General features: G+C 33.1%; 6 protein-coding genes and 1 long non-coding RNA gene across 10 annotated transcripts in view; 4 read left to right on the plus strand and 3 right to left on the minus strand.

Annotated features, from left to right (window-relative positions):
• Positions 1–18,623: 18,623 nt before the first annotated feature.
• LOC130811061 (uncharacterized) lies at positions 18,624–22,099 on the plus strand. The gene is made up of 3 exons (XM_057677217.1): positions 18,624–19,866; positions 21,172–21,283; positions 21,635–22,099. Exons 1-2 carry the CDS (start codon positions 18,794–18,796, stop codon positions 21,236–21,238), a joined length of 1,140 nt encoding a protein of 379 aa, XP_057533200.1. The 5' UTR covers positions 18,624–18,793; the 3' UTR covers positions 21,239–21,283; positions 21,635–22,099.
• Positions 22,100–30,827: 8,728 nt separating this feature from the next.
• LOC130811505 (TOM1-like protein 4) lies at positions 30,828–40,664 on the plus strand. Its single transcript, XM_057677829.1, has 10 exons — positions 30,828–31,155; positions 31,622–31,771; positions 33,242–33,320; positions 34,318–34,416; positions 34,498–34,611; positions 37,182–37,327; positions 38,227–38,308; positions 38,649–38,734; positions 38,820–39,017; positions 39,644–40,664. The coding sequence occupies exons 2-10, from the start codon at positions 31,662–31,664 to the stop codon at positions 40,335–40,337; spliced, it is 1,608 nt and encodes a 535-aa protein (XP_057533812.1). The 5' UTR covers positions 30,828–31,155; positions 31,622–31,661; the 3' UTR covers positions 40,338–40,664.
• Positions 40,665–41,354: 690 nt separating this feature from the next.
• On the minus strand, positions 41,355–45,680 carry LOC130811507 (magnesium dechelatase SGRL, chloroplastic). The gene is made up of 5 exons (XM_057677830.1): positions 45,353–45,680; positions 43,563–43,739; positions 42,489–42,650; positions 42,009–42,155; positions 41,355–41,885 (listed from the first exon to the last, which is right to left on the minus strand). Exons 1-5 carry the CDS (start codon positions 45,512–45,514, stop codon positions 41,769–41,771), a joined length of 765 nt encoding a protein of 254 aa, XP_057533813.1. The 5' UTR covers positions 45,515–45,680; the 3' UTR covers positions 41,355–41,768.
• Positions 45,681–47,464: 1,784 nt separating this feature from the next.
• Positions 47,465–49,822, minus strand: LOC130811099 (uncharacterized). Its single transcript, XR_009041107.1, has 3 exons — positions 49,642–49,822; positions 48,685–48,743; positions 47,465–47,800 (listed from the first exon to the last, which is right to left on the minus strand). It is a non-coding gene; the product is annotated as an uncharacterized LOC130811099 (long non-coding RNA).
• A 3,052-nt stretch (positions 49,823–52,874) lies between these two features.
• On the plus strand, positions 52,875–59,527 carry LOC130810184 (probable methyltransferase PMT26). Of its 2 annotated transcripts, none has more exons than XM_057676157.1 (9): positions 52,875–53,171; positions 53,967–54,726; positions 54,823–54,935; positions 55,211–55,481; positions 55,565–55,675; positions 56,131–56,305; positions 57,848–58,096; positions 58,755–58,949; positions 59,043–59,527. In XM_057676157.1, the coding sequence occupies exons 2-9, from the start codon at positions 54,024–54,026 to the stop codon at positions 59,263–59,265; spliced, it is 2,040 nt and encodes a 679-aa protein (XP_057532140.1). In that variant the 5' UTR covers positions 52,875–53,171; positions 53,967–54,023; the 3' UTR covers positions 59,266–59,527. The 2 variants fall into 2 exon arrangements, with proteins under 2 accessions (XP_057532140.1, XP_057532138.1); XM_057676155.1 differs by having other exon boundaries at positions 52,876–53,171; positions 53,967–54,692; positions 54,786–54,935.
• A 328-nt stretch (positions 59,528–59,855) lies between these two features.
• Positions 59,856–63,640, minus strand: LOC130810185 (pentatricopeptide repeat-containing protein At5g16420, mitochondrial). 2 transcript variants are annotated; one of them, XM_057676158.1, is made up of 3 exons: positions 61,865–63,640; positions 60,464–60,705; positions 59,856–60,381 (listed from the first exon to the last, which is right to left on the minus strand). In XM_057676158.1, the coding sequence occupies exon 1, from the start codon at positions 63,566–63,568 to the stop codon at positions 61,937–61,939; it is 1,632 nt and encodes a 543-aa protein (XP_057532141.1). In that variant the 5' UTR covers positions 63,569–63,640; the 3' UTR covers positions 59,856–60,381; positions 60,464–60,705; positions 61,865–61,936. The 2 variants fall into 2 exon arrangements, with proteins under 2 accessions (XP_057532141.1, XP_057532142.1); XM_057676159.1 differs by having other exon boundaries at positions 59,903–60,381; positions 60,464–60,725.
• Positions 63,641–65,989: 2,349 nt separating this feature from the next.
• LOC130810232 (probable methyltransferase PMT24) overlaps positions 65,990–72,089 on the plus strand; it is a 6,893-nt gene continuing 793 nt past the window's right edge. Inside the window, exons 1-8 of one of the 2 annotated variants that reach the window (XM_057676211.1) lie at positions 65,990–66,281; positions 67,162–68,180; positions 68,282–68,431; positions 69,594–69,864; positions 69,945–70,055; positions 70,162–70,336; positions 71,720–71,992; positions 72,062–72,089. The exon at positions 72,062–72,089 is cut by the window's right edge and continues 167 nt beyond it. In XM_057676211.1, the coding sequence (XP_057532194.1) occupies positions 67,209–68,180; positions 68,282–68,431; positions 69,594–69,864; positions 69,945–70,055; positions 70,162–70,336; positions 71,720–71,992; positions 72,062–72,089 (1,980 nt within the window). In that variant the 5' untranslated portion in view covers positions 65,990–66,281; positions 67,162–67,208. The remainder of the gene's footprint in view (positions 66,282–67,161; positions 68,181–68,281; positions 68,432–69,593; positions 69,865–69,944; positions 70,056–70,161; positions 70,337–71,719; positions 71,993–72,061) is intronic. The other variant, XM_057676210.1, reaches the window with a different exon arrangement.

Raw genomic sequence — 72,089 nt, forward strand, 5'->3', positions numbered from 1 at the left:
ATTTATTTTATATAAAAAAAATATCCTTAAGCACACATATGATGGAATCCGAAAATAGCTTTAGTTGGCGTTTTAACCTATTAAAGTTGATAATTTAACCTATAAGTTGATGGTTTATGCTGTTTAAGTTGGTATTATAACCTCTTTCCGTTGATATTTTAACCTATTAAAGCTGATATTTCAACTTGATTAAGTTGGTGTTTTATGTTACGTAAGTTGGTATTTTAACCCTTTTAAGTTGGTGTTTTAACCTAAAGATTCATATTTTAAACCTATTACGGACCGTTTGTTAGGTGGTAGTAAACGGTCATAATGAGAATGAAAAACTAAGGTAATTTTTGTTGAAAAATCTCTTGGTTACCTTGATGGTTGTGCTTGTCCAACTTCAATCATCTCATTTTCTTCATAAAGATTATTCCAATACATTACCATTAGGAGATATGGTATAAGATGGTAATGGAAATTTGTAAACAAAAAGACTTTTTTGTGATCAAAATGGAACTTTTAATAAAATTTTACACTATAAATCGTTCTTATTACCACCATTTAATACCACTAACCAAACAAGTCGTTAAAGTTTGTTTTTAACCTGTTGTAGTTGGGATTTGAATATAGTAAAACCAACTTAAGCAACATAAAATATCATCTTAAACAGGTTAAAATACCAACTTCAACAGGTTAAAATACTAACTTTAATACATTATAATATCAATTTCAATAGGTTAACAACTTAACAAGTTAAAATACCAACTCTAAATAGGTTAAAATACCAACATAATAGTTTAAAACCAACTCAAATAGGTTAAAATTCTAACTTTAATAGGTAAAATACCAACTAATACGTTAAATCACCAAATTAAATACGTTAAAATATCAACTTAAGAAGCGTAAACACCAAATTAAACAGGTTAAAATACCAACTTCAAAAGATTAAAATATCAACTTCAACATATTAAAATACCAATTTCAATAGATTAACAACTTAATAGGTTAAAACACCAACTCCAAAAAGGTTAAAATACCAATTTTAATAGGTTAAAACATCGATTCAAATAGAATATTAACTTCTACTTCTAATAGGTTAAAACATCAACATCAATAGGTTAAAACAAGTTAAAAAGTGCGTGTTTGTTTTTCAGTTTAATTTTATTTGAATACAATATTAGGCTGATTCAAAAGGACGTGTTTCTTAATAAGATTGTTTCTTTTAAGAAATTGTGATTTACCATATGTGTTCTATCACTTCTATGTGACTGGGTACTTTTTTCAATGTTTCATTCTGTCACTAATATCTTTAATTGTGAATAATTAAAAATTAAAATTAATATTAATAATTTTTGTATTAAGAAGAATCAAACAAAATTTAATACAACTATATTACATTTTATAAATTAAGAATACAATACAATTTATTGATTTTCCGAAGGAATTAAATTAGAAAGAATATCCTTAGGATTAATAATAAAAATGATGATGTATGGCCAACATTATGATTGAAAATGCGGCTCTTTTGCGCGTTAATTTGTGTGCCTCCCATGTTAGTGGGTGTCCACGTTCTCTTAGACCTCAAAGAGGAAGATACTACCACAATACTTATTTAAATCAGCAAAAATAATATTACAAAAATCAGAGAGAAGCTTTAGTATAGTTCTTCACTATTCAAATTCCTTCAAATTTAAATGCATCCATTTTTTTTCTATGCTATTTAAAAAAATTTTGAATTTAATTTTTCGTAGAAATTTGTTATCATGATTCTCTTTGCTAATTTCTAAGAAATTTACTACTCCCTCCTATTCAGCTTATGTGTCTTATTTTCTTTTATGGTCAAGTTATCTTAATTGTCCTATTTCTATTTTTGGTATGGGTTTTTGACTTTTATGCCCTTAGTAACTTTATCCTATTTTCAATTATACCCTCCATTACCCATACTAATTTTCCTCCCTTGTATTAAAAAACCCATAATACCACTCTTATGGGACTCTTAAGGTGAATAGGAGGGAGTATAATATTTGTCGGTTTGACTATATAAATGTATAATGAATACTAGAATTTATAATTACTAAAGGAGACATGTTAATTGAATTCTTAAGCTATTTAGGAAATTTTCATTTCCTTAAAATTTTTAATTCTCATGTTTAACATTTTGTCCTTCAAACAAGAGTTGATTAGTAGATAATTTAGTATATTTTTTTAATTTCAAGAGACATTAATATATTATTACCCCAATGTCATTAAGTGGCTCCTTCCTAGAGTGAGGTTTGAGAAGGTCGAATATACGCAATTTTACCCTTATCAATGATTAAGATTAACAAAAAGATTGTTTCATACTGACCATTAGTAGCAAACTTCATATACGACTTCACACAAATAAGTACACATAAGTTAATAAATTATACTTCCTTCAATTCTTTTAAGTTGTCCTATTTTGTTTTTTGATACTATTCATCCATTATTCTTAATTTGTATTTTATTTTTAATTTAAACGTCAAAATATAATCAAGTGGAATCTTGTTTGATTCGTCTTGATGTAAATTTTATTAATATAAAACACATAACGGAAATTACTTGCAACCAAAAGGAAAATCATTTTTGAGACGACCTAAAGATCGTTAGTATATAAGCTTAAGATTGTTAAGAGGATATGACCTAAAGATTGTTAAGAGTATATAGATGCATAATATATAGAAGGTGTTTGGTAAACAGTTAATATTTGGTGGCTGATAGCCGATTATAATGGCTGATTTGACCAATTAGTTTTATTAATTAGTTTGACTAGTTGATTTTAAACACGTTGCTACTTGTTCAAAAACAGCTTATTTATATCAATAAGTTGTTCCAACTAGTTAGTTCATCAAACACTGACATTAGCTGGTTTGACTAACCAATCCTCTATTTATATCCAAATAAGCTAAAAATACTCAATTAACTAATTTGCCAAACACCCAATACACTATTTTTTTTGGAAATAAAGAGATTAATATACATAGATTTCAAAAATTACAAAAACTATATACAAAAAAAATAGTTCTTGTTGATTAGACCGGATAAGGTTGAATTTTCTAGTCGATCATAAATTAACATATCTATAAATAATAATAAGGGGGCTATTATGCAATTAAAAAGAATATTGTAGATGAAAAGTACCAAAAAAAAACTAATATTTAGAAAGTGCCCAGATGAAAATAAAATTAGAATATGTAAAGCTTTTCAGCAATAATCCATTAAAAAATTAATATGTAATTAATGTAATCACACCCATATGATTACATTTACAAAAATTAAAAATGAAAGTAAAGTTTTATAAAAATGCGCAAGATTTAGCTTTTGGCTCTTGTAATCAAACTTGATTATGGTAATCATGATTTATTTGCAATTGTTTTGTACTACTACTTCCGTTTTTCAAAAAGTTTTTATTTTCTATTTGAGGTGTTCTATTTGTTGTTTTCACAAATAATCATTCTATTAATATCATAAATTTTAGACAAAAATAACTTTATTAATCATCACTTTAATATTTTAATAATGCTTATGGTATCCACATATCTTCCACTAACTTCATTTTAATATTTTTATGGTTATGGTCTTCACATGTTTTTCACAAAATTTATAAGAATATTTTTTTATTAGTTGTGTTTTTCATATTTTTTTAATAACTTTTTTTTAATTTATTTAATGTTTATGATTCCTATTTTTCATACATTATATTTATTATTTAATAAAATAATATATCCACTACTTACATATTTTATTTTTCTTAATTTATGTGAATATTATTTATTATTTAATAAAATAATATATCCACTACTTAAATATTTTATTTTTCTTAATTTATGTGAATATTTTTTGTGAAAACTTTATAAAAGAATGAAGGGAATTAGGGAGTATATATCATTTAACTTTACCTCCTTAATGATGTTTTGCTTATATTTTGAGTGATTGTGGTACGGTACTCATCACTATATCATTACACTATTACATAATATTCCTTCTCTTTCATATATTGTATTAATATAATGAATCACCATCCTTCCTTTTTAAAAGAAAATAAATTTTATATGCATTTATGATTATGTATGGAAAGAGGAAGTGAATAAAGGACAATCCTTGATACGAGAATTAAGAAAAATAAAATCTTTTAGATGATAGACATAATTTTACTGAATAATAATTTTAATGGAGGAAAAGTGAAGACTCTAAATATTAAAATATTAAATAAAAGTTAGCGGAAAAAATATGAAGACCACAACTAATATAAGTATTATTAATATATTAAATTAGGATGAATAAAGTTAGTTTTGTTCAAAATTGGTAACATAAACAAAAAGATTTCAATAATTTTTTATGATTTCAATATGATTTAGGAGTCATATAATAACTTAATTTTACAAATATAAAATTAGTAATTTTTTATTTAAATAATTTATAAATCGTGCTTCGTACAAACTTAAAGTAAAATCAATCTAGTTTGAGTCATAAATTACAAACTTAAAGAAATAAAAAGTACTATTTTAAAATAAAAGATGAAAGAGAGTAAAAAGATTTTATGTTGGCAAATTTCACTTGGTTTTGGATTTTTCACGACTAAAACTTTAAAAAAATCCACGCGGTAATCCTGAGGTTTACCAAATTATTTCACTATGACCTTTTTGCACATAAAACGTTAGCAAACTTTAATTACGAAGATTTAAGGCTGTTGTACGCCTATTTATACGATTCACCATTTCAAATTTCATCAGTTTCAACCTTTTCCCCCAAAACATAAGCCCTAACTCACCACTTCAAGTATTATATATGAATTTGGGGAAAAGTATGATTTAGATAAAAGATGAAAGAGTAAGGGTTTATATTTTGGAGGAAAAAGGTTGAAACTAATGGAATTTAACATGTTGAGTCGCATAAATAGGCGTACAACAACTTTAAAGCTTTGAAATTAACGTTTACTAACGTTTTATGCGCAAAAAGGTCACGGTGAGATAATTTGATAAACCTCAGAGTTACCACGTGAATTGTTTAAAAGTTTTGGTTACCACGTAGAAAATCCAAAACCTTAAGATTACCATGTGGAATTTCGTTTTATATTTGTATTCCTAATTTTGATAATTTTCTCAACTTTGGCCACAAATAACTAATCCGTACTTGCGAATAAAACTATTCAAACAGAGTCATTTTTATCTTAATGGTGGTAACTAGTTTATTTCTCATTGACTCTTCCCCAACCTACCCAATAACCAAGAAAAAAATGTAACTATTTATTCTAAAACAATATTAATTTTTTTAAGCTCCGATTCATGTCAAAAGGTTTAATGTTGATGGTTGGACTTAATTTCCGATTACAGGATAAAATCGATATCAATATGATGTCTAATTTTCTAACATCGTCATTGAAAAAATTGAAACCATATTTATAGTTCGATATATTTATTGAGATATATTGAACACAATTAACGTTTTTAAATATATATCGTTGAAAATAAAATTTAATTTTAAAATATAATTTATTAGATATTTATCAATTTTTTCTTTATTATTTTATACTTTCATTAATATTTTAGAAGTATTTCATATATATATATATATATATATATATATATTATTGTATTGAAACATAGTGACAATAATAGTTTATAGATTATTGTGTTTGCGTACATATATTAACTATTAATCTGAATAAATTGATATTAAATAATGGTAACGGAAATTGTAAGTATTATATTTACTATATCTTATTATAAAACAAGCATGCAAAGTTTGACATTTGAGCAACATTTGGCAGTAGTTAGGGAGCAAAGATAAAAACAAGATGTGACAAATAAACATGGTGTATATATATTGTGGCTTCATCTTGCACGTATGATGTATTCTTTTTTATAACGTAATGTTAATAAAAATAAAAAAAATTGTCATTATATTTACCATCGTGGTTTACAAGAATCCAAACAAGTGTAGATCAAAAATAAAAGTTAAAAAAACTAAATTTAATATTGATCTCGAAATATTTAATCCTAAGAAGATAAATAGTATAGTCGTCTTGTAAATTATACATAAATTATCAAAACGCTTGAATGAACTATTCTATTCTAGTTAGTATTATGGCCCCCTAATTTTGAAAAATTTTACACAAATTTTTAATTAAAACGATTTTATAATAAGACTATCTAAAAAAAATAGCGTAATCAAAATCTGAATAATTTGCCACCACAATTCAAATCTGAATAATTTTGTGGTTGTAGATGTTTAAAATCAGGTATACAAACATTTAAAAGCACTAAAATATAAAGTAATTTGGTGAAAGAAAAGACCAATTTTAGGGGCCTTTAAAAAATTGTGATATCAATTTAAAGTGATAGTGATGTTATGTTGAAAATTATGTAGTACCAAAAATTGAGTGGGATACCATTAATACAACATGTTAATGACTTCTTATGCACCAACTTATTGCCACCTATAACTTTCCAAAGAATTAGCCTACTACATTGATAGATTCTACATATCAACATTTATTGCTCATACAATGACAAAAAAACAATAAAAAAAATAAAAAAAGCAATCCAACTTTTTTTTAAAAAAAAATTATTTATATGCTCTTAATTTTTTTAAATATTTTCCCTCCTGTTTTCTTTATAATTTAATAACTTATAGTTAATAATTACAATTTTGAGAATTAAATTTTGTCTCAATTAAAGTAAATAAAATTCTAAATTCGATTATCCTAGTTCTACTATTAAAAAAAATATCACTACTTCACTACTATATCTTGTGGTGAATATTCTTTAATTTTTGTAAACAATCTACTCGGACACGATATATATTTTTTTATATGGCTTTAACAATAAGTCAATAATTACTTATTGTTACTTTTGTTTCCAATATCGCTTAAGTCGATTTTTACCCTTTTTAATGAGCAATTAAATTATATATATTAATTTCAAAGGCTTAAACTTTTATTTTAGCCATTTAACTCTCTTTAAAATTGTAAAATAAAAAAATATATATTTTTTTAAATATTGTTTTCATGAGGAATGTTAATTAAAGAAAATGAAATTTTTATGATTGGAGAGTAATGATGAAGTAGATGGTAAAATATTTTATATTGATTTTAATTATAAGTGGAGAACACAAAAAGACCATATGAATAAACTAAAATAAATTTAAAATAAATAAAAATAAATATGATTTTTGTGGATTAGATATTTTATATTGGTTTTGATTGTATTTATTACTTCTACTAATTAATTTTCTTTGAAATGAATAATTTTTTTGTCCACTTTTTATTTATAGCTACCTTTTTCATTTTACAGTTATTTTTCAATATGTTTTAACAAATTTCTAGGCATAATAAAGTGGTTTCTATTTGCGGTGGAAAACATATTAGTGGACTAGTGGTGCCAAGCCATGGAAAATGCTGTTTTAATATGTTTATTAAAAGAAAATTCTAATTAATAACTGTGATTTACAAATTACTAAAAAAAAATAAAATACATAATCATAAAATAAATAAAACAAAAAAAAATAAAACAAAATACCAAAATCTCCCCTATAAAATTAGGCCACATTTGTGGTGATTTACCACTCTTCCAAATAACGGTGATTTGCCGATACTCTATTATTTATAAATTATTTAAAAAACTTATAACAACCTCTTTCAATTTAGTAGATAATTTGTTTGATGAATTTAATTAAAATAATTTTTTTAATTACTTATGTTTTAATTGAGAGAATATTTTGTAAAGATAAAAAATAGAGAAAAAAAATACAAGGATAAATTAGTTAATAGAGGGTAAAAAAGAATTCCTTTTGTAATATAAGAATGTGAGTATTTAAAACAATTATTGTCCCATTTAAGATATTTCTATAAGGGGCGTGTTAAGCATAGCAGTTTAAGACTCTAAGTAGTTGTTATTAATTTAATGAAGTTAAAACACTACCTTAAAAATTACAGTTTAACAATATTTAGTGGTGTAAGTAGTTATTTTCGATTTGTTACAATGTTTAACATTTTGACAACTAAAAATAACAATTTTAGGTTTTTTCTATACTTTCTCACTAAATTATTTCAACAGTTACCATAATAACTACTTTTACCGAACATTAATATTTCCAAAAATAAGTAGAACAATATATATCCAAAGAACTACAATTATATAACTACAATTATATAGCTATATCTGCTCAAAGCTAACAACGATTAGAACAATTAACAACTACCTTGCCGCGAACCTATCCAAGGTCTAAGGCGTTTTAGGTTTTTGTAAAAATCTATATGGGGTTATTTGTTTAATTTAATTGGCATTTCTACAACTTTTCTAGTTGCACCCATATATAAGTAGGGCCCTCCTATCTGATAGAAAAGGATCCCATGATCCTGAACCGATCTTACCTGGTAGACTTCATACAATAACTGTCCTAGCTCTATCTTATCTTTTGTTTCATTTCTTCTGGAACAATCACAAACACTTTTTTGATTATGGATCTACTAGCATAAATTCAATGCGTAATCTCAGCATTGTAAATTCTTGTGGATAGAACACAAGGAAAGATTTTTACTTTCGTAAATAGTGGAAGGAATACCGTGAGACCCATTCATTCCCTTCCATTTTGTTTACGGACTGGTTAGCGGGGGAGATTAGTAATTGTGGAAAAGAAAGACGAAATAGAGTTTGTATACAAACTCAAAAAAGTCGCTGAGTACTTAAGGTATTCGATTGGTTCATTAAATTAATAGTACAAAATGGATAGTCCAAAATATTTTGACTTTGTATAATGGATTTCACTAATATCAATCCAGATTATGCTCCTATCCTCTGATTAAGTGAATAACTATCAGGAACGAAGTAATCTTTTACTTTTTTATTTTAATGCTAAAAAAAATCCAGGAAATAAGAGGTTGAAAAAAAAAGAATATGAATATAAAAATATAGAACTGGAATTATAAAAAAAATATTTTTCCAATATCCATATTCAAGCATTAAGTTATTACTTAAAAAAAATGAAAATTCTTGAAAGTTAATTAAAGTGAAGGATATGGATGGAATATAATGGAATAGAGCCACTTTGAGGTTCCCTAAGAAATGAGGCATGAAAGGGAGCCACTACGAAGAAGTTACGAGAGTTACGAAAGAAGTTTTGAGCACGTATTGATTATGGGTTGAGAACGGGAATTGAACTGTATGAGATCGAGTCTTCCGTTGTTCCTCAGTAGCTCAGTGGTAGAGCGGTCGGCTGTTAACCGATTGGTCGTAGCCTCGTAGGTTCGAATCCTACTTGGGGAGATTGGATTCATTCTTCATTCTTTAATTTAGAACGAAGGGGCTTGCTTTGACCATTAAGAGTAAGTGTGTGACCCCTTCCCTGTCTTTTTTTCTATCTCGTCGTATCACATTCTCATTCTGTTCGGCGCTATTTGAAAATCTTTGTCAATAGCTCGGTGTAGGTTCAGGATAATCTTTTGTTCCATAGTCCTTGGGCTATTTACAACTAGCTAATTTAGAATTCTCGAATGTACTAGCAGTGCCTTAAAGATGCAGTCATTGATTCTCCCGAGAGGCTACAATTACCGCGAGCAAACATAAAACATATTAATGACATGCTGAGGAGCGCATTTTTGCTATAAACAAAAAAAATATGCTGGTGGTCTGGGCATACTATATGTAAGTATAAGTCCATTCACGATAACAAAAAAAGTAAGGCCCATTCCACTTCGACAAAAGACCCACACCTAAGCTCCATAGCTTTAGGTTTTCTATCCCGATCATGATTTTCCTACTCCCAAAGGGGAAAGGTCCTTTCCTTTGGGGTCGGTTGTGGGCGAAGAGGGATTCGAACCCCCGACACCATGGTTCGTAGTCACGTGCTCTAATCCTCTGAGCTACAGGCCCCACCCCGTCTCCACTGGATCTGTTTCCGGAGGTATCCTAAAAAAAAGAAACCTTTCCTCTCCCTAGCCATTTCGGGTTACGAAGGTGTGAAAGCGCGTTTCTCTCTACTTTATAAGAATAAGAACGGTGCATTCCGAGGTGTGAAGTGGGAGAGAAGGAATGTCATAATTGGGTTTTTGAATAAGACGACCTTTTCATTCTTATTACTTTTTCATATTGAAAAAGTAATAAGAATGAGAGGTGTTAAGCTTTTTTCATCATGGTGTCGAGCTATTTTTCTGCAGGACCTCCCCTACAGTATCGTCATCGCAGTAGAGTTTAACCACCAAGTTCGGGATGGATTGTTGTGGTTTTTCTACGCCTAGGACACCAGAATATCGAACCACGAACTAAGAAAGGCATGAGAGAAAGGCATATTAGCTCAGGCCCCAATTCTTAACTGGAGGGGACACCAAAGGCCTCGACCCTTTGATCTCTTGGTATAGATATAGATAGGGAGGGAGGGCAGGGCTTTTGGTTTTTTCATGTTGTCAAAGAGTTGACAGGCTATGACCGCGTGCCTGTAATGAGCTAGCGACTCATAGGCAGTGGCTTGGTTAAGGGAACCCACCGAAGCCGTAGCGAAAGCGAGTCTTCATAGGGCAATTATTACTAGTTATGGACCCAGACTTGGGTGATCTATCCATGACCAGGATGAAGCTTAGGTGAAACTAAGTAGAGGTTCGAACCGACGGATGTTGAAGAATCAGCGGATGAGTTGTGGTTAGGGGTGAAATGCCACTCGAACCCAGAGCTAGCTGGTTCTCCCCAAAATGCGTTGAGGCGCAGCAGTTGACTGGACATCTAGGGGTAAAGCACTGTTTCGGTGGGGGCCGCGAGAGCGGTACCAAATCGAGGAAAACTCTGAATACTAGATATGACCTCCAAATAACAGAGGTCAAGGTGTAACACCCCTGAATTTCCAACCCCTTAAAAGAAACCAAAAATCGTGAAGGATGGGAGGAAATTCGAGTGTTACATAGAAAGAAAAGGAAAAGAATTTAAATAAATGTTAAAGATTAATTTCAAAGAGGTGAGTGAGTGGAAATTTCAGCAGCATCTCTACTGAAATTGAGAATATAATGTAGATCAATAAATGGAGTAATTCAACTAAGCTAATCGAAGGTATCAAAGCCTTCCAAAAGATGTCACGACGAGATAAATCATCGTCGACTCATCAATTCACTAATTCCAACACGGATCGTGGTTTCAGTGTTAACGCATCGGTTTAACGGATACAAAAGAACTATTCTTACGATCATACATCCAGAAACTACGCAGCGGACTATAACTTTACAAGGAATCACATGGCTCCAAAAAAAAAGTGATTATACAACCCAAAACTTAACAATTAATATAAGAACTACAAAGTCAGGCGAATCGTATAGTAATTGCTATAATCACACTCCACTCTTTTCCCAATGCCAAGCAAAAGAAGCTCCTATACCTGTTATTCCAAGCTATGATCCTCCTGCTGCTCAACATAATGACCATAGTCAAATGTGTCATAGCAGGAACATCATAGGAAGTCATGAACAAACAAAAACAAACACATACACGTTAGTAATCAATGAATTTATAACAATTAGAGTCATTGAACAAAACGATAGACAACGATATAGCATAGCTATAATGAATCTACTCATCTGTCTAAACATCTCTATTTACTCATGATTTCTTTTTCAAACTACTAATCCCTCGAAGTATATTCAAAGGTAGTGGATATTTTCTCTACTCATGGCATAGTGACATGGCCAAGGGCATTATCGGCCACCCGTGCCCATGGCAAAGTATGAGCTCATACCCCTAGCTGATCCTCTTGGGTCCTACCTTCGGGAAAACTAACACACTAGGGTACCAATCCAGTGAAGAGGTCACCATATTGGGGTTTACAAGGCTCGCATGGTAACACCTCGGTCAAGAGGCGATATCGGCCACCTGGCGCCCAATGACAAAAGTATGCTCATACCCCCCTTACGGTGATCCCGTCGGATCTCACCTAGGGGACTACTAAATCAACCGGACATAATCCAGTTGAGTCACGCCAACTAATCATAATCAAGGCTCAATAACTAGGAAATCACTTCGATACCACACACAACCACGGTGCGTTCGCTACTATTTAGGAGTTTGTTCTCATAGTCTCCTAATGCTTTCATTCTACTTACCTATACCACTATTATGATTATTCGATAGCATAGTTTACTTTCTGGCGCTCTATAATTCTAATATGATGCATATAATCATGAAATATTGATAATACCTTGAAATGATGAATATGATAAGTAATTGCTGTGAGTACATACCTGATGTGTGTATTTTATATATTATTTTCTACCATGCCCCCATTGTATTTTCATAGCATTTCTCGCGTATTTTGCTCAATTTTCTATTGGTTTTTATGTTTGGTTGGAGTGTTTGTTTCTTATCTATTTTGTAGGTACAAAGCTCTAATTATGCTAGGAATCGACTCTTGGAGCGAGATTTGCAAGTTGGAAGGTCATAAGCTACTCAAAGGTCATTTTTGTGCTGACCAGGTCTCATACCCGGGTGGGTTTCCTCATACCCGGCCGGGTGAGCCTCTCATACCCGGGTGGATTCACAAGCGTCACTGGACGACCAAAAGTTACAAAAATCATCCAACTAAGGTTCTACTTTCCTCTTATGAACTGGGAACCTATACAAGTTAGGAATAAAACTAATAAGTTCCCTTAACTACTTTGCCATACCAGCTAAATGTTCAAGTAACCACAATCATCCATTCAACATGAGTTTTCGATTACTCTAGCACGCACACAACTCATTCAATACATGTCAAAATTATTAACTCAACACAACATAAGTCTTTTCACTAATTTAAGAGTAAAAGTATATGAATAGTTCTTTTTCATCAACTAATTTTGAGTATATCGGTTCGCGTTACCCAAAAATAACTAATCACAACTAAGCCTTACAATTTTAATATAACACTTATTATATAACAATAAGGCAAATCTTAGAGTTATCGAATCGCGATATCATTTGTTACATTCTCCAAAGCTAGAAAGAACTATAATCACAACAACACGACAAGTAACTTTAGCAACCATCGATGATACATTGACATTATGCTCTTGGCTTTACTAAGATTATGCATTTATAACTTCAATGACGACATACTAAGAGCATTTGTAATTCACAACAATCAAGTCACAACAATTAGCAACTATTACTCCCAATTAACAACCAAAACCATTTCTATAGTCAACTATAATAAAAATCATTAATAATTAAATATATCATAATCACAACTAACACAACTAAACCTTAAAACAACTTATGAAATTATCAAATCAATCATCACACCACCAACATATAACATAAAAGCACACACTATTAAAATTTCATCCCTAAATTAAACCCTAATCAATTTATTGTTCAAAGATAACATCTTTAATTACTATCCATACTAGGATTCAAAGAAAATAATACATAATCAACACACAACCCATAAGGCCATAAATACTAATCATACTCCAAACCCTAAGTCATAAATATGTTCAATTCATCAAACACACTCTTACCCACAAAAAGATTTATTGGAAATAATACAAAAATCAACATCACACTCATAAACTCTATAAACCTTTTAATTGAAAACAAGAAGAATTAAATGGAAGAAGAGGAGATGGCTTCAAAAGTTAAAACTAGTAAAAATGGTGAAGAGGGTAAGTGAACCGAGACTGTCATGGTGGTTGAAGGGCCCAACGCAGCAGCTTGCTGCTGCTTACTGGCAGCTGGGGTTCAGGTGCACCAGACGGCTGCTGGTGGGGAGGGAAGGAACGCAGCTGGTTGCTGCTGTGGGTGATTCTCGTGGCTACAGATGGACCGTGAGGGAGAGGGTAGTGAGAGAAAGAGAGAAGAGAAGAGAGGGGGAGTGACAACTAGTGGGGAAGCAAGGCCCTTTTTGTCATGGTTATTATTATTATTATTATTATTATTATTATTATTATTATTATTATTTTCCTAGGTTCACCTTCTTGAAAGGCCTAACTAAGCAAACTTACCTTCGAGTGCTCAAAAATTTTAACAAAATAATAATTTTAATTCAAACCTCTTTAGTTTAGTAGCCGCAAATCTATTTTTAATCTAAATATGTCAATATTTAAATTCTTATGTGAATGAGATTTATTGAGACTAGCTCAAAATAACTTAATATATTTATAAAATCTCCAAAAGTGATAATAATAATAATAATAATAATAATAATAATAATAATAATAATAATAATAATAATTAAAAACGTCATAAAAATGGTGGGGTGTTACACAAGGTCGACCAGTGAGACGATGGGGGATAAGCTTCATTGTCTAGAAGGAAACAACCCGGATCACCAGCTAAGGCCCTTAAATGACCGCTCAACAATAAAGGAGGTAGGGGTGCAGAGATAGCCAAAAGGTTTGCCTAAAAGTAGCCACCCTTGAAAGAGTGCGTAATAGCTCACTGATCGAGCGCTCTCACGCCGAAGATGAACGGGGCTAAGCGATCTGCCGAAGTTGTGGAAAGTAAAAAACATCAGTAGGGGAGCATTCCGTGTTAGGGGGAAGCATCGGCGCGAGCCATGCCAGACGAAGCGGAAGCGAGAATGTCGGCTTGAGTAACGCAAACATTGGTGAGAATCCAATGCCCCAAAAACCTAAGGGTTCCTCCGCAAGGTTCATCCACGGAGGGTGAGTTTATAATTAAATACGAATTATCCAATTTAGAAAATCGAATATTTTATTCAGTTTTTAAAATCAAAAATAAGGTATTTGGATTCAAACCCAGTCCAAATTTAGATTTTTTTAAAATTAAATAACCAGGTATCTAATTTTAACAAATTAATCAATTTTTTTGTTTTATTGTTTTAAAACTAGATAAATTTCCGTGTAAAACACATATAGTCGGGTAATATAAATATTTACTGATACAATTATATAATATTATTTTATAATATAAATTCATATAGAGTATAGACTTAATCATTAAATCTTTGTATTTGTTATAATAATATAATTATCAAAGTGAAGAAATAATTTGTTATACCATTATACATATATGTGAAAAAATAGAAAAAAAATACCATCAATCAATAAGAATCATCAAATTTATTTTCATTAATCTATATTGATGAAATCATAAAATCCAAGTAATTAAGAAATGTCCGTCAATAATTTTTATTAAATTTTAATTACTATAATTTTAACGTTCAATAGAATACTGTATTTATTATAAAGAAATCATTCTTTTTTTATGATTTTATCATTGAAAGATTAGATTTTCCATCAATATATTATATCTTAATTTAATTTGTAGATTTTATAATGTATGATTAATTATTAAAAAATTTTATATGAATCATAAAATATATAAACGAAATATAGCATACTATAATATAATTTTTGAGCTTAAGACTTAAGATTGTGTATATGAAAATAGAAAATTAGTATTTTATTTTTGTCTTTTTTGGTTGGTTCACTTCAATTTTGATAACGATTTAATGAACCAAATTTTAATTTTCTTTATGATTTGGGATAAAAAAATTATAGGTTTATATAAGAAAATATAGTGTATCAATAGATCACATATCTTTATAGCCAATCAAAAAATATTACATATTTTAATGTGTTAATTATTTCCTTAAATATGAAGTCAGTATCAAAAAAATCCATGTCGATGATAGAAAATAGGCGGGAAAATTTTTAATGAGAGTGTGACACGTGTCCCAAATTGTTTCTTCATTAGTATATTTTATTTTATCGATATTTTATTGATGATTAGAGAATGTCAAAACTCAAAACCCTAACTAAATTAAAATCAAATCACTTCTATATCTGCAACTATAAATATTTATAAATGCCTATTTTATTCTTTATTAATTATGTATGAATAAAAATTTGTAATTTAACTTTATATTTATGAATGTCAACATGAACTAATATTTTTTACAAGTAAATCTATAATTTAACTTTTTAATATTTTTTTTGTTAAATGACAATAACACTATAAGTCTTATAATAGGTGCAATTAATAAGGTAACCAAAAATATAATAAAATGAATATAAAATATAGATTGACAATTTAAAAATAAAAAATATTCAATTTGGATAGCCAAAATATTTAGATTTTTGGTTTTAACCAGGCTAGAACACAAAAAGTTTCTATTATTTTAGATTGAATTAAATTTAGTATTCGACTATAAACACCTCTACATACAAGTGTTAAGAACTGTAGACAAATTAATAGTGGAAAAATTGGTAAAATGTTCAATACTACACTTACCTATTATAGCATAATGAAGAGTAAATGATGCGTCATTAAAACACTAATTTTTAATTTAAAATGTGGAAAGTATCATTAAATTTGTTTGGTAATAAAGGAAACAATGCGAAGCATCAATTATTTATTTTTTACGATCACATTCATATTATATTTGGATAGAGAAAAAATTAAAAAAAAAAAAGTAAACATTTAGAAGGACGGAGGATCACTTATCTGGATAACAAAAAGAAAAGGAAAAATTTTAAAGGAGAAAGAGTTTAGAGGAAACGCATAGATAAATTTTGTTAAGAATATAACTTTTCTTCAAATGAAAATATTTTGAAAGAAGACACTTATATTCCTTTATTTTTCCTTCTGTTTTTTTTAAACAAACTAAGTGCACTATTTATCTTTACCCCTCTGTTTCTTTCTTTTGTCTTCCTATCCTTCATCTTCTCTTTCTTTCTTTTCTTCTTTAATTTACTATCCAAATATAGTATAAGAGAATATATTGAGTTCCACCAAAAAATTAGTGAAGTTAATAAAAATATTTTTTAACTAACAAAAAAGAGAGGGAAGTAATAGAAAATTCTTAAATGCAGTAAGAAAAATAATGTAAGCATGTAACTAAAAAACTAGATTTAATTATTTATATAATTTAATATAGACAAGACTTAATTTTCAAAATAAAAGTGTTTAGTATAATTAAGAAGAATTACCTTGAATAATTCAACTTTTTTATGATTTTCATCCATAATCTCACCTATTGATTAATCATGAATAATCACAACTTTAGGTGATATTTTCCTAGAATAAACTCTGATAACCTAATGACCTGCTATAATAGGTAATTTAACAAAAACATAAATTGAAATTAATGTAAAATTATAAAAAAAATTAAAAAATTTACATAAAAATTTGAAAATCAGATAATTTTTTAAACATTTTTTAAAATATTTTTTCGATATTTTATTTTAATTATCTTTAAAAAAAAAACTTGCTATAGCAATTCATCCGGTTACCGGGTTTACTCCAGGCAAATACACCCAATATTTTAGATTATTCATGGTTAATTAATAGGTGAGATTATTGTAGAAAATCATGAAAATATTAAATTGTTCTAGGTAATTTTTCCTTATAATTATTAGCTAGTGCACACTAAAATGATCTTGATTAAGTCTATACCAGACTTTTAAATACAATATACTCTCTCTGTTTTCAAATGTTCTTGTCATTCACTTATTGCGCAGATCTCAATGCAAATTCAAAAGTCAAATAATTTTAATTGGGAGTATTTAAAAATTCTAAAGAGTTAATATTTATAAAATATATATGGAGACGAATCTAATAAGATCTCACACAAATAAGTTTTTTCATATAGATCGATGAAAAACCATAGTCAAAGTTTGACACTAAAATTCGTAAATTTTATTTGAGAATAACATATGAAAACGGAGATAGTACTATTTTGTGTAGATATCATGTGGTTTTAAAGTGATAAATGGAATTTAGTTACACAAATACTCCCGTCATCCCTAATAAATTGCAAAAAATGAAATTTAATACAAAGTTAGAGTGAGATTAAAAGAAAGTTAATGTTTAAATGAGAATAAAAGAAAGTGGTATAAAATATTCTATAAAAAAACACAATTTTTAAATAAGACAATGTCATAGTGACTAGTGAGACTATCTCTATTGGGCTGACTCATGTACATTTAATAAGTTAAGTGATCATTTATAATTTTAAATGATTGATTACAAAGTAGGCTAATTATATGATTTTATCTCATAGTAAGACAGTCTCATACAAAACGAGCTGAAAATATTATGACAAAATAAAAAGGACAGACTAAAATGAGTGGCCAAACCTTCTTTAAGATTAGACTTTCTAATCCTTTTGAGTTAATACTCCCTCCTATTCAAGCCAGTAGTCTCATTTATTTTTTAGCACTATTTACTTATCACTTTTAATTTGTATTTTACTCTTAATCTATAAGTTAAAACATGGTGATGTGGGAGCTTGTTTGATTCGTCTCAATATAAGGATTATCAATATAAACTTTTCATAATTTTTAATTAAGAATAATGTGAGATATTAAGAGTTAAAATATTACATCGGTAAGTGTGAAAAAGTAAATGTGACTCGTAACTTGAATAGCAGCGAGTATCTTATAATTCAAATATGATATGGTGCAAGCTCAGTTAAATATAAATATTAATTAATCTTAGACACTTATCACAACAAACTTATCTCTTTATTTAAAAAAAATAAAAAAAAATTAAAGAAAAAACACAAATAATTTCACAAAACAAAGAAAGGGTCCCACATCACAGGCCATCTAGAAGAACAACTTGACTTTTGTGAACCATCCCGCACGCATTGCTGAAATCACAAAAGATTTTCTTATATAAAAAAAATGACTATCTAAATCTCTCTTTTCTTTTACATTCCTCCTTGTCAATTCTCACAACCATAAACATTTCACATTCTCCTTTTCCTTTCTGTTCTTTTAACACACAATCCAACCCACCGAACTCATCATCTTTCATTCCCCTCTTCAAACTCCCACAAAAATCTTCTCAATCACATTTAATTCACCATGCTTGATTCCAATTCCAAACCCCCAGAAAATCGCATTCATTTATATGATCCTGTTGGTCTTCTAAACGATGGTTATGGTGGTTTCAAGCCATCAAATCACACATTCAAACCAAGAAGACAAGCTTTATCTTATGATCATGATCCCAATTTGGGTTTAAGATCTTATGATAGTACAGCCAGTTTAAGATCTTATGATAGTTTTGAAGTTGATAGTTTTGCTTTACCATCATCTGCATCATTCAATGAAACTTTCACTTTTGAAACTAGTAATGGAGCAAATTCCCATGAAAATGGTGGTAGTAATACTAATACTAATACTAGTACGATAATCGAGGATCGAAATGATGGAGGTTTAAGGTTTCTTGTTGTTGATTCTGTTGTGGAAGATGATGATCAGTCTTCTGATCCTTCTACACCACAGTTATGGAGGTCAACTTCTCCTACAAGTTTTCCTTCAATATCTGTTGATTTTCCTGCTGTGAATCCATTGAATTGTAACCAACAAAGCTATCAAGCCATGTCACCTCGTTCGAGGACTCAGGCGATTGCGAAAGGGCAGAGGGAGTTAATGGACATGGTTAGGGACTTGCCTGAGACGTTTTATGAGTTGTCTTTGAAGGATATAGTTGAGCAGAAGGGTGCTGTGGATATGGAGGTGAAAAAAGAGATTGACATTCCTGAAGAAAAGAAGCCTATAATGGCGGTTAAGGAGGGTAAAGAGATGAAGAAACAGAGGAAGAATGGGAAAAGAGTGAAGAAAAGTGAGAGTAAAAAGAAGATGGTAAGGAGTAGAAGTGTTGATAATGGGAAATTTCTTCTTAAGACATCAGTGTTTCCCTTTTTGGGGTCAAGGAAAAGTAAGAAAAATTTGAATGCTACTAGTAGTTTTAAGGTAGCACCAATGCCTAAAGGGGGGCAGACATCAAATGGGCATGTTAAGTTTGGGGAGAAAGAGTGGTGGAGGAAGAAATCATGCATATCTAGTGAGAGTGAAGAAAGTAATGGTCTGAGTAGTCAGAGTACGAGCAGTCGGAGCAGCAGTAGCAGCAGCAGCAATAGTAGCAATGGAAGGTATATTATGTAGCTATCAATTGAATATGCTAGTGGTTTATCATGTATTTTGTTTTGTATAGTGTATAGTATTTGTAGGTCAATCTCGAGTTGAGGATGTCATTGGCTGAACCTTCTTATGTCTATTGATAAGGGTATGGTCTGCCGTCGTCTAACTCTCCCTAGACTTCTGGTCATAACTTCTATAAGCGAGATATATTGGGTATGATTATGATGATTATGTATTCTATATATTATTTTATTTACACTATGTTTGGATAACGATTTTGGAGAGAAAAGATTGGGAGAGAAGGGGATGGGAGGTAAGGGAAAGGAAAGAAAGAGAAATTGAAGGGAAATAGCTCTTGTTTGTATAAGAGGAATTGGAAGGGAAAGGAAGGTAGAATAGAGTTTTCCCTTTAAATCTTTTTAATTTTAAAGAGATCGGAACCTTAATAAAAAGTATCAAAAAAATGTTCCCAATTTCTTCCTTTCTGAATTCCTTCCCACCCATTTTACTATCTAAACAAGGATTCTTTCTCCCTCCAAATTTCTTCCTTTCCTTTTTCTTCATTTCTTTCTATCCAAACACATCCCTAATCTGGAGATTATAGTACTATATTAGAAGTAACATTGAGAGATAAGTTTTAGATTGATCTTTTTGCGAGTTATCAAGGAATTTTCTTTATGAAAAAAGGACAATTATGTTAGCTGCCATTCAACACTTCCTAATAGATGATCTTAAAGGGTTTAAAAATGGCAGATATTTGTTTAGAGGACAATGCTTCATTTGAGGGCTTGAGTTAAAATATGGTTTAGTGTGGTCATATGTATAATTAGATAAGAAATAGTCATCGAGTTATCCAAAACTCCGCAATCATGAAAGGGAGAAGAGACACGATTATATGAAAGACGAAACATCATATAAGAAGATGGTTCGGTGAGGAGGCTTTTGTTTCTCATTGGTGTGTTCTAACCAAGAAATTAGGTGGAGGGAGAGATCCATTTTCCCTTGTTTGGTTATGGAAAAGGAGAGGGGAATAGGGAAAATAGAAGTTTTTCAATTTCCACCCCCTTGGGATAAATCAATGCCTTCACATATTGGCTTTGCAAGAAAAATACAACCCCCTTCCCTCTCTTACTCTGGCCTGTTTCCTTTATGATTGTTAAAGTGAATTTATTAGAATCTATTGTACCAACTATATTGAATGGCATGAACTAATGTCCCTATTTATCCCTACAAAAAGACCGGCTTTTGAATGATCAGTAAATCAAATATATGTTTCTCTCATTCACTTCGCTTAATGAACGCCTTTTCTTATGCAGACGCAGCAACAGATTACTACCCAACTGCTGCATATTTAACGGAAAAAGAATCGGAGGGAAGAAATAGACTGGAAACATGCCTCTACTAAAGGCAACAATCATATATTTTTTTGTAAGTATTTTCCATCAATAAGATATTCATAGCAAAATATATACCAGTTTTCAAGGATGTGTACACTATTATCTATAGAAACTGGAGTTTGTTTGATTATTGGGCTGTTCTCTATATGCTAGTGAAATGCCTGAGCTTTCTTATTCTATATCACATTAACAAAACAGGATCTCCGATCAACTAAATGAATCGATTAATTCTAATAGATTAATCAAAACGCACCCTTTATCCTTATGAAAGTCGTGCATGTTTCACCATGCACATCTGCATAGCCGCTTTCAAATTATTGTACTTAGAATGCATCATTTTAGTACACTTTTCCCCTCACGTGTCATAAACTTTACTATTCAGGTGCAAGAACAGAAAGTATTGGACAAGTTTGAGGAATTTCAGCTGACAGAAAATACTTTCAGGGTAGACAAGGATTGTAGTTCAAAAATAACGAGATGTTCAAAACAGAAAAGAAGTAAAGAGCCAAATCAAAGAGCGGGATGTAATCCTGAAACTTACAAACTTGTAGCTGTGTCAAAGAGACATTTGATGGCCAGGATGATGGAGATCTTCGTACAGAAAATGCAATGCTTGAATAATACTTTGTCTATGTATCGACTTGGTTTCAGTTCAATCACAACAATGAAGTGTATACAATCTTGTTTATGAATTATGTATGATGATGAGTCTTGAATGTAATAAGTAGTGTTTCAATATGCATTCTGAACTCTGCAGCTATTAAATCAAAAACAGATTTGGCAAGAAATGGTCGATCTCGATGTAAATATGTAGCACATTGATACGGAAGTAACATGAAATTTTGAATCAAAGTGTAAGATATCAACTGTTAAAAGCCATCCTTTATGATGCCCTCACAGTAGGCACCAGAAACCATAACTCACAAATCACAATTCACAATTCACAAAAATTTGAAGAGCTGATTCCCTCCTCTTCTCAAAAAGTCATGCAAGTTTCACCATGTTGGAAAATAACCCATTTGTCATCCCACATCGAAGAATTAGAGAGAGATTGACTAACAAATATGCTTGATGGGCTACTCCTAATACCAATTGGTTTTAGGATGAAAACCTCATCGAGTTTGCGTGCAGCTAACTCAAACTCTCCTCTTATATGGGTATTGTTATGTACCTGATAACAAATTCATCACACCATATACATGTCGTATGTAAAGACAACGAGCTATTTTCCATTACAAGATTTTAGTGTGCTCTGCCCCTCAGTTAATAAAACTACATAACCCATCTATAGCAGCATTCTTACTGTCCAGGAGCAAAAACAGAAAGTATCTGACAAGTTTGAGGAGATTCAGTTGACAGAAATTACTTCCGATGCAGACGAGAATTTTAGCTCAGAAATAACGTGAAGTCAGAACAGAAAAGTGTAGAATTCAGTGAAAGAGCAGAAAGTGATCCTGAGACTTACAATCTTGTAGCTATGTCAAAGAGGCATTTGATGCTCAAGATGATCTATAGACCCTCAGTTGCTTTCACATGATTTTTTTACACAAAATCCGCTGCTTGCTATTCCATACCTGAAACTGAAACAGATCGAAAATATTTTGTCTTAGTGTTTAACAGCCCATACGAGATTTACAGCACAATCACAACAATGAAGTGTGTACAATCTCATAAATAAATTATTGAACAGATGATGAATCATGAGTGCAATAGTAGCTCTTAGATATAGAAATATTACCAGGCAGTGATTTGATACAGAAATATTCATTATTTTGATGGGGTCAAAGATTTTTAGTTTTTTTGTTTTAGATTATAAAAACTACAGTAAAATAGCTCACTAAATCATGTGCATTTTTTTATTTATGTGAAGTCGTGCATGACATTTGCTACCAAGGGTCAATCGGAAACAACCTCTTTATTTGTACAAGGGTAAGGTTGCTTACATCCGACCCTCCTAACCACACCCTAGTTGAGAACCACTTAATAACATTGGGGTAATGGAATCTTGTCGTTGTATCGATTTGATATGGAAACGAGTCCTAAATGTAGATATCTGAATATATAATGAGAAAAGAATGTAAAGCCTTTGAGACTGTTCACCAAGTAGCAAGGTGAACATTAAGGAAGCTAATCTATTGCTCAAATCAAAGACTACTGGACTTGATTATATAGTTGCACATCACTACATCAGCTTCAGGCTCTAAAAGATTCCAAAATTACTTGCTTAATCTACAAGGTAAACATGAATCTGATTCATCGTTCATCTATTGGACTTTACCAACTGGACTTGCTAAAGGGAAAATAGAGCATGCTTGAACAAAAATGCTTCTTGCAAGCGTTTAGACATTGGTGTAATGGTATTGATTATCGAAACCTACATGGGCTTTTTATAAACATCCAAAACAAGTAATCATTCAATGTCATGTGAGTTCAAAACCATAAACAGCATCGTGATATAAACCGGTAGCACATTGACACGAAAACAACATGAAATTAATCCAATTTTAAAAGAGTAACTCGCAATTCACTGATGATGGTACTCTTAAAAGAGTTTTTCAGCAGCAGACCATGCGGGTGTGTACCACATCACAACACAGACAGACAGCAGCAAAGCTCCTTCATAAAAACTAGGATTAATGGTTAAAGAACAGAAAAATTTGTGATTCAAACAAGGACAATAGTGATTCATCCTTTCTTAGTCATTCTAACTACCGTGAAAAGAAAAGAAGCATGGTCCTTTATCTGAATAGGAACACTGACACTATCGCGTCAAGGCCACTACAATGTCTCCTACCTAGCCAAGGTAACAGGAGTCAATATACACAACCTTACCCTAGTTAAGATAGAAATATATGCGATAAATAATCATTAATCTCAACCATTTTCTAAAACAGAAAGATTCATTGCTCAGAACTCAGCATTTAAAGTTAACAAAATACCCAGGAAAACTTGCAAAAATGGATGCATAACATACATATGGGCAGTGTACATATCATCATCATCATACTCAATATATGACCGCTTATAGAAACTATGATTGGGGTATGAAGAGGGATGAAAGTTAACAAATCATATCTAATCAAAGAAGATAAGTTTGCGCGGCCAAAGGGACCCTTGGCAATAAAAGACACAGAACACACCATAAGCAAGACAGAAGAGAAGACAATGCACACACTATGAGTCAAAAATTGATAAGCTAAAGAATTACTTGCTTGCCCATTAATTTGAGAGAGAATTACATATATAGAGTACGACCTTCCTACTCTGCTAGATCTAAACAAAGTAAGTTAATATTTACCATAATTAACGTAGCTAATTATCCTCCTAAGAATATGCACAAGATCACTAATTATACTCCTAGAATATATGCACGAGATACATGGCCTAATATTCCTAATAAAAATTCATCATCAGTCAAACGGATTACATAATCAAACGTCAATTAGCAATTTTCCTTTAAAAATTGTTAAATATATCAATACTTCACACAATACTACTGCTTCTCATGGTGCTCAACTTGCCTCACCAGAAGCATTACTTAGTTTTCCTTCTTTATATTCCAGTAGAATAGTTTGTTAATTATTTGTAATAAAAAGGACACGTCATAGCTAGCTTGTTAGGCATAGAGTTTGTTAGCTTTTCTTTTCTCTCTTCCTCTGACATATTGCACTTGTATATATAGACTCATTTTGTCTTTTGTGAAAATCATCAATACAGAATGTTCTCTCTTTCCTTCTCCTCCATAATACTTTCTCCATTGTTATGCTAAACTCACCATTTTATCAAAAATAAAGCGTTATGGCCTATGGGCGATTTGATAAGGTAATACCCAAGTTATTGCAGACTGCAGTGATAGTAAACACAGTTGTCTCATTGCTAGCACCAACCGGCTCACGATCACTTTTTCACTCAGACATTTTGTCGAACGCCTTATCTACAACTCTAATTTCTAAGAGTTGACATCAAAAGTGGAGTACTTCTTTATGAAAGAAATTACGAGGGAAAAAAATGTAGAATCATGCGTGACGTAGATCTCATTGAACAGCAAATAAAACATGGTTAAGAATTCAGCACAAAAAAGTCTGCTTTTTTTGGTCCCCGCAAGTCAGTAAAACAAACGAGAAATCGGAATTAATAATAAATAATCGAAATATTCAGTCAACAAATATAATTTTTTATTATATTTAGGTGGGTCGTCATCATCATCTTATCCAATATTTCGCTCGAAAGTGGCAACTGGGTGAGTGAAGGTAACGGACAATTTATATGAGTGACAGCGTTGTAACAACCCAACTTACCGTTGACAGAGTAAACAGAGTCATCAGGGGATTACTTCCCAAGAAAACTCAAATCTCAATCCCAAAACTTGGGTAAAGAAGTCACCAGCTCTTTAACATAACTAACTCAACTAATTCTCAAACCAAACATCTAATTAAAACACAAGGTAATTATAAAATTCACTTTAAATCCAATACAACCAACATAACCAAGTCTAATATATATATTGTAAAGCTATGTTACCCAATTTCTCATACTTTGTGCATTGTAAGAATCTATATTACTCGTACTAACTATGTGAACCAACCAAACTTTAAGGCCTAGCATTGTTAAAACTTAGTATTATTCCGAAATCTTATGATTCTACCCAACTTAAAATAAAGTTCGTCCTCGAACTTAACTCTCTAAGACTGAGGAGATGCAATAGCTATAAAGCGATAAACATAGAAATACCTGAGCAAACAACCAAGGATAATCGCGTCTCATGGCATCCTCTACCTCCCACGTGGCTTCTTCGGTAACGTGATTAGACCATAGCACCTTCACAAGTGCTACACTACCTCGACGTGTATTATGCGTCTTCCTATCTAGAATCTGAACGAGAGTCTCCTCATACTGCAAGGTGTCATCCAGGGTCAACTGTTCGGGGTGTAGAACATGTGAGTCATCCCTGATGTACTGCCTCAGCTGGAATACGTGAAACACGTCATGCACTCGGTCAATAGACGCAGGTAACGCAAGTCGATATGCTACCTCGCCTATGCGCTCAAGGATCACGTAGGGTCCAATGAATCTTGGACTAAGCTTACCCTTCTTCCCAAACCTCATTACACTCCTAGTTAGTGAAACTCGAAGAAAGACTTTATCTCTGACTTGAAACTCAAGAGGTCGACGTCGTTGATCTGCATAACTCTTTTGCCTATCCAGAGCTTCTTTCATCCTCTTGCGTATCAACTGGACTTGTTCGATCATTTCCTGAATCAAAGGCGGTTTCACAGCTACCGTATCTGAACTATCATTCCAACATATAATGACTACGACAACTACGACCATAAAGTTCCTCGAATGGTGCCATCCCAATACTCGAATGATAACTGTTGTTATACGAGAACTCAATCATGTCCAACTTATCGTCCCATGAACCCCCAAAATTTAAGACACATGCTCGTAATATATACTCAAGTGTTTGTATAGTCCGCTCTGTTTGTTCGTCTGTAGCTGGGTGAAACGCTATGCTCATTCTCAACTCAATACCCAAAGAACCCTGTAGCTTTTGCCAGAAATTAGACAAAAACCTAGCATCTTTATCTGAAACTATGTCTCGTAGGACTCCGTGATGTCTCACCACTTGCTGTCGATAAGCTAAAGCCAACTGATGTTTGTTCCAGGTATCCTTCATCGGAATGAAATGTGCCGATTTGGTCAGTCGATCAACTATGACCTAAATCATATTATTGCCCTTCGTGGTCCTCGGTAGTCCACACTCAAAATCTATAGATATCGATTCCCATTTCTACTCGTGTATCGGCAACGGGTGAAGCAAACCTTGAGGTCGCCGATGATCTATCTTAACCTTCTGGCAGGTCAGGCATTTAGCAACAAAGTTAGCAACGTTCTTTTTCATACCAAGCCACCAAAATGTTCTCCTGAGGTCTTGATACAACTTGTCAGTGCCCGGATGTATGAAGAAATATGAACTATGTGCCTCTCTAAGAATACGAGTACGTAAGTGTGGGTCGTTAGGCACGCACCATCTGCCGTCGTATCGCAAACTGCCATCCTCATGTATACTAAAATGTGGGTCGAGTGTTTCAACCACTAGAGAAGCCTTTTCAATCAGGTGTATATCTTCAGTTTGTTTCATCCTAATCTCCCCAAGCAAATCAGATGTCACCTCCATCATCGACATCACTACTCCATGATCTACTATCTCGATACCCATTTTCTCGATTTCCTCCCTTAAACGTACTCTAGCCAAGGCATTACACAAACTATGTACCGTTTTTCAGCTCAAAGCGTCAGCAACGAGATTAGCTTTCCCCTCATGATATCGGATCTCTAAGTCATAATCTGAAATCAGTTCTAGCCATCGTCGTTGCCTCATATTCAACTTCCTCTGGGTGAATATGTACTTCAGGCTCTTGTGATCAGACAAGACCTTAAAATTAGTGCCATACAGATAGTGTCTCCATATCTTGAGAGCGAAGACTACCGCAGCTAACTCCATGTCATGCGTCGGATAGTTGATCTCATGAGTCTTTAGTTGCCGTGAAGCATACGCAATGACGCTCCCATTCTGCATTAACACACACCCCAAACCATTCTTCGACGCATCAGTGAACAACTCAAACTTTGAATCTCCATCTGGCAGTGCTAAGATAGGTACAGAAGTGAGTCGTGTCTTCAAAATCCTGAAAGCTTCATCTCACTGATCACCCCAAACGAACAGAAAATTATGGTAATGGGAAAATGTTGAATGATTGGATGTTCTTGAAAAAATCTAGAGTTCGTGTGGAAATCATTAGTTGATTATAGATTAGTTGTATTTTCTAATTGGATAGTTTTTTATTCTTGTTTTTGTTTCTTGGATTTTCTTAAATATTCTTGGATATAAGCTAGTCTAAAGCATGGTTTATAAATATTTTGATGATATTGGGGGTTGGAGTTAGAACTTGTGCAATCTTTGAAATTAGAAATATTAGAATAGAAGCTTGAACTAAGATGTTGTCATAGGAGGAGATGCAATGAGTTATATGAGCCTAGTTTATAGTATTGTATGCTTTGTTGTGATGTTATATTTGTTATGCTTCAGGAGGCGACATCATCGAGGAACTCTTCTAGTGATTGCGGAGAATCAGACTTAGCTTCTTGTAGCAGTCCCTTAAAGGGTCTGGCCAGACTACATTCTTGAAAATAAACTTTTTACTAAAGCTCTTTTGAAATTGAAAATTGTTGAGACAAATGTTGTTGTGAATGCTTATGTTGATATTATGATATGGTCAATAGATCGGGCTTGTGAGCTGGTCATTGATGGAGTTGAGGAACATTGTTCCCTACTCCCTGTTTATGAAGCGAGTTGTCATTCAGATATTGACTAGCTTCACCCAAGAGCGGCATAGCCTTAGAGCTATAGGGCACCTCTCAAACTAGACTCCCTGTGCGCACATAGATCTAGGAAATTAATATTGATTTTAAACCTTTGTTTGGAAATTACCATGTTTTGTTGTTTTGGATTGTTACTTCTCATTCAATTTTATCTGACCCTCTGTTGTTTTCAACTTTTAGTTTGTTTACAGATCGAAACTGGTCGGGAATGATGGGTTAGCGGTGTTGATTATAGTTCCAAGGATGTTATATTGAGCTGAGCACGTGGGAATTTGTAGTTTTGTATTAGTTTCTTTGAAAAATGTATATTAGACTTGGTTATGTTGGTTGTATTGGACTTAAAGTGAATTGTATGATTACCTTGTGTTTTAGTTAGATGTTTGGTTTGATAATTAGTTGAGTTAGTTATGTTAAAGAGCTAGTGACTCCTTTGTGCAAGTTTTGGAATTGAGATTTGAGTTTTCTTGGAAAGTAATCCCCGTGATGATCCTGTTTACTATGTCAATAGTAAGTCGGGTTATTACAAACATTGTCTCAAGAGTACATCTAATTGTACAGGAAAAACAGCAAATGCAAAAACTAGGTCTAAATATAAATGAAAAATAAAATTAAAAGAAATAAAAATAATTAAATAAATAAAAATAAAAACCACAATGAGTATATAAAGAAATAAAAGGGAACATATAAGAAGCAACTAAACACTAGAGTAAGAAGGCAACTAAAGAAACTACTAGTAGTCCAAAATATAGATTTGACGTCTCAGTTTCATTGAAGTTTCTAACTTTGACTTTATAATTTGAAGTGAAGATATGTTTTTTCCATTTTTATTTGGTTTTATAAGCGAAATAAATGAAAAGAAAAATTGCAATAAATATTAGGAAAGTTTTTTGAAAGTTCTAACTTTAATTTATTCATTTAAAGACTATATTATTTTGACTTCTAAAATGTTGTATTTACATGTCGGCTTAATTTCAAATTTTTGTCCTTTCTTCTCTTATATTTATTGTAGACTATATATTGATTTTCTTCTATTGATGTGATTATCATTTATATTTTAAAGATTTTTATATTTGTATTTAGGTCCTTACTGCTAAAGTTATTAGAGAATGCCATCAAATGATTTAACATCCATGTTAGCAGAGGGACTTTAGTGGTGGTGGTGATGTTGCTGTTGGCGTTGGGGAATGGCGGTGGTTGGGGGGTAGAGAGGTTGGAGAAGAGGGATTTAATAGGGATAATTGAGTAAATTATGTCAAATTAATGGAGTCATTTAGCAGATTATTTCACCTGAATCCGACAAAGTGAATGTATCGTTGCCTTGTTCATAAATGTAAAAGCTATCGTTCGCCAAAAAAATCTAGGCTATTGTTTGTAAAGGCCGTAATTGGCAAAAAACTCTAATACTCCATCTTTTTCTTAAAGAAGTTTCTACTTTTCATTTTGAGGTGTTTCATTTATTGTTCTCGTAAGAAAATTTTCATTTATATCATAAATTATGGACAAAAATAACCATACTCATCCTCATTTAAATATTTTAATAATGCTTATGATCCCCACATATCTTCCACTAACTTCATTTTTACATTTTTATATACCTTATGATCTCCACATATTTTCCACCAATTTTATAAAAAAAAATTTCTTACTTGTGGTTCCCATATTTTTTCCACTAACTTTCTTTAAATATTTTTTTAATATTTATGGTCTCATTTTTCCTCTATCAAAGTTATTATTCGATAAAATAATATTTCTTATATGTAAAAGATTCCATTTTTTTTTAAATTTCCGTGAATATTCCTTTTGTGAACTTCATTAAGCAATAGAGGGGATATTTTTTTGACAAACAGTCATTTGACAAACAGACCAACAGTGGCGGATGTACGTTGGAGCCCACAGGGTTACGTGCCCCTCGGCGTTTAAAAAAAATTAAAATAGACTTTTCTATTGGTAAGTGTAAAAATAATGCTGAAGTATTTTAATGACAAATACCCTCAATTTAGAAATTTTGTCTTATTTATTGATTCTCATTTTTTTATTGCATGTCGTATTTAAAATTTTAACAAGTAAAGGTAAAATAGTTGTTAATTTTACAAACGAAAATCTGTCAAAATTTCGGCCATTAATTAGTGTTCCTAGAACTTTGAATCTTAAATTCGCCATCAGATCAAGTTAAAAGGGTTTGAACTTTGAAACGCGTTCCTTTGAAGTTGAAAGTCCGCAAAACACAAACGCTGACGAAAAGTCGAAAACCTCAGAAAGTGTTTTACTAATACTATTATGCAATTCCTTTCTCTTTCTTCACCGTCCTATAATAAACCTTGTATTTAAAACAAAATAATACTCCATAAATCCTAATTAAATGAAAATAATAATAATAATAATTCATTTAACTCACACTAATTATTCTTTCTCTCTCTAAATACTTGTCGTTGCCTCACCATTTCCCTTTTGTTTTCTATTGACTTCACAAGCTAACTTAGAGCTTAATTCATCATCATCATCTCTTTCTCTCTCTTACCGGTAAGCTTTTCGAATTTCGCTCTTTCTTCATTTATTTGATTCCAATTCTATTTATCGTCTTTGATTTCATTTTCTTGTTTCTTGATCGTCTTCACACTGATTCAGTCTTGTTACTATTTAGTGGATCCAGATCAATTCAATTAAGCTTTCCGGTGATGCCTAGTTTTTCATGATTTCGTCTACTAATTTTTTTTATATTGAGGTTTTTTTGACGGATTTTGTGTTAATTGATCGGTTTTAGGTTTTAATACTCTGAGGTTCTGTTGTTTTGATATTTTGTGGTTTCAATTTCATGTATGATTTTCAAAACGGTTTTATGCTTCAATTTGCTGTAATATTACATACTGATGTGATGAAACCTAAAGAGGTTATGTTTAAGTTGATCAGACTGAGCTGTATTTTTTGTCTAATATGAGTTACAGTGTTTTTAATTATACTAGGCGTTAATCGAATAAGGGGTGTGTAGGTAATAAAGAGAAATACACGATTGAAGGAATTTTCAGGCGATGGCTAATAATGCAGCAGCAATTGCCGAGAGGGCGACCAGTGACATGTTAATTGGTCCAGATTGGGCAGTAAACATGGAGCTTTGTGATGTTATTAACATGGACCCTGGGTAAACTTTTCTTTTGGATGTTATGTTGTAGTGCATAGTTTGTTGACCAAATATCACCAAATTGATTAACTTTTCTGCAAATTACGTATTAAAAGAAGTGCATTATGGTAACTCAAAAAAAAAAAAAAAAAAAGAAGTGCATTATGGTCACTGTTGGTTTATTGCGGCCAATTTTGGGTGATCTATGAATTCAAAATGAAAATTAGATAACAAACTAGGTATCACTAATCTAGCATGATGTATATGATGTTAATTTGCTATGTTATTTGTGTTTGTTGTGATTCATTGAATTTTTTAAAAAAATAGTTCCGTATTAACATAAAAATGACTCATTAAATCATGTGTACTTTTTAACTATGTGTTGCACATGGTGTTTGCCATATAAGGTCAATTGAAAACAACCTGTTTCTTAATGGTAATCACTAACAAGGGCAATGTTGCGTATATTTGACTCCCCCAAATCCCACTTTAGGTGGGAGCTACTTATTGGTATTGGGACAGTGGAATGTTATTAATGTCTTCTTTTAGGACATGCATTTTTTGAGACGACTTCAACGGATATTTTAACACAAGATATGGCATTTTCTGGAAACATATACTCCCATGGGTCTATATGGGAACTAAATTCTAGAGACCTGGCAAAATGAATACTAATACGCCCCATATTCGATATGCACTTTGAATCGACCTTTAACGACCTTTTATCACTTCAGACTATTGTTTTGAAAACGTTGATCTTTGTGGCCTTATTAGATGTGAATTTCGATAAGCAACACATTGGAGTACCAATACGTGGAGCATATATCAAGTTTTTTTAGGATATTTCTATAAATTTCAATTTTAAAATTTTTTAAATGAAAAAAAGATGACCTATTACAATCACCATGTCACTTGGTGCAATATTGGAAGATACTCCTCCTATCAATTAGAAGTTGGGATTATAGAGATTGACCATAGATGGGTTTTATTTGGGAGGACGACCCATAGTTAAGATTATTTGCGCGAATGACCTATACTTTGGATTTTTTTTGGTCAATTTTTCTAATAGTATAACAAGTTTGAGTTTTACACTGCATTGAATTTTACGAATTGAGATGTATTAGACATTCAAAGAACAATTGTAAGTGGGTTTGTTCACTGTTATGGAAGTCTAAAGTTAATGGTAATGTACTTGTTTGGTTTAGTGCTTTATCTATTTTCATATAGTTACATGACTTATCGAGTATTGTTAGTTGTTGCTTTAAAACTATGAATGTTAATCTTTGATCATTTTTCATGCTTTATGATAGCATAGGCTTTTTTTTTATTACATTGAAGTGTGTTACATGTGTTTAAATTTCAGCATTATGGTTTTTAGCACACATCTTTTCATGAGAGAATTTTAGAATGTGCTGTCAAAGTGTCAATCTTTTCAGCATTACTTATGTAAGACTTTTTCTCCATCGCTTTTTACAATGAATTGTGATGCAGGCAAGCAAAAGATGCCCTCAAGATAATAAAGAAGCGTCTCGGAAATAAGAGCTCAAAAGTGCAGCTTCTTGCTCTATCTGTTAGTATCTTTATCTCTACCTACTATTTTAGACTGATTCACCCTTATTTACGAATTCAAGTTTAATTCCTTTCCCTACTAGTTGTACATTAATCAACAGAGGATTGTGTTCCATTTTGTCGTTGGAGAGAGGAATTTCTTATCACAGATAATAATTTTGTGGCCTTCTTTCTAAGTGTAGAGCACAAGTTAACTCTATTTGTTGTACACATGTAATTTTCTGTTATGGTATGGGTACCAGTTTACTGCAGTAACAAGAAAAAACTATTCTTTTTTTAAGTAGTCTATGTCTAGAGCTCAAAATATGAATGTTTAACAATACCCTTCCGTAATGATTTTGACATATGCTATAGAACTTTATTGTGGCCACAAAGGAGTTGGAAAAGATGGAGAGAAAAGTCGTTTGTTTATAGGTGCGACTAAATGGAAAAGAAGGTGTCAAAGCCGATGATATTTACTATCAAGAGTCAAACATAAACATCTTTGTTTTTACAAGCGTCTTTGTTATAGAAAGTGTGAGGCGTACCAAGGCATAAGGAGTTGCGCGTGGCCTTAGGGATGCCTTGGTCTTTTTTCGGGAAAAGTGTAGGTCAAAGCACATATTTTTTTTATTTGTTTTTGAATTTTGCACCTTGGCCCATTCATGTCTCCCCTTGCGCATGGGCCACCATGTAGCCACCTGTGTGCCTTTTTCTTTGCTTTTCTTGAACTTAAAAAGGCATTTTTTTTCATGTGCATGCTGTGTGGGTGCACCCTGTGTCTAGGCACCCCCTAATTCCACTTTTCAAAACTAAGGCAATGATAGTACATATGACCTTTAAGCCTCACCAAGGTGGAAGCCTAGGCGAGAGCTACTTAGATAACGTGTTTTGTTGGTTAATAATGATCTTTCTTTTTACCTGTGCCCAGCGCCCGCGGGGGGATTTCAATTGTGAATATACTAATATGGCATGTTAGTTTAGCCATGTGTTCAATTCTGCTCATATTTTTCTTCCAGGTGTTGGACACTCTTGGAAAAAATTGTGGAGAAAGGATTTTTCAGCAAATTGTTGAGCGTGATATTTTGCATGACATGGTCAAAATCGTAAAGAAAAAGGTTATTTTTTCTTTCTTATGCAGTGTTTTTTTAGTTTTGTTTCAGTATTTGTAAGTGCTGATTAAAACATTTCTTGCACAGCCAGATTTAGGTGTGAAAGAACAGATATTAGTTCTGATAGACACCTGGCAGGAGGCTCTGGGAGGACCAAGGGGAGGGTACCCCCAGTTCCATGCAGCATATAATGAATTGAAGGTGACATATACATATCTATGTACATTTACTGCAATTTCAGGCTGAGAGCCCATTCATTTACCCCTTTTGCTTTTTTTTGGCACTAAAAGTCGATGTATTGCTTTGACTATTCTCATGGAATTCTTTCGAAAGAAAAATAAAGATGTATGTAGGAAAATCCTCTAAATTCATCAAAGACCAAGGCTATTTTCCACAAATTTGCATAATTTTGAATGAAATAAGAGAATAATTGCAGCTACAAGATGGAATAGACATGATTTGATGAGCACTTAATTAGTCCCATTTTTTTCTAAGTGCATCATTTTTAGCTTTCATGTTCTGTAAATTTTTCTGCTTTGTAATGTGCTTATCTCTGATCTGCTTGAAAGCTTTTTGCCAAATCAACATAATTCATCTTGTCTGATTGCCCTTGATTTATCCACAATGCCCTTGGAAAATCGTGATTTGTTTCCCATTCATCACTGAATTAAAACAACCCAAAAAAAATTCCCGATACCATTTTTTGACAAATGTTTTTTAAGACACGTAGTGTTTACGAAGCACCAATGATGAATAAAATGTCTGTGATCCATTACTATTCAATAAATTATTCCTGTTACTAGTTTAGTTTTAATGACATTGGGATAATGGAATGTTGTTGTTTTTCCTGTTACTAGTGTAAAGCTGGTTCCACCCTGGCCATATTCCCACTCACAAACAGAAAGATAGGCTTGGATACATAGATGATGGGTCTAAGTCTCTATTTTCTGGATGATTAAATTTATGTTTGCATGAAAATTGGTGCTTGGTGAATCAAGTCAAATTGAGAAAACTGCCTGCTATATGCTATTTCTCTATTTTTTGTAATGAAAAACTTTATTAGAGTAAATATAATCAGGACAAAGCAAGGGATAAGAATCCCACTGCGATAACATCTGATTGCAATAAAATCTTATATTCGCTTCTACTTAAATCATTAATAGCAAAGTTCCCAAACAAACCATTGACATCATTAATAGCAAAGTCCCCAAACGAACTATTGTCCAGTACCTATAGGGTTGCTAAATATTTAGCCTTATCCCAAATATCATCTTATCCAATGAAATGTTCCTTTAAAATGTGCATATTCCTTTCTGACTATATTGCCAAAAGTGTGGCTAAGATGCAACAATGTCATAAAGTCTTGAGGTCTCACTTCTTTCCAAAGCCACAATGTTAATCTGAAGGAGATCCACTCTTTCCAGGATTTACCAGTAATACTAAACAAATTGACCCTCTTACAAAATTACAATCTTGGAAAAGAAGGTCGTTATCCTTATTCCTGAAATAAAGGGGAGAAACCATCTCCTTGTCTAGGATCCCTGGAAATTTTGAACCATCCCCTCCGTCTTCCATTCAACAAAACAGAAACACGAGGAATCTAGACAACCTTTAAGCCATTTGCACCATTTGTTGCCAAAAACTTTCTTCTCTAGAACTCTGATTAAAAAGCTGCGATTTACCCTATCATATGGTTTCTCGAAGCCAAGTTTGAAAACAATATCTTTTTCTCCTTTTTGATCGGAGATTTTCTAGAGCAACTAAAACTGCATCTAAAATCTGTCTATCCCCTACAAAAGCACTTTACTCGACCAAGATTGTATTTGAAGAAACTTTTACCAATCTACTAGGTAGCACTTATTAAGGATCTTATAACTAGTAGTTTTGCTGATGGGTCTAAAAGCTTCCACCTTAGCAGAATGTTATGTGTTGTCTGTCTTTCCCCTCTTGTTGCCCATGTCCTGTGTCAAGAAATTTATATCATATATTTAAATAAGTAACCCTAGGTCTGTAGATCAAAATGGAAGTCGATAGCATGTTATAAATTCTTGGGAGAATCTTTGTCTTTGCAAATGGTGGTTATAAGTTGAAATTCAGAATTAGACAGAGATTGTGGTGGTGTGTGGAGTGGGTTCTGTTTATCCTGTGAAATATGCTCTCATGTGATGAGTGGCTTGTAGTTTCTTTTTCTTATTTTTTGGACTTCTACTATATGAAGAAGGTTACTGCAAAGTTGAATCTGTTTTATGGTATATTGTTAATCATAAAAATATCTCTATTTATTAACTTGAAGCTTAAACTGGATTGTGTAATCTTGATTGTGTCCGTCTATTACTCAAATGGATATCTTAAACTTTAATTACAAGACGAAAGACTCAGATTTTACACCTGTTTTGTATCTGTATCTTTTGGTCCAAATTATTGTGCAACTCTTTTTGGTCTGTTATAGGTATGATGATTTGGTGAATTGTTATTCTGATTTATATTAGTATAAATGTTAAATAAACACAAACTTAGGTGTAGTCGGTTAAATCAAAAATTGCTCACTCACAATAGTTCTATGTAAAACTAAAAATCTTGAATTTTATTCACATCAATAAAACGACAACCTTAAGGTGTTTGTTTGAATGATGAAATGGACCCTATAGTATTCCAAGAACCTCAAAATTAGAAATGATGTGTTGTCTGCAATAATGAACATTTCATTTTCCATTACCTTCTAGTATATCAAATCAATCTTTTATTGATATCTCTTAGTTGATGCTAAACAGTCAGCTGGGATAACGTTTCCACCTCGAGAGGAGAATTGTGTGCCATTGTTTACCCCTCCACAAACTCAGCCAGTTTCCCTTCCTGGTCCTGTATACGAAGATGTAACAATACCAGACTCTCTGGAGTCTGACCCATCTGGTTTGAGGTACTACTCTGATTGAGCCTTATATTCGTTTTTGTTCTATTTCTAATAATAATCCCTTTTTAGACGATGAATACAATCAAGAACAAGACTGGCTCAGCAATGCACATCACTGTATGAACTTTGCCGGGTGTTCTTGAACATTGATTTATGTCAAGTTCAGGTCCTTTTTTTTACATTATGGAGTGTGGACCCTTGCATGATAATCTGATTTGAGCATAATAATGATTTTTCTTTGGCTTTGAATTATCTTGTCTAAAAACTATTTTTTGTGATGATTTAGTTTATGGATTGCGACATGAAAGAAGAAATAATGCTTTTTTTTAATCCTTGTATGACTTTAAAATTTTAGCCTTGATCTCTTGAATATTGAGATGGTGGAAAATGAAGTTTTTGTATAGAGACCTTCTATAGTCTTTGGGAGTTGGGAAGTGCATATACATCTACTTAGTTATATAGTTGAATTCGATCTTGCTTCGTTTTTCTTGTTTATTTAAGTAACTGGATTGTGGTATGAAAAGTAGTATTGGTCATATTGGTTCATTGGCACAATAATTTGGGCATAAACAATAGAGTTAGTCTTAAATAATTCATTATGCATTTGTACCGGTCAGGAACTTGATTACAGTTGCCACATACACACATTATTTTGAAACTTTTCACCTTTTATGGCTGATGTTGTATTTAGTTAGCTACCATAGAATGGATCCTTAATTTGCTTGTGATGACTGAGGAAGTAAGACCATTGTGCTGTTTGAATTTGTAATTTTTGTATTGCCAAATGGTGAAGTTTACTTTATAGAATTAAAGCCTCTTTCTCTGTTTCATTGACTTTGCTATCATATTCAAATATCACTTGTTGAACTAGCTGTATCAAGTTTTTAAATTATTATTTTGAACAGCTTGCCAGAAATCCAAACTGCAAAAGGGCTAGCTGATGTTCTAACAGAAATGCTTGCAGCTCTGGATCCCAAAAACAAAGAGGTATGTTCTGCTTGATTTGGGCTTATTATGATTTCTTTATCGATACAAACCTTCTGGTATGTGATTAAACTGTACAATTGAAATTCTGATGCAAGTAACCTTTTCATTTAGACTTTGTAGCTGTTTCCAAAGATTGAGATATAGGCATATAGCACATGTTCTCAAAGTCATATATGTCTCCAAGAAACAAGTTATTTTAAATTGCTTTTGTTTTGTTTTTTGTTGATGAACTTGTGTTAGAACTCGAAGTATAGATAGTATTCATTGTAAATTTTTGCCTTCATTTTTTCTTTTTATTATTTTGAGAAGCAGAAGTCTTAATCATTTTAATACATTTTAGGGTGTAAAAGAAGAAGTCATCGTGGAGCTTGTTGAGCAATGTCGTAATTACCAAAAACGTGTTATGATGCTTGTAAATAATACCACGTAAGTATCCTAAGTATTTCGTACTTCCAGCTACTGAATGTTAATAATATGATGTGGTGTTAAGACTCTAGTTTCCGTTTAATAGGGATGAGGAACTTCTCTGTCAAGGTCTGGGGTTGAATGATGATCTGCAGCGTGCGCTTGGCCGTCATGATGACATTGCTAAAGGAGTTTCAACTGCTAACTCAGAAACAATTAGAACTCCCGCTGCACCACTTGTGGATGCCAACTATGATCATGAAGAAGAGGAATCAGAGGATGAATTTTCCCAGCTGGCACACAGGTAGTTATTATGATTTTGCAGTTAGACAATCTTCTCTCTTTTCTGTTCTAATTATGAATTCGCCTTTCTACTCGGTGATTTAGATTGATTATTATACCACCAAAGAAATCTTTTTGAGAGGGTAGATCACATGCTTATCAAACGGCCTTGTCTTTCGGCTTATAAACTATCATGATCTTGTCTTGGCACAAGCCCTGAACTTGAATTTGATGATCAAATTGAGTATAAAACTTGTTTTTGATTCTACTAAATAATGGAACTCAGACTTGCTTAGAGTTTTCTTGACCTTATTCTTATTTTTTTTAATAAGGGTGCTATCACTTTTACGTGATTGCTATTACCTTATATCAATGGCTTCAATCTGGGTAGATTATAGGTGGCAGTTGCAGACAACCTTATCCTTGTATAATCTCAAAGAGGTTTTTATATTATAATATTTTTCTTTCCACTTCCCTTCCCAGTTGGAAAATTACCATTAAACTACTTCATTAGGGTTTAGATATGTCGCTTCCATAACCTGGACCTGCTTTCTTTGTTTTTCACAATTTAAGCGTTTTCTTCAATAAAAATCTGCGATCCTCACTTGAATTTGGACTGATTACTTGAATTGGACAATGATTTTGTAGGTCGAGAGATATGCAGCGACAAGGACGAAACCTGGCTACCTCCAGGGCTGAGTTAGCTCAAGTAAATCCGATCCTCCCCCCTCCACCTTCATCAAAGAGGCCAGTTATCAATGACGCTGGCTCAATGGATTACCTAAGTGGTGATTTATACAACTCTGAAAAACCCTCTAATTATACTAGCAGTGATTTATACAATGTTGAACAATCCTCGGGAGCAGCAGATCCATCTCCTTATTCTGTAAGAAGTTCAAACAAGTATGCAAACCCTTCCTCATCGCTTACTCCATCATCTCCTTCACCTCCTCATCAGTCCTTGAACAACAATATGTCACCCTTGTTCGATAAGAGTCCCTTGTATGATGACCCAATTGATATAGGAAAATCCGAAAAACTTCCTTTAGCTCCTTGGGATTCTCCTTCTCCCCCTGGACCCTTGCCTCCACCCCCTTCCAAATATAACCAGAGACAACAGTACTTTGAGCAACAGACTTTTCCTAGTGGGGCATCACATTCCAGTAGTGGATCCAGTTCTCCTTATGATAGTTTGGTGGGACAGACGCAAAATCTCTCTCTTAAATCGCCAACTCCTCCCAAGCAAGAAAAGCCGGAGGATGCCTTATTCAAGGACCTACTTGATTTTGCAAAATCTAAGTCTTCGGCTTCAAAATCCAACAACAATAATAGATCATTTTGATCAGTTACATACATAGACATGAGTTACTTTGGAGAATTCGCTTTTTAGATGAATGTCGCATTTATGTATGATGCTTACTGCTGCTTTTGTAGTGTGTCGATGGTCGGATTTCATCAATGTATGGTTGTACCCTTTTTTTTGGCTCACCTATTTCTTGCTGTGATGCTTAGTTTGGAGCATTGTTAGTTCGTGATGGAAGAACTGGGTGCGGTGTATAGTACTTGGCAATATTTAAAGTGGTAATTAAACACTCATTGTTTCAACCTTGTTTTGACTTTTGTGGTTATTAGAATATTTTTTCTTGTACATACTCAATTTCATCACAAATCATGGCTAGCTCAAAATTGCATGGGTGACACTGCCGAAATTGTTCGTGCTATTTGCTGAAGGTCTACTTACCGAGCTAAAAGCAAGTTATCTTCGAGTTTTGAATTAATCCTAGAAAATATTGGTGCAGTAGTATCGATGGCGTGCTCTACTTCCTCTTGGTGGACAAATGAGTTAAATCGGACTTGAGTTGAATATGAAAATGCCTTGCACATATAAATTAGAATGGATTTGAATTAATATGTCAACAAAGTTACCTACCAAACTCGAAGATAACTTCATGTCATCAATGTCCCGGCTAATCAAATGCTGACGTCTAGTCGTGGGCTTGCGTTGCATGTACGCTATTCGTCTCCTATTAGTTATGAGCTTGGCTACCCACCTATCATGATAAAGTTTTCGGGTGGATTGTTGATTTGAACTAGTTTTTTGTGTTAGCTAGGAAAATCCCATATCTAAGCTTGGAAAAGCGCGTAATATTCTTAAGCTAGAACAAATATTAATGTGCATTCCTTTATCTTAAAGAGTTTGTCCTATATTCGTATATATGATGATAGCTATTTAGGTGTATTGGACAAATGAGGAAGTAATTACTCACTTAACAATTGATCCAACATCCAACTGAAAACCATCCTAATTTAAGATAAATGAAACATCCCAAGTATATAAGTATAGAAGTTGAACATAAATACACGTTAACTTTAAGACAGAAAATATGATATTTGAATAATGTTTTCAAACTCATGATATTTCCGCATACAATATTTGCTCTATTTGACTCAAAAAAGTCTGCACAAACTCGGATCAAAAGAAATACACATTAAAATCTGTAACGAGGCAATATAAAATAGTATATGTTCCATAATAATATACATAATGTAAAAAAAAAAAAAAATCAGCCATTGATCAATCATATGAATTCCATGATCAAAACAGTCCAATTAGCACCAAGAATTTTTGTGTTTGACAAATTCCTCACATGAAAAATGGGAATCTGAAACTTAACATTAATGCTTGCTTTCTAAATCAATAGCCATTTATTAAACTTGTTGGTAAGAATTGTGTTTCAAATAAAAATTGTGTGATTTGCTGTACAAACGCAATTCATAGAAGAAAAGTGAATAGAGCTTGTAAAATGGATTTCGGACTCTTTAGTTTCTGTTGTTGCTGCAAGGTGCCTGTGTCTTTCGCTGGTAACAACCCGCAAACTTGATCCTGTCTCTGAAGAGTAAAAAACGAAGCATCTGTAAGCTTACTTGCACGATTTTTTACTAAAACAAACACGTTTATTCTAGTAATACTTGTAATATAACCAAGATTTTATTAAACATATGATTTAATTACTTGTGCAGCGTCTTTGAGAGGCCCCCAACATTCAATGCAATTGTACTTGGCGGAACTCGAGTGGAAATAAACCCACACAACGGCTTCCATAAGTTCGGGATGCTTCTTAAAGAGGGCCGAATCTCCATACAGGACGGCTTGAAGTACCTGATTAGGTCCATATAAACCAACATAGAAATTTTGATTATTAGGGAGCATCGATAGGCCAAAGATTTAGTTTTTTGGTTTCAAGTTATAATGGAATATGTCAAAGTAGCTCGCTAAATTATGTAAACTTCTTAATTATATAAGTTGCAGATGATGTTTGCTGCCAGGGTTCAATCTGAAACAACCTTTTTGTCATCATCACTAATATGGGTAAGGTGGCGTACATCTGATACCGCAAACCCCCTCATAGTTTGGAGTCATTTGATGGCGTTGAGGTAATGAAATATTTTAGTGAGCAAACCTAAATAATGAAGACGGGAAGATGAAGTGTACCAAAGGAAGGTCTTTGGAGAAAATGTGATATCGTAGCTCAGCAACCAGGTCACGTAGGAGGTTGTTGGGGCCGCTGACATAGCAATGAATGACTAAACACATTTTCCCTTGCATCTCTTTCCACTCTGCGACTACGTCATCTTTGCTGTACCATCCTTGCAACTGCAAGTTCAGAACGCGGAGTTTTTATATAACCGAGTGAAATAGTGAACTTGTACATAATAAAGGCAGTTATGTCCGAGATAACTAATTCAATTTCAATTTTCTAACATGTCATCACATTTTGAGCCAATTTCAACAGCCATTTTGTCATATTTCAGGGCTTGAATTTTATATTTGTTCAAGGCATTGCAATAATTTAGAGCGGGTTCAAGACCCTATATCTGTCGAGGAATCAAGTCAACTCAAAGCTTAAGCTGATGTCTGTAACCCAAAACATGTTTTATACTCTATCACGTCCCTCACACAAGAGCCCTTTGGGCTAGACATATGGATGCAGCACATGCTCTACTTATACAGGACCTGAATATTCCACTTGAAATAGAAAGGGGTGGATGAGGCTCAAACTCATAAGTCATGAACTTGGCTTCTGGTACCATGACAAGAAATCAATTCCACCAAAAGCTTAAGTCGATGGTTATAGCCCTAAAATATGTTTTTTACTTTATCAATATCAAAAGAAACCATAAGATGCAACAGAAGTAATCAAAAAAATGACATTTGATTAAAGTGCGAAAACAAGGCCGTTTTGTATCGTATCGGTCGTATCGTAAAGGTTTTCAAATTTACCAAACTTATATTACCCGTATCATAAAGGTGTAAAAAAACCGTGTTTTAGGCTGTTTCAAGCGATAATTAATGGTTTAGGCCGAAATTTGGCGATACGATAACCACATCAACCCCGTCACCGAATTACCATGTCCGTTACCGCAACTGCAATCGATACTGTATTTTTGCACCATGCATTTGATGTACCAAACATTCACTAAAATATATCCAGGCTAGGGTATGTACTTCAGACTATGTCCAATAGAATCATTTAATTGGTTATAATGCATACCTTAAGACGCATACCTGGTCAACATTGATGATGTTGGAGATCGTTAAGGTTAAATTAGCAGTGAAATCACAGTGTGAGAGGATGTAGATTCTGGGAAGGACTCTTGAGTATTCATCAACTTGTTGTCCCATGAAATCCACTGTCAACTTCGACGCCTCAAACTTTGCTGAAGGACCCAAAATCTTGACAGCCTACACCATGAATGCCAAAAGATGAATTTGCATATCAAAGCTTTTGTTTTAGTCTATACCATTAACTCAGGAAGCAAGAGAGTTTTTCTTATGACTTATGATTCACAAAAGCAAAATTTTAACTTCAAAGTTTTTAAAGCCTCAATGATTTATTGAATTGGCTATAAGACGGCGACAGTATGATAAGTACCTATTAACAACTTTAAAAGTCTTAGCCGGGTAGAAAGCATTATAAGAACGACTTTAAGATTTTATCAGAAATCTTTCAACTGATTCTTCATTTGGGGTTTATGCAGAAGAATCGAGTTATGATCCAAGAACAACACCTAGACATTTTACTATATAGATAGATGAGCTTATTTCAACATTTTCGATCAATCTTCTCCAAGATCGCAATATGAAGTTTTCAGGATCATTGTGGACTTGCTATTGCTCAAATAGATTCTATCACAGGTGAGGACGTACAATGCTTATCCAGCCATCAAACTTCCATAACTCAATACATTGTTTCAGCCATATACATAACAAAAATCTGTTTACAAATATCATTTTTCCTTATTTACTTTGTTAAGTGAGTAACCTCCTTAGGAGCTACAAAGGGAATCTTACACAAGGGAAAATCCACTTTTATACCACCAGCATCCTGATCCATAAGACATATCCACTCTCAATAAAGAACCATACACATAACAACGACGTACATGATACATTACACGACATACTATACTTTGATACCATCGGAATCCTGATCCATAAGATATATCCACTCTCAATCAAGAACCATACAGATAACAATCCGTACATGATAGATTATGACATACTATGAGACTACACTCTACAGATATCAAATAAATCTTATCATTATAGCCCCCACTATATGTTATATATTCCACCAAAAGCTTATATTGATGGTTGAGTTGGTATCCTAATATGGTATCAGATTTCCAAGTCGTAGGTTCAAATCTCGTTTACTCCCCATTTCAACTAGATTATCAAGTGTCTCTATGATGCATTCACAAATCTAACCCAAAATACTCTCGTGAAGGGGAGTGTGTGTGATAGAGTATATAACTAATTACTTAATTGAGTAGGTTACTTAACAGAACCACCTACAACATACAATGTGTACCACCAATGTTAGCAATTATGACACCATATTGCAAGATATCTCCACGGAATCCAGATTCCAGAAAAGCATAAAAGATACCACTATACCACCAAATCATCCTAACAGTCCTATGTACACAATGTTGAATACTTTATTATCTCACACTGAATGTAGAACTTTCAAAACATTTCCATAAATTTCCAACCTTTTCTAATGAGAACACTCGTTCTTGAAGATCTATAAACACACTATTAAGTTCCATTGATTAAACTAAAGCACAGAAAGAAATCATGGTAGAACACTAATAAATATGCAATGCCAAATAAAAATACTGAGAAATGAGACTAACCCAGAAAAAATATTACATAAAAACATAAAAAATTAAATTAAAAAGAACCATTCAAATTGTTCCACATGATGAACTAGGATTAGAATCAACATAAAATTTAAGGCTAAAAATGGGATTAAAAATTGGCATTAAGAACAAAAAGAAGCAAAAAAATACCTCAGAAATAAAAGCATTCTTGTAAGGAGCACCACCTTTGGTAATGGAAGAAAGAATAGGAGTAAAAATAGGTCTTTTAATCCCAGAACAAAAGAAAATGGTTCTACTGCTAAAGCATCTATTGGGTAATAATGAAAATGCACATGCACAGTTACTGGCCATGGAAGCTCATCAAAATTATGTCTCCTCTTATGTTCTTCATGTTTCACATCTCATCACCATTTCATCAAAGAGATTATTACAGAGGAGATAAGAGAGAAAGGGAGGGATTGTTCATGGGTTTGTGGATGTGTTGAATTCAAGTGGGGGTAATTGAAGGAATGTGGAGGAGGGATGTATTGGCCCCACTACTACTGAAGAGAATCCATAGAACTTTCCTCTGCCACTCATTCTCAATATTTTTCATCATATAATGAGTCAAGACTCTTGCAATTGGAGTTTTTTTTTTTTTTGAGACTTACAATTAGAGTATTATAAGATAAATAAAAATTGTAATTTTACATTTTTTTAGTGTAATGTAAATGTAACAAATATATAAATATTAAAATGCATAAAAGAATATTTGGTACTAGTGAGTTTTTGTCGAGACAATTTTGAGTATAGCTGTTTTCTAATCGAGTTATTTTTATGTTGAATTTGGGTCAATTCAACGGGTCAAAGATTTTTATCTTATCATTATAATTTTTCAAAAAAATATATAATAATTTATTTTTATTTTGTGGAAACATTGTTTTATTAAAAAGGCCAATATGATTATAATTTATAGGGTTACAATAAATAAATGTTTGAATCAAAGTTTTAAGAAACTGACTAGAATTTATGGCTTTCAAGTTCCAACTAAAATTGATGAAGTTAAAAATGCTAATGGAAAATTGAAAATGGGTCAAAGCGATCAGGTTTGAATTTTAGTCGGGTTTGACCAAAGTTTTCTAAATTAATTTGATCGATTGTTTTCGGATCACAAGTCAAAATTTCTAAATTTATGACCGACTAATTTTGATCAAGTCAAAATTTGACATATCTACCTATGCAATCTTAGTTATGACAATCTCTTTTTTTAATACAAACCGTACCAAATCACTATCTGGAATAACGGTTAATTATATTATTACCAAATTGTTATTTTAGATGACGGTTTACTTTATCTAATATTATTACCCATATTAAAATCGCTACTGGATATAACAATTTGTTTTGAAATTTAAATCAAATCGCTATCTCAAGTAGCAATTTGATAAAAAAAAAATTGTCAAACCGTCTTACGTGAACAATAGTATAGGATATAAGTTTCCCATTAGGTGCAGTGGGAATTATTATCCATTTAACATTATTGAGGGGCATGAAGGCAGAGACTCCTATTTACACCCTTGACTAGGGCTGTAAATGTGGTCAGAAACCTGTTTTACCGACTTGTTACCGACCGATACCGAACCCGTTTTTGACCGAATACAAGTGACCAGATACCGACCGCTAACGAACCCGAATGGTGACCGAAACCGTTTCCGACCTGTTTTACACATACCGAAACCGACCGGTACCGAACCTGTTTTAAACCGAAAACCGTTTTCGACCTGTTTTTATCATACCGTGACCGACCGATACCGAACCTGTTTTCAGACCGAAACCTGTTTTCGACCCGCTTAATACCCGTTTTTAACCGACCGTTTTTGACCGAATCTATATTGTACCGAACCTGTATTATACCGAACCTAGAACCTGTTTTGTACCGAACCTGTTTTGTACCGAACCTGTTTTGGACCGAACTTATCTACATAATTCTTCTAAGTTGTCAAAATATAATAAAATTTTATATAAAATAATTAAATTAAACTTAATTATATTATTTCTATATGATGAAAATTAAATTAAATATAAATTTTTATAAAATAAATATATAAATTATAAGTTAATATATATTAACTCAGTAATTTAGTAAAGCCTTTTTCTTTTCTAAAAAATTAAGTATAAATTTTACAAAACTCAGAAATTGCAAAATTGCATAAACATAGTTCATACTTTGCAACCAATATAAGTACCAAGTTCAGGTTAATTTGCTGACTAATTAATACTGTATTAAAATCAACATATAACAATATAAACCAATACAAAATATTAACCTATGAAATTGATAAACCACTTTCATTTCATTTAATAGTTTAGACGAAATTTAAAATAGATCCATTACATTTTTTCCCTACCAATAATATAAACATCAATAATCCTAACTACACAAAAAGTCTTTTCCAAATTTTAGTTATGCATAAGAAATTGCAAAAGTATAACTCATTTCATCATTTTTCTTTAATTTTCTCAGAAGTATAACTCATTTCATCACTTTCATCTTCTTCCTCCTCTTCCATCACCACCTTAGATCTCCTGCTCCTAATCCTCAATGCGACACCGCCTTTCAATAATCTGTAAGGAACTGCTCCACTAAACTTAGTGTACCTTAAGATCATATAAAAGTAACAACTTTCAGATACTGAGTATTATGATTAAGAGCATGAGATGGAAAAACGACAGAAAGTTATAATAAATAAAATAAAATAAATATAAATTAATTATAAAATATAAATTGGGCGCTCAGATATGATAATTTGGTAAAAAACCCAATTACAAGAAAAAAATCTTCATAGAGCACTACACTTACCTGAAGCATTATCATCATGATCAGTGTTATTTTCCTCAATAACACTTAATATCTCCTTAAAAACGACTTTAAAAACATCAAGAAGATAAACAGTACATTTGAACATGAACATTCATCATACAAAATACCTGATTTTATTTGCCAACATGAACATGAATCTAGCAACTGATTTAGCAAATTAACCCAAACATTCATCATACGAACAAAAAAATAGAAAACAACCCACCTATGACATGTCTCCAAAGCAAAGCACGCTTAAATCCCAACAATTATACAATTATACAGATATCTCCAAAGCAAACAAACTAATTACAACAATTATACAGATGACACACTTAAATCCCAAAATGATGATAAACCCAATCACAATTTCCACGTAAAGCACGCTATAACCACCTATGACATGTCCAACAGCTTAATGAATGAAATTCAAAACAACAAAAATAATAATAAAACTCAATCAAGATCAAAACTTGCAAACAATTAATTAAAAAAATAAAATTTCAATTCCAATTATAACCATATAATCAACACAAAATCAATCAACTCAGGATAGAAAATTATCCGAAAATGCAGCATTTAACAATGAAATTATCCGAAAATGACAAAAAATTGTAGGAAAAAAAAAACAGGATAGAAAATCAATACTTGAATGAAAACAATTATAAAATTTGAATCTTACAGTGAAATGAGTGGAAAACTGCAGCTCCGTCCGAAGAAACAAAACCCTAACAACAAAATCTGAATAAAATGAAATCTCCATCAAAATCAAAAACTGAAATCAATAACAAAAACAAGAACATGAAACCAAGTATGAAAACAAGAATAAGAAATCAAAAATCAAAATAAAAAGTAACCAAAATAAAACCGAATGATACTAAAAAAAAAAAGCACAAAAACGCTAATAAAAAGTAACAAGAACAAGAATGAAGAATGAAGAACTAAATTAAAACAAAAACGAAGAATGAAAGCCAGAAAGAAAGCACAAAAACAAGACAAGAATGAAGAACGAAGAACTAAATGAAAGTCAAAAAAATTCATAAGAACGCAAATAAAATCAAATGAAGATTAAGAACAACCCAGATTAAGAACAAAGATTAAGAACCGCATTTTATATCTTTAGACCGAACCGAACAAAGATTAAGTATTGCAAAATTAAGAACAAAAAAACTCCCTTAAGAACCGAACAAAGATTGAGACCGAATAACTGATTTTTGGACCAAGATTAAGAACACGAAAACGAAACAAAGATTAAGAACAAAAAAACTGGAAGACTAAATCGAACAAAGATTAAACACGAAAACCAAAGATTAAACACAAAAAACAAAGATTAAATACAAAAAACCCTAAATCTAACCCTAAACGAACACATTAAACCCATAAAATTAAACACAAAAACAAATCGAACAAAAAAAAAGTGGAACAAGACTAAATCGAACACGAAAACGAAACAAAGATTAAGAACAAAAAAACTGGAAGACTAAATCGAACAAAGATTAAACACGAAAACCAAAGATTAAACACAAAAAACAAAGATTAAATACAAAAAACCCTAAATCTAACCCTAAACGAACACATTAAACCCATAAAATTAAACACAAAAACAAATCGAACAAAAAAAAAATGGAAGAAGACTTACTTGGACGGTTGGACCGGCTGGAGAGGAGTGGCGGTGGGCCGGTGGCGAACTGGCTGGAGAGGAGCGGCAGGGATTAGGCGCGGGATTTAGAGAGAGAATGAAAAAAAGGGAAGGGGTTAGGGGACGGCGCTGCTGAGTATCAGAGAATTAGGATTAAGGGTTTTTAGGTTTTTAGGGAGAGAATCAGAGAAGGCGCGGAGCAATTAGCGAAATACACTTGGGCTTATCAACGGTTTAGATTAGATCCCTTGATCTAACGGTTCATATTAGTTTTTTTTTTTTTTTTTTTTTTTTAATATATTAGAGTATGTTTAATCAATGGTTTAGATTAATTGATTTCAAAATGAAGGGTTATGATTTATCATGCCTTTTGCCAAGTTGACAATCCATGTATTGAGGTTGTGCACCAATGGGATAATCTTATGTGTTTTTTTTTTTTTTTACAACTAAATTTTTTTTTTAAATATGAGTAATTCATTGATTTAATGGTTTCTAAATAAACTTCTTAATTTTAATAAATAAACCTCTTTCTTTCTTATTTCTAAAATATATATATATATACTTCTAATTATGCAACTATTATTTTATTTGCCAAAAAAAAAACAATGTTATAATGTTATTGGTATTTATATAATTCTATATTGAAATTGAAAAGTCTATAAATTACACCCAAAAAGATAATCGTTAGAATAATTCACGAGTTGATTTATCAAATAGAAATAATTAACATGATATGATCAAATATATTAATTAATTATAATCGATTTATCAAGTTGAAAAATTAGACTTATGATCAAATAAATTAATTAACTTAAATCGAGTTGATTAGTTTTCGAAAACCTCATTTAAAATCAAACATATCAACGTAGATGGATTTACATGTTAACTTGTCATGATTGACTTAGATAGGACGAAATAGAATGAAAAACCAATCAATTAACTTAGATCGCTGGCAGCTAGATTGATTAGATAGATTGATCACATTAGCTTAAAATAACACACCCATGGGCTAACAAGGGTCAAGTCGATCAATTAACATGTTATGATCTATTAATTAACTTAGACGGAGTTGATTAGTTGAATTTGATGTCATAAAACTCATAACCTAACGACATCTATAAAACTTGATGTGAGGTTCCACCTTCTATATATCATTCCCATCATGGATAAACGCATGATCAATGACATTATGAGGCAACACGATGCGATTTTTTACCAAATTGGAACAGAATAATTGGAACATAATTGAACTGAATTAAATCATGGTTTAAATGAATTGAACTGAACCGATATCAACCAAATTAACCGGAATATCGGTTTAACTGAATTGAACCGAACCGATACCAACCAAAACTGAACTGAACAGAACTGAATCCCGGTTCAACTAAATTGAACTGAACCGATACCGACCAAAACCGACCGATTGTGACCGACCGATTCAGACCCGCATATCGATTGTGACCGACCGATTACCGATTTTGACCGCCCGGTTATGATCTGTATACCGATTACGACCTGCAAAAAACCGTTTTTGACCGACCGAATGTGACCTGTTTCCGGTAATGACCGGACCGATAAATACCGGACCCATACCGACCGACACCCGCCAAGGAAAAAAACCGGATTCGACCGGATACCGAATAAACCGACCGATACCGACCGGTACCGAAAGACTTATACGACCTGCTTTTGACCGACCGTTTTTTACCGAACCTGTTTTTGACCGACCTGTTTCCGACCTTTTAACCCGTTTTTACAGCCCTACCCTTGACCAACGATAAGGGGTGGTGGTTGTTTGATATTTGGTGGTTTTCGTTTTTTATTTAAATTTTCTTTTTATTCGCTTAAATTAACATAATTATTAGTAAAATCTCTTAAAGTTTATATTTACATAATTAATTAAAAATTAGTATTATTGTTAGATTAAAGTTAAAAAGTTATATATTACTTACATTAATTTTCTTTTTCTAAACATCTGCCTCAATTCATTATACCACTAATTTAAAGCGCATTGCTTAATTTATATTAGTGTCTTATCGGCTTATAGACATGGTTGATGGCTCTAACTTATAGTTCCTCCATTTCAATTTACTTGCAACATTTGCTTTTTCACGTGGTCCAATACGCTAATTTAATCATTAATATCTCTAATTATATATAATAAAAAATTATAAAATCCGATATTAATAATTTTTGTAATAAGACGAATTAAACAAGATTTTACTTGATTATGTTTTAACTTATAAATCAAGAACTAATTACAAATTAAAAATAATAAATAAATAGTGTCATTTTTGCTAATATTGCAATTAATATGAAACGAAGAAAGTAACAAAATACTTTTGAAAAACATACTCCATGAAATTGTAAGAAACGTAGAGACGGATTACAAATGTACATACATTGTACAATAATTCGAAATACAATGGTCATAAGTCATAACTCATAACATATGATACGCGTAATATTAGTACGTATTCTTAGTCTATTGGTAATGGAGCAAGTATGTGAAGGGGTTGGTCCTTGGTTCGATTCGTAGCATTGTGCCTTTATTAATAATGTTGCTTTATCACCAACTAATATTGTTTTACCACTTACTATCACGGTTGTTATTGATTTTTTAGTAACTTTTTTATTTACCAACTATTAAAAGTGGGTTTTTTTTTATTAATTTTGTTTCACTACTAAATAATAATTTCTTTACCATTAAATTTATCACAAATTATTAAATGAAACAATCTCGTTGTGAGACACACCTTATATAGATTAAATAGCCTAATAATATAAATCATTAACATATAATTTCTTGCTTTTATGTCCTTTCGTTGAGAGATGTCTCTCACAAAAATAACTCCTTATACACATTGGACAGTTTGCTATTTTTTTTTTAAAATTTTGAGACAAATTATGCTATTTATTAATTAAATATAGCAATTTGTAATTAATAATAGCAAACAATTTACACTAAGAAATCTTGAACTTAAAAAAATGGTTTCAATCATCAAGAATTATTTTGTTTTTATACGAATTTTTACCTTTTAAAATTAACTCTATGAGTTAATATATTTATCAAATTATCATAAATAGGTAGTATTTTTTTAAGATTAGTACTCTTGAGGCTAAGTTTGTTAAAAAAATTTGACAAATAAATTTTTTAATATAATAATAAATATTTTTATTATTTGTACATACAAAAAAATGAAGGGCCCGGCCTCCAAATTCTCGGGCCCTGGTTAGATTTAGAAACTACTACTCAAAATTCACAATCTGGGGGCTCAAGGTGCCATTTTCGATTACTGTGTCCATGATCTTGACGTACAACATTACCCTTTACTGATTCAGCATTTCCCACAATTCCTGCAAGGAAACCATTTTTCATCTTTAATGTTGAATGTTCAATGTTCTTCCTGTTTAACCAATAAACACCCATCATCATTCATCACTTCTTACACCAAAGATCCGAATGCTTTTCTTATTTCTTTTAAGAATTCATCCTAGTTCCATTTCTTGATATTTGGAGATGAATAAAGGTTCATTTCTCCCTTTATAATGCAATATTATACTTATTTTTTTGCTTTCCTAGAATGTTTTATGATCTTATTTGTTTATGATATTTGATGGGTTCTAATATAAAATGGGTGATACTGTTTTTGTTAAGAATTTGTCATAATTTACTTAAAGTCTTCATCTTTGGCTGTTTTTATGTTTATTTGTGATGGAATTTGATTCATTGTTTATTGTCAAGGAACTGAATTTATATTCCTTGATTATCCAAAAGGGTTTTTATTGTTTTGGTATAAATTGGTAAAAATTGATGCATGGACTTATGACTCAATTATCTTGTTAGCTTTGAGTGTCTTATGCAAATTCTACACATTTGGTTAGCAATTTCTCTATTTTTTTGTTTACTTTTGGGAAGATATTTCTGTTAAATCCAATTTTGTACCCAGATATTTTTCAAGCTTAATAATAAGAAAGGACAAAAGAGAATTGTTTGAGATGGTTTGTGTATGTGCAAAAAGGGGATATTAGCGAACCAATGAGGAAAATAAAAAGTTGAAACTCGAGGGTAGGAGTGGAAAGCGATATGGAGGATTTAGACTTACATTACATGTTGAGATGGTTGAAAGTCAAATGAATGGAGAAGAAGAATCCGTGAGTACGACCACTTGAAACGATCTATTGTTTACTGGGATAAAAGCTTTGGCTTGTTGTGTACTAATCTGTTATAAGTGTTCAAGTAGTTAATATCAGTACTTTTAAAGATTTTTTTCTGCAATTTGTGGGTTTGTTTGATCTTTTCTTAAATTCTTTTGCCTCTACAGGGTTGTGATCTGTGAAATTATATAATTGACAAGGACAATACCAATTTTGTAGTGATCATGGCTCAGGAAAGGTATGCTCGATTCGACGGGCAAAATTCTTTGAACTTCTGTTTGATAATTTGTATGTCAGGGTTCATTTCAACTTGTGTGCTAGGGGCCTGGATGACATTATCAACCGGCCCTATCCGCACAAGAATATCAGTAGAACAGTTTATGGGTGGGATGCCAATGGTTGTAAAACAGACTATCGATTCCTTGCCTAAGGATGCCTTGAAAGTGAATGACGGTATAGGTAGTGTGCAGATAGATGGTGATCATAGCGTGCAGGGAACTAAAATTATAATCCCGAAAAAGAAGTCTCAGAATTCTAGTTCCAGTGATGATCACAAACGGGTTGAAAATGAGTCGGGTTCTAGGAAAGGAGATAAAAACAATGGAGCAAAAGAGAGAAAGAGCGGAGAAGATGAGACCAATACAAGTACTCGAAAAGTCGATAGAAACAGTGTAGGGTTGCACCAAAAAGAGTATAGATGGAAAGTATGTAATGTTACTACAGGGCCAGATTATATTCCTTGTCTAGACAATGTGCAAGTGATAAAACAGCTACGTACAACGAGACACTATGAGCATAGGGAACGACACTGTCCTGACAAAGCTCCTACCTGTCTTGTTCCTCTACCTAAAGGGTATAGAACCCAAGTAAAATGGCCTAAAAGCAGAGATATGGTACACTTAACCTTTGAATGGGAGCTATATAAAGGTTTGAAATAATAGTTGTTGTTTTGTTTTTTCTAATAAAATATTTTGGTATGTTATCAGATATGGTTTGTGAATGTTCCTCATACAAAGCTTGCAGCTTACAAGGGGAAGCAAAACTGGGTGAAGGTTTATGACCGATATCTTACGTTTCCTGGAGGCGGGACTCAATTTAAGTTTGGTGCTCTACATTATATTGATTATTTACAACAGGTGATTCCATTTTTTGGTTTTATCTTGTTATCACATTCATAACTCTGCAAAAAACAACCCGTGTTTTGGTGATATTGAGATCATTCGAAAGTTCGTAGGAATCAAAATTTTAGTTTCATTAGTCAATTTTTGTCATCAGATATGATTTGTGAGTGTTCTTGTTTCCCTATAACAAATTGCAATTTGATAACGAGTCCTTAAACTGTGTTCTTTATATTTCTGTACTGTATTTGTCGGGTTGAAACTTTCTCAAATCGTATATTTTTGAAATCCAGACTGTTCCTGCTATTTCTTGGGGTAAGCAGAGCCGTGTTGTATTAGATGTTGGATGTGGTGTAGCAAGTTTCGGAGGCTATCTTTTCGACAGAGATGTTATCACTATGTCACTAGCTCCCAAGGACGAGCATGAAGCGCAGGTTCAGTTTGCTCTTGAAAGAGGAATTCCTGCTATTTCTGCTGTTATGGGAACAAAAAGATTACCCTTCCCTTCCATGGTCTTCGACATTGTCCATTGTGCTCGCTGCAGGGTCCCTTGGCATATCGAAGGTAATTTCTATCTTGGTGTAATTGGTATTTCATCTGTTACACAAACATATTTCTGTTTGTAACCCGTTTCTATTTGGGTCTAGGCGGTAAACTCCTCTTGGAACTAAATCGTGTTTTGCGACCTGGAGGCTACTTTGTGTGGTCTGCTACTCCAGTTTACAGGAAAGGTGCTGAGGATACTGGCATCTGGAAAGGTATACATTTTTGTAATCTGAGCATTGTCAGATGATATTTATTTGGGATATTCTATATGGTAGCAACATACTTTTATGAAATGTCAGTGGTAGCAAATCTTAAAAAATTTTCCACATAATAGCCTTGTAATGTTGTACTTAAAGCTTACGGTAATATTAATGGTGCTAAAAACGTTTAATTTTGGCCGTTAAGTTGTGAAATATCTTATTTGAACTTGTCTTCTTTCCTTAAAGCTACAGTAGATTTTATGGTTAAGATTTGCTACCATTGGCGTTTCAAAAGTATGTTGCTCCCATATAGAATGTCCCTATTTATTTTTATTCACCTTTTTCGTAATGTTGTAGATGATAAGGTTGCATACATCTCCCCCTTCCCGATGGAAAAACTAGTATTGTCAGAGTTTAGTTCTGCTTCTTCTAAGACAAAGTTATCATGCCTGTGATATCCAATGCAGAAATGTCGAAGTTAACTAAATCGATGTGCTGGGAACTTGTTAAAGTGGGAAAAGATGCAGTAAACAGTAAGTCTGCTGCAATATTCAGAAAAACTACGTCGAATGAATGCTACGAGGGGAGACTTCATAATGATCCTCCTCTTTGTGATCAATCTGATGACCCTAATGAAGCCTGGTAATTTCTGCCTAACCTTTTAATGATCTTCCAACTTTGAAATCATGTGAGCATGCTGAAGCAACTGCCTTTTTTTTCTTGTCAGTTGTCATATGGTTAGTTGACCTTAGGAAGTAGTTCAAAATCTTTATGCACTAAGATGTCTATGCAAGTGAACTTTTCATGTTCTTCATCTCCTATGTTTATGAAGACAGCTTACCTAAGACTCCAAGAGAGTGTGGTTTTTGTTCTATCTTCTTTATGATAGTAGAGTTAGTTAGTGAAACATAATTCGGTAGATAGTTTGCTTTTTGGATTCGCGATTCGCTTAAAATGGTTCAAAAATAGCCTAAACCTGACTATAGTTTACTTTTTTCGATTCGCGATTCACAAGGCAATTAGCAAATCACGTGACACTGAGTCAGACAAATTGAAATGGAGATAATAACTATATTTTTATAATTGGTAGATCAGTACTCCCTCCAATACAGAGCAATTGTCCCATTTGATTTTTTGATACTATTTATCAATCACTCATAATTGTATTATATTCTTAATCTAGATGTCAAAATATAGTCAAGTGAGATCTTGTTTGATTCGTTTCAATATAAATTTTATTAATATACTTTTTAATTACTAACATGGAGAAGTCACTTTCTGAAAATCCCATGAGAAAAATATTTTTTCAACCACAGTTGGTCTGAGCCTTTTTTGTCTGTGGTGGTTCTAGACCAGCACTAGTATATAGGTCCAAATGTTGGTTCATTAGAAAAGATCATTCTAGAAAGATGAGGATAACTAAGATGTATATGTTAAGATTAAGTGGACATACCTTAAACGACAGAATTCGAAATAAAGACATAAGAAAGGGTCATGAAATCGCAGTTATTGAAATCAAGTACAAATTAGACCGAAAATTTACGAGTTAGAAAAGTTAAGAACTTTGAGAAGCTTAGATAAGGAAGAAATGGCCGAAGATGATTTGGATTTTTCATAGCAAATGAAAATAAATACGAATAGATGGAGGATGAGAATACATGTGGATGATTATTGGAATCGACTACTTAATAGTCGACCCCATATGTAGTGATTATGACTTTTGGCATTGTTGTATGATAAGAAACATTGCTTGAACCGTACAAGTTCTAGAATCTGTGGTGCGGATTCACAAAAGCTCCATAGTGTTTTCCCTTCTACTAAAATGTGACCATTGTTGAAGATGGCTAGGAGCATTTTCATGGCTTGCTACTTACTAACTCTAAAGTAACAAAAATGTCAAAGCCTTAATCCCAACAATATAGATTCAGTTCAGCTAAAGGAACAAAAAAAATCACCGTGAGAAATATACCGTATTTAGCCCTATCTAACACTAATCTACTATTAAGAAAATTGAAAATGCATTAGGCTGCTGCCACTCACTGAAGCATGTATGTAGGCTAAAAGGGTGGAAAAGATAACAAGAAAGAAATTTAGAAATGTATGGCGTTGCTTGCTCGGTCGTGCCTTTATGGTGCTTAAAAGTATTAGTCCGTGTTGATGAGTTTGCTTATGTATGCTCCTCAGGTATACACCACTGCAGCAGTGCATACATAAAGTGGTGAAAGATCCATATGAACGCGGATTCAAGTGGCCGGCACTTTGGCCATCGAGGTTGGAGGAACCTCCTTATTGGTTGAAGGGTGCTTCTCTCAAGGACTTCATTGATGACTATAACCACTGGAAATATGCATTTGCCCATTTGTATTTGAATGGGATTGGAGTCGACTGGTCGTTGGTGAGGAATGTCATGGACATGAGAGCATCTTATGGAGGGTAAGAGTTCAAGGGGTGTTTGGTTCATGGCTTTTTGCTTAGCTTTTCGGATGTCTTTTGGCTTGTTGGTTGATCAAACAGTAAAAAAAGTGTTTGGTAAATGGCTTTTAAGCCAGCTGAAAGTTAGTTGGCTTTAAGCCAATACTTAAATTTTGCCAAACATCAGCTAGCTTAAAAGCCAACAAAAATAACCAACATTTCCAGCTGATCAAACGGGCCAACTTAAAGCCAATAGCCAACAGCCAATTGTCAAACAACCCCTAAAAGTTAGCATTCTGATAAGCTACTTTGATCCGATGATGATAGCTTTCCTTAAAGTGTGACATATGTATTCCTTTTTACCACAATAAAGTGGCCTTTTATTTCCACAATAACCACACTAATATTTCACAAATTCTTAAATGAGACGGTTTCATGGTGAGACCATCACTATCGGGCTGACTCATGTACATTTAGTGTGTTATCACTTACAATTTTAAAGTTATCAATTAGAAAAATAGGCTAATTATATAGATTCGTCTCAAGGTGAGACGGTCTCATACAAGACGAGCTGATAATATTTTGGTAGTTGAAAAAGTGAAAGTAACTTGGCCTTTATCATTGTTTCTCCTTTGTGTTTGCTTGATGAATCTTCCTTAAATCTTTTTCTATTGAACAGATTTGCTGCAGCTTTGAATCATTTAAAACTGTGGGTGATGAACGTAGTTCCTATCAACTCCTCAAACACTCTTCCCATCATATACGAACGAGGTCTTATTGGAATATATCACAATTGGTGTGAATCATTCAGTACGTACCCAAGATCTTACGATGTCCTTCACGCAGATCATCTCTTCTTTGATCTAACGAAAAGGTTTGGAAACGTCAGATACTTACGGTTGTATATCATCTTAAGCACCCTATGATCAGGTTGTAATGTGATAGTCATTTGTTTTGCCACTAACAGGTGTAACATAGTCTCGGTGATGGCAGAAGTAGATAGGATTTTGAGGCCCGGTGGTAGGTTGATAGTTAGGGATAATGTCGTGACCATGGCCCAGATAGGGAGCATGGCTAAGACGCTTCATTGGAAGATCATTTATCGTAATAATAATGAAGGCGTACTCTGTGTAATGAAGACATTGTGGCGTCCCTCGGAAGTGGAAACTATAGTCAGGGCGAACGTATGAGTGATTTGGTTCCCTTACACAATACACAAACTAAAATGAGATTTGAGATAGGTATTCTTTTATTTATTTGGCAGCATCAACTAAAATGCAACTGCTGTATTCTTATTCTTTTCTCCATATTTTGAGATAGGTTCCCTTACACAATACACAAACTAAAGTGGATGCAGAATTTTGATTGTAGTATTTTTCACAAGCTTCATCCAAAACAAGTTGTATTTTTCCTCATGATAGTTATGATTTGCTTGATGTAATTTAGTTTAGTTATATTAGAGCCTCAAATTATACTTGTTACTCCTGCAATCCGTGCAAGATTTTCAACTTTCAACGCACGTTTTAGAAATGACAAAATAATATGTTTAAACAAATTAAAGTTAGAGATGATTTACTGAATTATGCGCATTTTTTATTTATGTCTAATTGCAAATGATATTTGCTACTTAGACCGGTCATAAATAACTTTTTTATCACCATAACACATGAGAATGCATGCATTTTTAGCTCTCAAATCTTGTCTAGGTGAGACTAATGACCGTGATGAGAATAGTGTGAAGCGTAACTTTTTAAGATATAACAAGTCATTCTCCATGGCAAAGTGTTATTTTGTTTACAAATTTTCATTATCACGTAATATCACATTTTCAAATAGTAATGTATTGAATGTATTTTATGAAAAACATGATATGACCTTAAACTTATCGAGTGATTTTTCTACTAAAACTACACTAAATTTTCATTATCATTCCAACATTAACTACCAACAACCAAACGGGCCGAAAATGATTCTAATCGGTGAAACCAGCACTACATACAAGATAAATAAATCGAGCACAGAAATGCGGGCATAATACTCTCAACAGAAATGGGGCCGAAAATAATTGGATTGATCGTGGCTACAGACTGAATTCTGAAACACATTTCGTCAATTGAAAGACAGGAAAGAGCCTGCTCAGCAGTCAGCACCAGCATTATCATTTCCTAGCATCTAGTCACCAGGTTTCTCGTACGATTCTAACCTGAGATTTTCCATTGCTTGCCAGTTGCAATGGTTCACAGCACCAATCTATCTCCTGTAGCAACATTCTGGTTCCTAGCTCCATTCAGATATGCATGACTTCACTGAGAATTCAAGGTATCCAGCCATAAGAATAATATCAAGGTATATGGTAATTCATGGCAAATAAAAAGGTCCAAGCTTTACCTTCATGGCTTCATCCTTATCCGCTGCACCCTCAGCATAATTTTAGAAAGGGCTCAATACCTAAAAAGAAATCTTCACATACATGGCATCAAATTCCAAACTCGGACATCAATGGCTTCAGCATTCTCAGTTGTTTGCTAAATTCTTCTATACCTTTCTGATTTCTCGGCCCCTCTTTCCGTTCTTGAGCTATTTGTGGATTCATAAAATGCATCAATAAAACCAACAGCCTCTGAATCACACTATACCAAACAAAATTAGCCTGATGAGCAACAATCAGATCAGTAAGGTGACTTATACTATAAAAGGGCAGCAAGAACAACCTATAAGATAAGTAGCAGTATAAAAAGAAAATATGTAAAAACATTTACAGCTAAGATTCAATGAGGAGTTGCCAGACAAATCTCAATAATTAGTTTATTGTTTTAATTTTAATGTAAGAAGTTCCGTCTAGACATAACGTGGTCTGATAAAAGAAACCACATATGCAACCTCTAAAGTTCTTTCGCAATGTCTAAATTAGTTGTTCTCCATTCTCTTGCTCTATGTATCTTCCCTTCATTAAAAATTGACCTTTGCACTTCCCATTCCAATTTGTTCGATTTTGATGTTCTACTTTCCTTTTAGTCTGTTTTTACTAACATTTTTGTTTTGTTTACTCTTCCAAGTTACCTTAAATACTAACACTGTGTTTGGATAGGATAGAGAGAAATGGAGGAAAAGGAAGGGAGGAATTTAGAAGGATGGAGATCCCTCGTTTGGATAGAGAGAGACGGAGGGAAAACATAGAATACAATCTCTCCTAAAGTGTAAAGATTTGGAGGAAAACACTCATTTTCTTTCCTTTTTCCTCCCCTTTCATTTCCTCCTAAACAAAGTGCACTCTCCCTCTTTATAACTCCCCTTCCTTTCCCTTCCCCCTCTCTTCCTTTCTTTTCACTCCTAATTTGTTATCCAAACATAGTATAAAGGGACTCACACCCCCTACAAAAGTGTAAAAAGGGATCCACTTACATCTCCCTACATACTCCTAGCTAGAGTAAGAGAGAACAACAATCTAGATCAGAAAATAGATACCCTATCAATAGTCTATACCATAATTTAACTAAATTAGCCTGTCTTGCAATGCATTTGCTATAAGATCCACTTTGATATTGTAGAAATAAAGAATACGGAGAAAAAAAAAGGCCTCCCCCACGCAAAAGTCACAATACAAGCAATGATGCAATGTAACAACTCACAAGGTGTTTAGTAAGAATGATTTTCCATAGCAAAATATAAGTTAACAAGTTTGAGGTCTATCTTTAAGAAACGTAAATGGAAAAACGGAGCTGTAACAAAAACTGTGGCTCATATAGAACGCCAGGAGAATGATATAAGTAGCTAAGAGCAATGCAATACCTAAATCGAGTATCTGATAGCTGCCAGGAAGAGGCACCAAGGAACGCAATACATGGAATCCTCCGAACAAAGTCATGCCCTAACATCCGGTGGAAATATACTCTCAAGAATTTTCCCGGTATCTACATTAACGAGAGCATTAGTGAGGATGACTTCCCACAAACTCGCATCGATTTTTCCTCGCCTATTAGCCACAATGGAGAGTAAGTTCATAATTTCAGAGTCCAATTTTGAACGAGAGAGCCCCTCAATCAATATTTTATGAGTAGCATCATTAGGCAAACATCCTTTGTCAAACATCTCATCCAAAACCCTCATCCCCTCTTTAGGATTCCCAATTTTACAGAACCCTTTAATCAACATGTTGTAAGTAAAAGCATTAGGGATACATCCCTTTTCCAACATATCATCCCATAACCTTCCAGCATCATACAACTCCCCCGCCTCACACAACCCCGCGATCAGCATATTATAAGTCATCAACCCCGGGACTGAACTCCTCTCAAACTCATCGAACAATTTCCTCGCCTCCTGAAGCTTCCCTTCCTTGCACAACCAGTGAATAAGCGTACTCGATACAACATTATCGGGTGTTACATTCTTCTTCAAAAGCTTCCTCCATAACGCACACGCATCTTCCACCTTCCCTTCCTCACACAAAACATCAATCACCTTACAACACAAAACGGAACTCGGCACATACCTATTCTCTAACATATCATCAAGCAAATTCAAAGCCTCCCCACATTTCTTCTCCTTACAATACGCCTCAATCATAACCCCATAAGTAATCTCATTCGGCTTAACATCATTCTCCTCCATATCATCCATAACGTTAACCGCATCGACCAACCTCCCTTTCTTACAATACCCATCCATCAAAACAGTATAAGTTGTTGCATCAGGCACCCACCCTTTATCCAAAATCATTTGAAAAACGTTCTTAGCACCTATTAAATCCCCTTTCGCAACATACCCACTTAAAAGCGTAGTATAAGTAACAACATTAGGAATCAATCCCATACCAGGCATATCATCCAACAATTTAATCGCACCTTGAATATCACCCTTCTTACAAAGTGCTTTAACAAGTATATTACATGTAAAAATATTAGGAATAACATTAAATTTAACCCTAGAATTCTTAAACATCAAATAAACCCAATTAAATTTATTATTCTGAACAAGAGCATTCAATAAACAATTCAAACTACGAACTGACCGATTCACCCCAAAATCAGGAATTCTTAAAAATATACGTACAGCATCTTTAGGACGATTAGCAAGACCATAATTTCGAATTAGAGTTACGAAGAGTATTTCCCCACATTTGATAAGGGAGTTTCCATGGAGCTCATCTAAAAGGGCTTCGCAATGGTGAAATTGTCGAGCACGTGCGAGGCGGGTGATGATGGAAAGGTAGGTATTGTAGTTATGGGTAAAATTGTTATGGAATTTTCCGGCGAAGTGGAAGATTTGGAGGGCAAGATCGAGGTTTTGTTGACGGTTAATGATGGAAATAAGACGTTTTGGGGAGAGGTTTTTAGGCCAAGGTTTGATTGGAGGGGTGAATTTGTATGATTTGGGGATAGTGATAAGAGGATCGTGGGTCAGTGGAGGTGAAGATGAAGCAGCAATGGAGGATATTGTATGACGGAGAAGGCGGTGGAAGTTGGAGGAGAAGGGCTGCCGGAGCGTAAGCATGGAGGCGGTTTTCAGGGGTTTATATATCAGTTTTGAGGTTTATGGTATTCCAATGAGTGCTACCCATGAGTAGGACAAATATGAAAATTAGAAATTAATTTGATTTTATTTGATTAGATTTAATTTGTAAGCAATGAAGAAAATTAGAAATTTTAATTTTATTTGTGGTTTATGTTTATAATATATGAGGGTCTAAATGATTTTTAAAATATATTACTTTCTCCGTTTCTTAAAAAAGTTTTCACTTTACACTTTGAAGTGTTCCATTTGTTATTCCCACATATCATTTACTAACTTTATTTTAACATTTTTATATTTTTTATGATCCTTATATATTTCTCACTAACTTTAAATATATTTTTTATTAGTTGTGGTCTCTATATTTTTTCCACTAACTTTCTTTTAATATTTTTTTAATATTTATTATCCCCACTTTTTCTCTCTCAAATTTATTATTTAATAAAATAATGTCTTTACTGTCTAAAAGATTTTATTTTTCTTAATTCCCGTTAACATTCCTCATTGGAACTTTATTAAGGAACAGAGGGAGTAATATGGATGATTTAACACTTTTTTTTTTGTTGTAATGAAATGATTTTAAATTGCAATTAAGAAAATAGACGAGGTTATGTGTTGTTTATATCAATTTTTTTTTGCAGTAGTTTGCTTGCTTTATGGAAAAAAATAAATATTTTGTATCGTTTCTTTTTTTAATTTACTTTTTTCTAAAAAAGCCGTTGAATATCTTTAAATAATCCTATAAAACAAACAAAAATCACTTATACGAGGGATGTCACCTAAAAAGCCCTTTGATTCCTAAGTCATAAAATTATAATTACGTAAGCTAGTTGGAAAGAATTTGAAAAAACATTGTAAATAGTTTTTTTTTTTCTTGTTTGGATTGGATTTGTTCTGATATTAAAACGAATTGAGTCTGTTTTACAAACTAATAAAAGATAAATAAATTGCTATCTAAATTCAAAATTAGACTTGGCTTTTACATAGACTATTTTTAACTTGTACTTGACTAAATCATGAACTATCTATAAATAGTGTCATTAATCATTTAAAAACGTTCCTCATTAATTCTAATTCAACTTTAAGAAAAGGGAGACTTAAGTACATCAAAAATTAAAACTTAATTAAGCCAATTGAATAAGTTTGTTAGTATGATAGAGAAGAACCTAAGTGGTGTCTTGGTATTTGTCATCGGAGAATATTCATGATACACATTCCAAGAACAAAATTAAACTATTTAATTCATATATAGAGTGTATTTCACAACGAAACTATCGAGTGATTTGCTTAATTAGGGTTGAAAAATAAAAAAATTTCAACTTTGGTATTTCCTAAAACTTAATTCCCTAAATGGTGTTTATATAGTTAAATAGTTTTACTAAGCTACATCCTACATGTTTTTGGTTTGGTAATTCCAAACCTGCAAGAGGATAATGTTGTTTTGTCAAACAAATATATGCGCTAAACAAATTCAAAAAAAATTCCACAAGTTTTACAGAAATAGCCGAATGTCCAAAAAATATTTCTACATACAACCAAAAATCTCAATCAAGTTCAAAAGTCAAAATCAATAAAGATGTTTGTCAAAACTACTATTTTTGGTTTGCAAATCGGTTAAGGCTACCAAAAAGACCTGTCAAATAAAGCAAAAATCCACACTTACCGTTATCAAATTCAACAGAGATTCTTTTAAAAAAAATTTACAGTATAACAAATATGCAATGTGTAAGGCTATCTCTAAATGAAGATTATCCTTTTGATCTTTTGTTTTAAAAAAGTGATCTTTTGTTTAAAAAAAAATGCAAACTTTGATTTAAAAAAAAAAAAACAGAAGTAGCAATTTGATGTGAATAATAAGCTTTGATAAAAAGCAGTAGCAATTTGATATGAATGCTACCATCTTCTTCGTTTATTGTCAATCACAATAAAATGTAAGTGCATTAACAATGAATACTAAAGTGTAGTCCGTTTTTTGACAATTGATGAGTTGCTTAACAAAGTCAATTGATAAATTGACTAACAAAGTAAACATCAACATAACATAGCATATTTTAATATTCTTATTAAAATAACATAGTAACATTAACCGTCTACCGTAAAGCCGATTGACAGATTTGTGATTATAACTTAAGAACATTCTTATTCATAGAGATCCAAAAATATAAGACAACAAATACAAGATAAATAACATGACTACAATTTATTAAGTTAATTATTAGAATAGGATTTCCAAACCAAATATTTTAGCTTAGTAAAACTCCTTGTCTAAAATAACACTATTTTAAAATTAAGTTTTAGAAAACACTAAAGTTGAAATTTTTTTATTTTTCAGCCCCCATGATTGGAAACTGCCTTATAAAAAATAAGCCAATATTTAAAAACCATTAAATCCGATCTAACACTCTTGATTTTTTAGGGAAACGAAATCGCATTTACACTTGAAAAAGAAATATAATAATTTTGGATTAAAAGAAATATTTTTAATTCTGAAAGAATTTACAAAACCAAAACTCGGTGTAAAGAAAGTCGGTAGTCGACACTCCACAGTGGGTACCTGCCTTTCTTTCTACGCCCGTCACTCTCCTGACAGTCATCATCTCCATAAATCCCCATTAATCAATGAAATACAGATGAAAATTCATTATTTACTCCATTGATTCAGCTCTCAAATCTCGAGCTTCTACATTTTAACAAGGTACTGTCATTGATTTGTTTGATTTGTAACCATTTCTTGTTTGGATCTCGATACATTTTCTTTTGATGTTTTTGTGTTTTTCATTTTGTTCGTTATCAATCTTGATCTTGAGTTTCCAAGTAAGATCAACTTGATTGTGTTTCTTTCCGCACTTCTTTTGCGTTTTATAGTATTCCCTTTTTTCAGGAATTAATTCATGTGTTGAGTGAAAGGCATTGTCATTGTTGATGTATGAAAAAATTTGATGTTTTCATTTTTTAGGAATTAGGTTTTATGCGGAAAGATCTGCTTTTCTTTCTGGGATTTATGTTATTTTAGTGTATTATGTTTTTTTTTATGTGGATCTTTGCTGGATTTGTCAAATGATGTATGAAAAAATTATTGGGGTATCAACCGTATCATTTTTAGCGCACTGATTCAAGTGTCAGAGAGGTCACAAGTTCTATGTGAAAGCAACCTCTTGCAGAAATGCAGGATAAGGTTTGCCGTGGGACCGTTCTTTACACTGTCCCTCTCTGAGGACGCTTTGTGCAAAAGCTGCTTTTCTTTAGTTTTAACTGTTTAGGGGTGGATTGCTGCTCATATCTTTCATAGACATTAGGATTGGGGAATCTTGGCCTGAGCCATGATTAATTAAAAACCTTGTTAATATCAAATTGTCATATAAAAAAAAAAAAAAAAAGCTGGTGAGTTGTTTCAGTAGATGAGTATTTGATCCATCTCTAAGACATTTTTCAGATTTCTTTGTTTTCAATCCACATATTGATTTTTGTCGGGTTTTGATTGGTTTTGCTAAGATCTTTATTGAATGTTATGTCATTTTGACAGTTAGTAGAATTTGATCTAGGATTTTCTGTTTGGTTTCATTGGGCTGATTCAGTGTTGTGACATCTTTTCATTACAAAAGGAATTCAAAGTTGGTGAGACATGGCAACGGGAAGGTACACGCGGGTTGATGGGAAAAAGTCGTCGAACTGTTGTTCAACTGCTGTAATTGTGGTGCTTGTTTCAGCATGCTTATTAGCGGCCTGGTTCACAATGTCATCATCAGTAGATCCCTCAGGGAATGTTGGGATGTCTGCTTTATCCAGTTCCACAAAGGATGTCAAGACACAGAAGATTAGTGAAAAAAGTTCTAACGAATTTGAGGACAACACTGGTGACTTGCCTGAGGTTGGGACTAAGGAGAATGTTGAGGAGGCCAGTGGAAAGGATGAGAATGACTCTAGATCACAGGAAAATGAAAATACAGAGGAGGCTGAGAAAGCTAGAGACTCAAGTCAAGAGAAGAAGTCTGAGGATGACGGTGAGAGGAGTGATGACAATAAGGAAAAAGAAACAGAGTCTGGAAAGAATGATGATGCTTCTCAACAAGAATCTGAGGAAAATACTGATGATAGTAAACTTAAAACAGGAAAAGGTGAAGATAAATCTGGGTCAGATGAGAGTTCTGATAGCACAAAGGATAAGACAGATGAAATGAAGGATGAAACTAGCACGGAAGGCCAGGAGAAATATGGTGCAGATGAAAGCAAGGAAACCACTGAAAAAGCAATTAAAAGTGGGTCCGAGGACCAGGCAGAGTTGCTGAAGGAAGCTTCCACGAAGACTGGAGCTTGGTCAACACAAGCAGCAGAGTCTGAGAAAGAGAAACAGAATGCATCTGTGGAGTCCTCATCGTCCGAGAACCAAAAGTTCTACAAATGGAAAGTCTGCAATGTCACTGCTGGGCCTGACTATATTCCTTGCCTTGATAACATTCAAGCTATCAAAAGGCTTCCCAGCACAAGTCATTATGAACACCGAGAAAGGCACTGCCCTGATGAAGCTCCTACTTGCCTTGTTTCTCTGCCTGAGGGATATAAAACTTCAGTGAAGTGGCCTAAAAGCAGAGAGAAGGTACACAGTTCTGTGTAATCAAATATGAATAGAACAGGCGAAGTTATATGTCATTCTTGGTTTTTTCCTGATCATAAGAGATTGTTCTGTTTCTTGTGTAGATATGGTTTGCCAATGTTCCCCATGTCAAGCTTGCTGAAGTGAAGGGGCATCAGAATTGGGTGCAAGTTTCTGGCGAGTACATCACATTTCCTGGTGGGGGGACTCAATTTGTGCATGGTGCCATAAGTTACATCGATTTTCTTGAAAAGGTATTTCTATATGGCATCATGTTCTTAACCTGTTCACCCTTTGTCTTTTTATTGATGAACTAATGTTGCTGATGATGCATATTCCTCGTGTTTTTATGCTTGTGATGTGGAAATAGGTCAAGCAGCTGTTAAATTTAAAATACTGCTTCATTCTCTTGTGATCTACTTGGTTGAAGAGAAGAAATATCTAAATTAATTGAATTTTTGTGTAGTCGGAACCAAGTGCTTCGTTTGGAGTATCCTTGTGAGTTTTTGAATAATGTGGATTACTGGATGGACGTGACCGATTAGACCAAAAGTGATTCTTTAGCCAGCGGGCCTTTTTACCTTTTTCATGCGTTTTTCCTCTTTGAGGTTGAACGCTTGTTGGCTGTGTTCCAGGCCCAGCCTCCTTTTGTAACTGAATGATATGACCTTGATGTCTTTTCATTACCATACTGCTTATCTCTACCCATAAGGAGAACAAAACAAAATGATCATGCTCTTATATTCTTTCAGTTTATGCCTCAGACTTGTTTTGGTTGGGGTTTCTACTTTTTACAGTGGGAGGATCATTTGCAGATGACCAAAGGCTTCAAGTTTGAACATGTTGTTTGCTTATACCGGATTTCTTTTTGTCTCGTCTGATCAAGTCTTCAACCACTCTCCTGTCTATCATTCTTCGTCTCCTTTATTTTGTCAATTAAATGTTGCATGCTTCAATTTTGATTAGGAACTTTGAGAGTGGCCAAAGGTTTCAATGATTATTTTCCGGTCAATTAGATGTTTCTTGACCTCAAAGAAGAAATTGGTATATAGTTTCTTGATGCACTACATCATTTGAACAGCTTTCCGTTCTTATCACTATTCGAATGCTAAAACGGAAGTACTCTTTAATAAATCTCTGAAGTTTAAATGGAAAAGATTTGAAGTTTGTGAATACCTCGGTCATCATAAAACCTTTATAAGATTACCTTGCTTTTCTTGCATGGCTACCTCAACCAATTTTGTCTGGGATTTGTATTTTGTTATCACAATTTTGTTGTTCTATGAGTTGTCTGTTTAGAAAGCTTTATGCACTTCTACTTTTGTACTTGGTCCTTCTGTGTCTCCTAACTCCTTTTACCCCAAGTGCCAAGTCAATGTAGCTCTTTCTTTTAGTGCTTATTTGCTTGTTTTACAGACTGTTTCCGATATTGCTTGGGGCAAGCGAAGTCGTGTTGTTTTGGATGTTGGGTGTGGTGTTGCAAGCTTTGGAGGTTTTTTGTTTGACAAAGATGTACTCACTATGTCACTGGCTCCCAAGGATGAACATGAAGCTCAAGTACAATTTGCACTTGAAAGAGGAATACCAGCTATTTCTGCAGTAATGGGTACAAAAAGATTACCCTTCCCCGGCATGGCTTATGATGTTGTCCACTGTGCTCGCTGCAGGGTCCCTTGGCATGTTGAAGGTGCTATTCCGTGTCAACCTGGACTAAAATTATTTGCTGTTTGTATTAGTTTCCTTATCTTACATTGAAATACTTTACAGGTGGTAAATTGCTTTTGGAACTGAATCGTGTCTTAAGGCCAGGAGGGTATTTTATATGGTCTGCCACTCCTGTTTACCGTAAAGATGAGGAGAATGTGGAAATTTGGAAAGGTGTGTGATTTCGTAGTCCCATAGGATTTCGTTTGTTTACTTGAACAAATCAAGTGTGTTGTAGTCATTAATATACAGACCTAAACTTTGACTTTTATGCATACAGAGATGTCAAAGCTGACAAAGTCAATGTGCTGGGACCTTTTGAAAATTGGGAAGGATAGTGTGAATGGAGTATCTGCAGCAGTATATCAGAAACCTATGTCTAATGATTGCTATGAGAGTAGAACTAAAAATAATCCTCCACTTTGTGAAGAATCAGATAATCGAAATGCAGCATGGTAACCTCTGCGTATCCATTGATTATCTTTATTTGCTTTATATCATGCCTTGTCTGGTAGGAACTAGGAAGAAACCTAAGTTAACATTTGTAGAGCTTTCCTAAATTAGGGAGTTCTATCCCTAAATTCAAAGGTAGGAGTCCTATTGATCCATGTACGCTTGGTCAACGCGTGAAATTGGATTTGAAACGAAGATGAAGGATATTCCAAGGCTGATATGCAGCGTCTTGACAAGAGCTGGACTGCCAGGCCTCCTCTCAACACAACCCCGATGCTTTCCTTTGATCAATCAATGGAATGCTCAGTGTTCTTGGATAGAATGAAGTGTAATCTTGAAGACTGATCAAGGGTTTACACGTTCATGAAGGGTAGACTGAACCCTTAATAACCCAATTGCAAGCAATTGAAAGCAAATTCACTCAAGAAATTTTTCTGAATTTTATTAAAAATCAACTTGTCTTTTACAATGCATGAACCCCCTATATATAGGATTAAGATTACATGATTATGTGATTATAAAACAGGAACGCATCCTGCTGTTTTTGATATTAAGGTCAACCATACTATCATAGTAATGGTGGATGAGTGAACGTAAAATGGAACTTGGTAGTACTGAATGACTCTATACTTGTTAATTGAAGAATGTTTTCCGGTATAATCATTCAGTATCGGTCTGTATGTTTGAACCATTTTTTAAATCAAGCTACATGATGGAAATTAACAATCGGCTACGTTCCTTAAAAAGTTGCCCATTCAATGATCTATAGCTCTTTTTCATAATAGACTATAGTAAATAACTCAATAAATTATGTGTATGTATTTATGTGAAGTTGTTCATGATGTGTGCTATTAAGGGTCAAAACAATTTCTTACCTATCCTGATAAATTAGCTTTGCCTACAGCATAATAAATTTACTCCACTGACCATTTTTTTGTAATAGAAGACATACATTAAAATGAACCTTGGTTAGGTTGGACACATTATATCCCTTGGCTACTTTGCTGGTCATTAGAAACCTTAATCCCATCATATGTGTCGGCTAGAGATGATAGTCATTGTAGATATTGTGCAGCATTTTCATAAATAAAAAATACCTTTTCCGTCAAAAAAAAAAAGAGTAAACATATAATCTTTAGGGGAGTTCTCTCAAAATCACTAATTCACCGTCAATGTGGTGCTTCATGCTTTAGACATCATGAACTCGTCTACTCTTGCTTTGTATACTGCAAATTGCATTTTATTCCCAACAGTTTTTACCGTGTAAGTTTCATATGATCACTCCTCTATTTTGTAATGATTGATGCTTTGGCTTTATATTTGTTGCCCTTTTTTCAATGGTCCTTAGAACTCGATATATGTTAATTTCTTTATCATCTCTTCAGGGATATACCACTGCAGGCATGCATACACAAAGTACCAACAGATCCATCAGAACGGGGATCTCAATTGCCAGCTAAGTGGCCTTCAAGGTTGGAGAAACCTCCTTACTGGTTGAAGGAATCCGAGACTGGGGTTTATGGCAAAGAAGCTCCTAAGGATTTCATTGCTGACTACAAGCACTGGAAAAGTGTTATTACTGACTCGTATTTAGATGGTATTGGCATTGACTGGTCTTCTATGAGAAATGTGATGGACATGAGAGCTATATATGGAGGGTATGCTCTTAATTACTTGTTTTACTATTCATTAGGATGATAGAATTTGAAGTGCATTCTGTCTTTTAGGTTCGCTGCAGCTTTGAAGGACTTGAAA

Source organism: Amaranthus tricolor, chromosome 4 (genome assembly GCF_026212465.1).
Source record: "Amaranthus tricolor cultivar Red isolate AtriRed21 chromosome 4, ASM2621246v1, whole genome shotgun sequence".
NCBI classification, from domain to species: Eukaryota; Viridiplantae; Streptophyta; class Magnoliopsida; order Caryophyllales; family Amaranthaceae; genus Amaranthus; species Amaranthus tricolor.

Excerpts from the sequence above, each read along its gene's own strand:
- LOC130810185 (XM_057676158.1), bottom strand. The coding sequence starts at position 63,568 with ATGCTTACGCTCCGGCAGCCCTTCTCCTCCAACTTCCACCGCCTTCTC.
- LOC130811507 (XM_057677830.1), bottom strand. The coding sequence starts at position 45,514 with ATGGCCAGTAACTGTGCATGTGCATTTTCATTATTACCCAATAGATGC. Across the intron at positions 42,651-43,562 it reads ACATCATCAATGTTGACCAG|TTGCAAGGATGGTACAGCAA; the intron begins GTATGCGTCTTA and ends CTGAACTTGCAG. Across the intron at positions 41,886-42,008 it reads CTCTCAAAGACGCTGCACAA|AGACAGGATCAAGTTTGCGG; the intron begins GTAATTAAATCA and ends TTTACTCTTCAG.
- LOC130811061 (XM_057677217.1), top strand. The coding sequence starts at position 18,794 with ATGCTTGATTCCAATTCCAAACCCCCAGAAAATCGCATTCATTTATAT. Across the intron at positions 19,867-21,171 it reads AGCAATAGTAGCAATGGAAG|ACGCAGCAACAGATTACTAC; the intron begins GTATATTATGTA and ends TTTCTTATGCAG.
- LOC130811505 (XM_057677829.1), top strand. The coding sequence starts at position 31,662 with ATGGCTAATAATGCAGCAGCAATTGCCGAGAGGGCGACCAGTGACATG. Across the intron at positions 37,328-38,226 it reads TCTGACCCATCTGGTTTGAG|CTTGCCAGAAATCCAAACTG; the intron begins GTACTACTCTGA and ends TATTTTGAACAG. Across the intron at positions 38,735-38,819 it reads ATGCTTGTAAATAATACCAC|GGATGAGGAACTTCTCTGTC; the intron begins GTAAGTATCCTA and ends TCCGTTTAATAG.
- LOC130810184 (XM_057676155.1), top strand. The coding sequence starts at position 54,024 with ATGGCTCAGGAAAGGTATGCTCGATTCGACGGGCAAAATTCTTTGAAC. Across the intron at positions 54,693-54,785 it reads GGCCTAAAAGCAGAGATATG|ATATGGTTTGTGAATGTTCC; the intron begins GTACACTTAACC and ends GTATGTTATCAG. Across the intron at positions 54,936-55,210 it reads ATATTGATTATTTACAACAG|ACTGTTCCTGCTATTTCTTG; the intron begins GTGATTCCATTT and ends TTTGAAATCCAG.